The sequence below is a fragment of the Hemitrygon akajei genome, chromosome 6, assembly GCF_048418815.1.
Source record: "Hemitrygon akajei chromosome 6, sHemAka1.3, whole genome shotgun sequence".
Classification (NCBI taxonomy): domain Eukaryota; kingdom Metazoa; phylum Chordata; class Chondrichthyes; order Myliobatiformes; family Dasyatidae; genus Hemitrygon; species Hemitrygon akajei.
The window spans coordinates 138,976,227-139,048,315 of NC_133129.1; positions in this window are offsets into that span (position 1 = coordinate 138,976,227).

A 72,089-nucleotide genomic window follows, 5' to 3' on the forward strand; every position below is an offset into this window, starting at 1 on the left:
ATATACACGTAGAACGTCTTGGGGTTTTCGTTAATCCTACTTGCCAAGGCCTCCTTGTGCCCCCTTCTAACTCTACTAATTCCATGCAATGAGTTCCACAGATTCACAATACTCTGGCAAAAGAAATTCCTCCTCACCTATGTTCAAAATAGACGTCCCTTTGTTCTGAGGCAATGCCCTCTGGTCCTGCATGCCCCCACTATAGGAAATATCCTCCATACAACCACTCTATCTATGATTTTCAGTATTCAATAGGTTTCAATGTGATTCCTCTCCTTCTTCTAAACTCTAGTGAGTACAGACCTAGAGCCATCAAACACCCCTCCTACATTAACACTTTCATTCCTGGAAACATTCTCGTAAAATACCAAAATATCTTTTTGTAGTTGAGATCCCAAAACTGCTCACAATAGTCCAAGTGCAGTCTAACCAATGCCACATAAAGCCTCAGAATTATATTGGTGCTTTTATATTCTAGTCCTCATGAAATGAATACTAACATTGCATTTGGCTTCCTTACCACTGACTCAACCTGCAAATAACTTTTAAGGAATCCTGCACAAAGGCTTGCAATGTTTGAATTTTCTCCCCATTTAGAAAATAGTCTATGCACTTGTTCCATATATCATAGTGCACGACCATACAGATCTCGACACATGCTAGTTCTTAGCCTATTCTTGTCCTTCTGCAGACTCCCTGTTTCCTCAACCCTACCTGCCCCTCCACCTTTGACTTTTCTGCAAACTTGCCATAAAGCCATCTATTCCATCAACCAAATCATTGACATATAATGTGAAAAGAAGTAGTCCCAACACTGACCTCTGCAGAACACCACTAGTTACCGGCAGCCGACCCGAAAAGGTCTTCTCTTTTCCTCCTGCCAGGCTAGTGTTTCTTCTGCAATACCATGCGCTCTTATCTTGTTAAGTAACCTCAAGAGTTCCGCCTTGACTAAGGTCTTCTGAAAATCCAAGGAAACAATATCCACTGATTTTTCTTTGTCTGTCCTGCCTGTTATTTCCCCAAAGAATTCCAATAGATCTGTCAGGCAAGAATTCACCTTAAGGAAGCTATGCTGACTTTGGCCTATTTTGTCATGTGCCTCCAAGTATCCCAAAACCTCATATTTCATAATGGTTTCCAACATCTTCCCAAACAGTGAAGTCAGTCTAACTGGTCTATAATTTCCTTTCTTTTGCCTCCTCGCATCTTAAGGATGGTAGTTTCATTTGCAATTTTCCAGTCCTCTGGAACCATTCCAGAATCTAATGATTCTTCGAAGATCACGAATAATGCCTCCACAATATCCTCACCTAACTCTTTCAGAGCCCTGGGGTTTAGCCCTTTTGGTCCAGGTGACCTACTTACCTTCAGACCTTTCAACTTCCAGGCACCTCCTCCTTAGCAATAGTAACTACACTCACTTCTGACACTCACCTCAGTGAAGACTGAAGCAAAATACTTGTTCAGTTTATCCACCTTCCGTTGTCCCCCTTACTACCGCTCCAACAGTCCAATATCCACTCTGGACTCTCTTCTACTCTGTATGCATCTGAAAAAACTTCTTGCATCTTCTTTTATATTAGTGGCTATCTTAACTTCATATTTCATTATTTCTCTTCTTATGGCATTTTAGTTGCCTTCTGTTGGTTTTTAAAAACTTCTCAATCTAACTTTCCACCTATTTTACTATATTATATGCCCTCTCTTTTATTTTTATGCTGTCTTTGACTTCACTTGTCAGCCTCAGTTTCCTCATCCTCCCTTCAGAAAACTTCCTTTTCTTTGGGATATACCTATCCTGCACATTCTGAATTGCTCCCAGAAGCTCCAGCTATTGCTGTTCTGCTATCACGGCTGCTAATGTTCCCTCACAATCAACTTTGGTCAGCTTCTCTCTCATGCCTCTGTTATTCCCCTTACTCCATTGTAATATTGATACACCTGACTTTAGCTTTTCCCTCTCAAATTGCAGAGTGAATTCTATCATATTATAGCCACGGCCTCCTAAGGATTACATCAAGCTCCCTAACTTTGGTCATTACACAAACTCCAATCCAGAATAGCTGATCCCCTAGTGGGCTCAAACACAAGCTGCTCTAAAAACCCATCTTGTAGGCATCCTACAAATTCCCTCACTTGGGCTCCAACACCAACCTGATTTTCCTAGTCTACTTGCATATTGAAATCGCCAATGAGTATTGTAACACTGCACCTTTTGCATGCCTTTTCCATCTGCTATTGTATTTTGTACACCACCTCCTGGCTACTGTTTGGAGACGTCCTCTAACTCCCATCTGTTTTCTCTTTCTCCAATATCATCACCCAGCACATATTACCAGATCCACACACATGCCACTATATACCCAGGAGCAACACATGCTCACACATTGGCTAGGCCCCCTGTATCTGGTTAGGGTTTACTGACCATTGCCTGCTCTGCAGATGGGTCACTATATATATTCTGTTACACACCCTTCTCAAGCCCCTGCAATAACATGTTGTTTATATAATGGGATACCGAGACAGTTGGGTCAAGTAAGATCCACTGCAATCCTTGAGCTACTATCGAGCACAAGGCTGGGCTATGCACATACCCCTGCAGAAGGTGGCTAATCTTATATTATCTCACTACTCAGGAATCAGGACTTGAAGGTTTGGAGATAAAGGTATTTTATAGATCAACCACAGCTTACTTGAGTTTCCCCCTCCTTCTGTCCAACGTCCTCAACTATGGTACTGTAGCGATGTGCTACACACAGCGCTGAAATAACGACACACAGTCGGTAAGTCGTTTCGAGACTAGTTTTTTCAAACTTCGCGGCGCTGGCATTTAATCCCTAGTGCCCGCCCTCTCTGGGCGGAAATGACACCAGAGGTGCATTACTAAAGTCTCTCCCCGCGCGCTGGCTATTTGTGAGCCGGTTCACCTGCGCAAAAAGTGGGTCGCCACATAACCCCCCCCCCCGGAACCGGCGATACACCCCCCCAATGTCCTCAGTGTGGGTCGGACTCTGTTTGGGAGGTCTGCCTCTGCGCCACGGTGCCTGAACCACGTCCATTAACTGCTGAAACATCTGTGTGGCATTCTTTAGGCCGAACGGCATGCAGAGGAACTCGAAAAGGCCGAAAGGGGTGATGAGTGCCGTTTTGGGGATGTCGTCCGGATGCATCGGAATTTGATGGTATCCCCAGACGAGGTCCACCTTAGAGAAGATCCGTGCGCCGTGCAGGTTTGCTGCAAAGTCCTGAATGTGCAGCACAGGGTAGCAATCCGGTGTCGTAGCCTCATTTAGCCTGCGGTAGTCGCCGCATGGTCTCCAGCCCCCTGTTGCTTTGGGCACCATGTGCAGTGGGGGAGGCCCATGGGCTGTTGGACCGCCGTATGATCCCCAATTCCTCCATCTGCTTGAATTCCTCCTTCGTCAGGTGGAGCTTTTCCGGGGGGAGCCTTCGTGCGCAGGCATGGAGGGGTGGTCCCTGGGTCGGAATGTGGTGCTGTACCCCGTGTCTGGGCATGGCTGCCGTGAACTGCGGTGTCAGAATCGATGGGAAGCCCGCCAGGAGTCTGGTGAATTCGTTGTCCGACAGCGCGGCAACTTGGCTTCACCCAGGGAGAACGTCTGGAAAGTCTCGGCATGTACCAGTCTTTTCCCTTGCAAGTCAACCAGCAGGCTATGAGCTCGCAAGAAGTCCGCCCCCAGGAGTGGTTGGGCCATGGCGGCCAGTGTGAAGTCCCATGTGAACCGGCTGGCGCCGAACTGCAGCTGCACTGTGTGGGTGCCATAGGTCCGTATCGTGCTGCCGTTTGTGGCCCTCAGGGTGGGTCCTGGCTTCCTGTTGCGGGTGTCGTACCCTGTCAGGGGCAAGACGCTGATCTCCGCTCTGGTGTCGACCAAGAAGCGGCGTCCTGACTGTTTGTCCCAGATGTACAAGAGGCTGTCCTGGTGGCCAGCCGCCATAGTCATTAGCGGCAGCTGGCCCTGGCCCTTGCAGGGGGGGCGACAACGGCGGGCTTTTGTGCCCCACCGCTGGTGGCAGAAACACCACTGTTCACTGGCCTCCTCACTCCTGCCTCTGTGTTGTGTGCACCCCCCTGCCGGGCCTGGTCTGGTCTGCTGTTGGGCGCGTGGCCTGGTAATCTGACCGACGGACGCCACGCTCTCCCTCTTGGCTTTCCACAGCACATCTGCCCGGGCCGCCACCTTCCGGGGGTCACTGAAATCTGCGTTGGCCAGCAGCAGATGTATGTCCTCGGGCAGTTGCTCCAGGAACGCTTGCTCGAAAATGAGGCAGGGCTTGTGTCCATCAGCCAGGGACAGCATCTCGTTCATCAATGCTGATAGCAGTCTGTCTCCCAAACCGTCCAGGTGAAGCAGGCGGGCACCCCACTCACGCCGTGAGAGGCCAAAGGTCCCAATGAGCAGCGCTTTGAATGCTTCATATTTGCCTTCTTCCGGGGGCGACTTTATGAAATCCGCAACCTGGGCGGCCGTCTCCTGGTCAAGGGCGCTCACCACATGGTAGTAACGCGTGGAATCAGAGGATATCTGCCAAATCTGGAACTGGGCTTCTGCTTGGCTAAATCACACGCATGGTCGCAGCGTCCAGAAAGTCGGCAGTTGTAGCGAAACTGCGTGAACAGATGAAGAGTCGGTCATCTTTGGTTCAAATCCCGTTTGGACTGTCGGGGTCACCAATGTAGCGATGTGCTACACAAAGTAAGTCGTTTCGAGACTAGTTTATTCAAACTTCGCTGTGCTGGTATTTCAATCCCTAGCGCCCGCCCTCTCCGGGCGGAAATGACGTCAGAGGTGCATTACCAAAGTCTCTCCCCGCGCGCTGGCTATTTGTGAGCCAGTTCGCCTGCGCAGAAAGTGGGTCACCACAGTACCATGTTGGGGACAGCAGTAGTCAGAGGTGGAGCTTAACTGTTCAATTGTCTGAAATCAACAGTCATCGGCCAACTCCAGTTTCCCTTTTGTACCACCTATACTGGGCTATTGCATGGGGACATATCTGGCTGGATGACTCCCTCACACAGCAGGGTGTCAAAGTTCAAATAAATGTACTATCCAAGGTTGTCACCAAATACAACCTTGAGATTCATTTGCTTGTGAACATACTTAATAAATCCAATAACCATAAGAGGATCAATGAAAGACTGCACCAACAGCGTGGACAACTAGTGTGTAAAAGACAACAAACTGAAAATACAAAAAATAAAGAAGATAATAGTAATAATACCGATATTAACACATTGTTTTGGCATAATATCTTGGTATGAAACTGATTTGGAAAATATACAAAGAAAAATAAGAACTGAAATGACAAATTTCAGAAAACATTATGTACACTCAAGTGCACAGATTGACACAACCTAGGATAGAAGGAAGAAGAGGAATGACAAGCATTAAAAATCTCATAACAGTCAAATAAAACTTCTAAGGATATATCTTCATCAATGAAAACAGGATTCAGCAATCCATGCAAACATACACAATTCTGACAAGAAGTGCACACCAATAAACTTAAATGAAAACACAGCCCAGAAAACTGAAGAAATTATCACTATTGAAGAAAAAGTTAACCAATTGAAAATCATGGCCCTCCATGGAAGACATCCTCATGATCTGAGCAGACTAGATGTTGACAAGAAAGCATCATACACTTGGCTCAGAGTTCGAGAGCTCCCCCCAGAAACAGATGGGTTCCCTGTGGCAATACTGAACCAGGTGATTAATACAAAAAATTATCAAAAGTACATAACAAAAGATCGACAAATTCAAGACGATAAATGTAGAAAATGGTAAGAGAAGCTACAGAATCCTGCAGCAGTTTAACTCAATCTAATTACTTACACAAGCATAATTAAGTGGCAGACATCACTTACCAAAATGTTGCTTTAAAATACAAACTCATAAAATAAACCATACCTTACTATAAATACAAGCCTGATCCAGTTTTAGATTCAGAATCCCACAAATTATATTACAACCAATCCATTATTACAGATGGGACAATCCATGATAACCGTTCGGATATAACAATACAGGATAAATGAGCAAGGACAGCTTGCTTAGCAGACATAGCCATTCCAAATACACATAACTTACAGAAATCAATAATTGAAAAACACCAGAAATATGCTGAATTAAAATAAGAAAGACTTTGGAACATGTGCAGGGCATGCATTGTTTCAATAATAACATCTACAACTGGTATCATCCCAAAGTCACTACACAATAGCAGTAAACAATTAGGGCTACACAATATCCATGCAAATCTTCAGAAAGGCACAATACTAAACACCACTAAAATAGTCCGAAAGTTCCCAGCAACTGAGAAATAAGTGTGCTTGGCTATGCCCCTACCAAAGGATTTATCAACTTGAACAGAGAAAACAAAAATAATAATAATAATAATAATAATAATAATAATAATAATTAATAAATAATTAGCAATAAATATTGAGAAGCTGAGATGAAGAGTCCTTGAAAGTAACTCCATAGGTTTTGGGAATATTTCAGTGATGGTATTTAAGTCCTGTCACAGCTCTCACACCTACTTTTGTGGTTCAGATTTCTTCTGGAATTGTCGCTTTGCATATAAGATGGCTTTCCCAAGTTATAGCTGGATCTCGTGTACTTTCCTGGGTTGAAGTCACCCATGACTACAACCCTGTTTATTTTTCAGCTTTCCAAAATCAGAGTGTTAATCTGTGTGTGGAATTTTTTTGCACCTGTGTTTGCTTGGGAGACAGACATAGTAACTATAGAAATGAGGCAAAACAACAGCAGAGGAGGAGACACTTGTTGTCTTGAGGCACATTAGGGTGGATAATTCCCCAGGGCCTGACAATGTGTTCCCTTGGACTCTGTGAGATGCAAGTGCAGAAACTTCAGGGGCCCTAGCAGAGATATTTAAAACATTCTTAGCCACAAATGAGGTACTAAAAGAGTGGAGGACAACTAATGCTGTTTGATTACTTAAGCAAGGCTCTAAGAATAAGTCAGGAAATTATAGGCTGATGAGACTGACATCAGTAGATAAAGTTATTGGAAGGTATTCTAAGGGACCAGATATACATATACGTACACACAAAATGCTGGTGGAACACAGCAGGCCAGGCAGCATCTATAGGAGAAGTACTGTCGACGTTTCGGGCCGAGACCCTTCGTCAGGACTAACCGAAAGGAAAGATAGTAAGAGATTTGAAAGTAGTGGGGGGAGGGGTAAATGCAAAATGATAGGAGAAGACCGGAGGGGGTAGGAGGGGGTAGGATGAAGCTAAGAGCTGGAAAGGTGATTGGCGAAAGTGATACAGAGCTGGAGAAGGGAAAGGATCATGGGACGGGAGGCCTCGGGAGAAAGAAAGGAGTGGGGGGAAGCACCAGAGGGAGATGGAGAACTGACAAACAACTAAATATGTCAGGGATAGGGTAAGAAGGGGAGGAGGGGCATTAACAGAAGTCAATGTTCATGCCATCAGGTTGGAGGCTACTCAGCCGGTATATAAGGTGTTGTTCCTCCAACCTGAGTTTGGATTCATTTTGACAATAGAGGAGGCCATGGATAGACATATCAGAATGGGAATGGGACGTGGAATTAAAATGTGTGGCCACTGGGAGATCCTGCTTTTTCTGGCGGACCGAGCATAAGTGTTCAGCGAAACGGTCTCCCAGTCTGCGTCGGGTCTCACCAATATATAAAAGGCCACACCGGGAGCACCGGACGCAGTATACCACACCAGCCAACTCACAGGTGAAGTGTCGCCTCACCTGGAAGGACTGTCTGGGGCCCTGAATGGTGGTGAGGGAGGAAGTGTAAGGGCAGGTGTAGCACTTGTTCCGTTTACAAGGATAAGTGCCAGGAGGGAGATCAGTGGGAAGGGATGGGGGGGAACAAGTGGACAAGGGAGTCGCGTAGGGGTGCGGTGGTAAGTGAGGACAGTCTAGTTTTTGTACTGTGTCATGTAACACCATGATCCTGAAAAATGTCTGTGAAAAGAGGGGGGGAGGGAAAGATGTGCTTGGTAGTGGGATCCCATACAGGATGAGGCTTTTCATTCCAGAATGAAGGAGATGTCTTCCTTTTTTAAACAAAGGGGCCTCCCTTCTTCCACCATCAACTCTGCTCTCAAACGCATCTCTCCCATGTCCCGCACATCTGCCCTCACCCCATCCGCCCACCACCCCACTCGGGATAGGGTTCCCATTGTCCTCACCTACCACCCCACCAGCCTCCAGGTCCAATGTATAATTCTCTGTAACTTCCACCACCTCCAAAGGGATCCCACTACCAAGTACATCTTTCCCTCCCCCGCTCTTTCTGCTTTTCGCAGGGATCACTCCCTACGCGACTTCCTTGTCCACTCGTCCCCCCCATCCCTTCCCACCGATCTCCCTCCTGGCACTTATCCTTGCAAGCGGAACAAGTGCTACACCTGCCCTTACACTTCCTCCCTCACCACCATTCAGGGCCCCAGACAGTCCTTCCAGGTGAGGCGACACTTCACCTGTGAGTTGGCTGGTGTGGTATACTGCGTCCGGTGCTCCCGGTGTGGCCTTTTATATATTGGTGAGACCCGACGCAGACTGGGAGACCGTTTCGCTGAACACTTATGCTCGGTCCGCCAGAAAAAGCAGGATCTCCCAGTGGCCACACATTTTAATTCCACGTCCCATTCCCATTCTGATATGTCTATCCATGGCCTCCTCTACTGTCAAAATGAATCCAAACCCAGGTTGGAGGAACAACACCTTTTATACCGGCTGGGTAGCCTCCAACCTGATGGCATGAACATTGACTTCTGTTAATGCCCCTCCTCCCCTTCTTACCCCATCCCTGACATATTTAGTTGTTTGCCTGTTCTCCATCTCCCTCTGGTGCTTCCCCCCCACTCCTTTCTTTCTCCCGAGGCCTCCCGTCCCATGATCCTTTCCCTTCTCCAGCTCTGTATCACTTTCGCCTATCACCTTTCCAGCTCTTAGCTTCATCCCACCCCCTCCGGTCTTCTCCTATCATTTTGCATTTACCCCTCCCCCCACTACTTTCAAATCTCTTACTATCTTTCCTTTCGGTTAGTCCTGATGAAGGGTCTCGGCCCGAAACGACGACAGTACTTCTCCTATAGATGCTGCCTGGCCTGCTGTGTTCCATCAGCATTTTGTGTGTGTTTGAATTTCCAGCATCTGCACGTTTCCTCTTGTATACATATACGTAATTGGATAGAAAGGGACTGATTAGAGAGTCAATGTTGTCATGTTTTTAATATTTCAGTAAATGTATTGTTTGGTTATTACTTCATTCTTTGTTGTTTGCATAATTTATTGCATGATATATGTAAATGTAATGAATGACATACATTATTAAGCCATCATACCATAAGTGCATACCTCACTAAAGTAAAAATGAAATACACACACGTGTCCCCAGCACTATGTATCTCTTTCAATTAGTTTTAGAGTTACAAAATATAACAGTAGTGACAAGGAATTTTAAACCAAACCCTAGATGACTACCTACCTGTTATCTTGAACTACAGCAAGAAGTTCAAGATAACAAAAAAGCTCAGCATGCTTTATTCACAAGAGGAGTGAGATGGTTGAGTTTTTAAAAAAAAAACAGAAAATGGACAAAAAATTAATGGGTTCCTAAATAGTGAATACCAGTTGATAATATTAATTTTTTTTAAAGCGTACATGGGGGGCTATTTTGGAAATAGAGATGCATTCCATTGCAAGACAGATAACTGGAGGGTATATACTGCATGAAGTGAGCAGCATTTTGAAGCAAATGAAATTGCAAATGAAAAGTGAGTGCTAGTGTTACTGAGTACACTAGGTGAAAAAACATACAGTTTGCATAAAAGTTTAACTGCTTCAACTAAACCAGCCGAAATAAGCTTTGTTGATGTTGTAAAAGTATCACAGGAACATTTAGAAATGAAACCATTGTTGATTGCAGAATACTTTAGAATTCATGAGTGGAATCAGAAAAAAGGGAATCCATTAGTGGTTAAATTAAACAGAGTATCTGAGGTTTATCAATTCAGTAAGGGGTTTAATGCTGCACTGAGCAATTGTTTAGCTTGTGAAATCTTAAAGAAAGCATTCAAAAATGGCTCTGAACTGAAGCACAACTCACATTGAAAAGAACAGTTCAAATTACAGCATCAGTGGAAACAGGGGCTAGAAACAGAATTGAGTTACAGTCAGGAATGAAAGTGAGTATAAACAGAATTGCAACATCTGAACTGAAACCTGTCTAGCCGAGTGAATTGCACTACCGTTGTACACCAGACCAATGCAGGTTCAAAGGTGAAACTTGCAGAAATTCCAACAAAGTAGGACACGTACAAAAAGCATGTTAGGCAGGCAAAAATAAATAGACTGCACATGGGAGAGAAAAAGATAAAAGGACAAATTGCAGTATGAAAAGAGTATTAATCTGCATGCTGTTGATGAAAAATCTGATAAGGATGAGAGGTACACAGGACAGATGGCCTTCAGATTTACAATGTGAAAACTAACAGGAGACAATTTTATGGAGCACATCAAAAGTGATCAGTAAATTAATTAAAACAGAATTGGACAGCAATGTGGCTGTTTCAATCATATCTCAAAAAGAGTTTGAATGGTATTTCAAAGGTACTGAACAGAAGCCTGCTGATATCCAACTAAGAACTTATATTGAAGAAAATTCAAGCAGTGATGGATGCCCCAAGACTATAGTACATAACACAGTTATGGTCCTTTTCAGAATTTGTCAATTACTATAACAGGTTCCTGCCAAACCTAACTACTGTGTTCTACTCACTGAACCCATCACTACAGATTGGGAAGAAATGGCAATGGACAAAGCAGTGTGCACTGGCTTTCCAAAAGGCAAAGGAAATGGTGATGCCAGATACCATACTCACACATGATGAGGCACATCACCCAGTGAAGCTTCCCTGAGATGCATTGCTTTATGGATTAGATGCAGTCATGCCACATGTTATGAGTGATGGAAATGAATCTTTGCATCATGTTCCCTTACCACTGCAGAGAAAAATTATATTCAGATTGATAGAGAGATCTTGTGTCTGGTTTGGGGTACAAAGCATTTCAAACAGTACCTGTAGGGTAGATGGTTTACCCTAATTACTGATCATCAACCCCTGGTGTCAATTTTTAATCCATAGGAGATGTTCCACCAACAACAGCAGCATAATTGCAGAGATGGGCTCTGTTTCTTGGAGGACACAATTACAAAATCAATTTTAAGATGCAACTTAAATTTGCAACTTAATCACAGAAATGCTAATGGTTTGTCCTGTTTACTCCTGGAAAAGGAAATACCTGAAATATTTACAAAAGACTACACTCCTCTTGATGTATTCTCCATAAAGCAAATCAAAAGTCTCCCTAAAAGGCATGAATCATCCAAAGGTAAATGAGGAAAGACTCCATAGTGGCTCAGCTCTATGTGGACATCTAAAATGGCTGGAAAGTGCAGCAGAAATCCCAGTTCCTCCATTGTACCAGTGATGGGATAAACTTACCCTTGATGGGGGTTGCCTTATGTGGTATTGAGAGTTGTTTTACCATCCAAGCTGAGAACTAAAGTTTTGGAAGATCTATGTTAATTGCTAGTTATCTAGGTGTGGTCAAAGTGAAAGCATTTGCTTGAAGCTTTGTCTTGTGGCCTGGGATAGATCAACAGATCGAACAGCTTTCAGGAGGCAAACACATCCAGGAGATGCCCACACCAATGCCTCTCCATCCCTGGGAATGGCCTGCATTGCCATGGCAGAGGAATCATGTGGATTTTGCTGGACCATTCATGGGCACAAATTTCTTGGTAGTAGTGGATGCAGTTACAAAGTGGGCAGATGTGTTCCCAAGAGCCTTCACTACAACCTCGCACACTGTTGATGTGTTGAGACACCTCTTTGCAAGGACTGGTGTTCCAGAACATGTAGTCTGTGTTAATGGACCACAGTTTCTTACAGATCATTTTCAGTTCTTCCTGAAAATGAATACAAGAAGACATATTACATCTACACTGTACAACCCAGCTACAAATGGCTTGGTGGAAATGTTTGTCCAGAGTATAAAGAATGCACTGACAGTAATGTCAGCAGAACACACTGCACCAACACCGAATGAGAAGCTCACCAACTTCCTCCTTGCATGTTACAATACAGCACACTCCGCAACCAACAACTCTGCCTCTGGGTCATCCCTTGCACTTACGCTGCAAACCCAGTCTCAGAAGTAGTATGGAGGACAAACAGCTGAAACAAATTGAGGGCTTCTCCATCAAGAAGGTTCAATGTTTCAGTCCTGGACAAGTAGTAGTCCTGGCAAGGGACTACAGAGGTGATCAAAGCTGGTACTTGGAAAGATTAAGGACAGAACTGGACCACTCTCCTACACAGTGGAGTTTGCATCTGATGTCATCTGGAGATGAAACATCAATCAGTTGAGGAAAGAGTAATTTTACTGAAGAAAGGTGTCCTGTGCTGTCAGAGCCACATCCTGCTGTCCCAGAGTGAAATTCTATACTGTCATGGAGGATCCACAGAAACTGAGATTGCTTCACAGCCACAACTCTCGCCTGCCAAACAGAGTGGCCCGGCTGGTCAGCAAAGACGTAATGCCAGGGGAGTAAGAAATCCTCCACAGTGATTAAATCGCTGGAATGTTATGTTGGAATTGTACAGTATAAGATATTAATGAGGCCTAATTTGGAGTGCAATTTGCAGTTTTAATCACCTACATGTCCTGTGGGGAGCATGCCTTATTCTGCCTGTTGAAAGTCATTTCTGTGGCGATTGGTTAGTTTAGGAACTGCAGCTGCTTTTCCCATTGGTTAGCTGCCTGATGTCCGCATTCAAATGTTCCACATAAAAAATAATGCATGGAAGGGGCTTGCTCTCTCTTCCTTTGTTCAAGACAAGAAGTGCACATAGCCTTTGGGAATGTTTGCTCTGTGCACGCTTTTAACTAATTATGTTTGTTGAATGCATGTCTGTTGAATATTCAGCTTTGTAATTCTTGTAATTTGCGGATATGTATGTTTGGTCGCATGTTTACTGTTGGTAAATAAATGGTTATTATACTTATTCACAGTCATTGTTTTCTGACTCACTTGCCAAACCCGCAAACATGATTTAACTTTACATTTGGGCACAGTGAGCAAATTTTGGCTTTTTGAGCATAAATGCATTTCATTCAAGGTTATTTAAAAGAGTGGACCCTCCTACGAGAGATACAGAGTCCCAGATTGGACAGATAATAGTGAGGGCTTTGGAAGTCTCGCTAACCTAATGATGGGATAAGCAATGTCAGTAGACTGGTTAGATATCGCCGGGATTGAAATGGGACACCACATTGATTCCATACTTAAATCGTTGGGTTTTTCCAGGAGAAAGGATTGCCAGTGGGATTTTGATGGCCTTAAGTTACCTGCTCACAAAGAAAGGTGGTACTTTACTGTTATTGGTCAAGAATGCTGTACCTAAATTCCTGACGGGTTGGGTAACATCACCTAGTTGGTTGATCACATGAGAGTCAGTGAATAAGATTAAGTGGAGAACCAGCTCATTAGCTCTTACACTCTGGGGTGGGGCTGGTAGCCTTTTGTAGCACAGGGACTACTGTAGTATACTGGGCGGTGACTATTTGATTTACAGTAAGAGGTATTGTTCTCTTGTGCATTGCATGCAACTTGGGGAGTTCATGGGAGTCATACTAATTTGAGGGTTGAATCATCACATTTAGAACTTTCGAGGGGTGGGGTGTCCTGTGGGTGTGTGCCTTATTCTGTGTATCAAAAGTTGTTTCTATCATGATCGGTTAGTTTAGAAACTGCAGCTGCTTTTCCCATTGGTTAGCTGCCTCATGTCCAGTCTCAAATATCCCAGGTATAAAAAGGAAGGGGCTTGCTTGCTCTCCCTTTAAGGCAAGCGGTGCCCGTAGCCATTGGGAAGGTGTGCTCTGCATGTGCTTTTAATGAAGTACGTTTGTTGAATGTTTGTCTGTTAAATATTCAGCTCTGTAGTTTCTATAACTTGGGGAATATGATTGTTTGGTCAAAATTTTAATGTTTGTAAATACATGATTCATGGCTTGAATTGCAATTGCTCTACACTTGGCCCAAAAAAAACTGCAGAGTTGCAGACACAGCTCAGCATTTCACTGAAACAAGCCTCCCTCTATAAATTCTGTTTTCACTTCTTGCTGCATCAGTAAAGCAACCAGAATAATCAATGACCCCACCCACCATTAACATTTTCTCTTCTCCCACTTCCCATTTGGCAGAAGATACAAAAGTTTCTCTTCTGCTGACATCAGACATTTGAATAGGTCACTTGTATGATAAGATGGACTCCTGATCTCACAATTTACCTTGTCATGATCTTGCACCTTATTGTTTACCTGCACTGAAATTTTTCTGTCAGTTTTATACTTTATTCTGCATTGTTATTGTTTTACCGTGCTCTGCCTCAATACACTGTGTAATGAGTTGATCTGTATGAACAAAGTGCAAGACAAACTTTTCATTGTATCTTGGTACATGCGACAATAATAAATCAATGCTAATACCAATAAACAGATGAGATACAGCATCTGCCATTCTATCATTTGCATCCAAAATCTCAAGCATTTTTTCCAAGAAAAATGTTTTTTTTTCTGTAATATTTCTTCCAATGTATTATACATGTCATGAGTACAGTGGGGTGGTTGCTTTGTGACTGGCCTTGGTTCATTGAAAAGCTTGGACCAGAGATAAAGAAACATAAATTTAAATCACTCCATGACAGGCGAGGAATAGAAATTCAAGTAGTTAAAAATATCAGGAATAAAAAATGCCAGATATCAGTAATGTTGGGCAGAATATTGAAAGTGTTCACTTGAGTGATCTGACCTATATGAAGTCCAGAACTACAAATGCAGTTGAACCTTAACTAGCCCATCAATTTGTGGCAGCACTGGTTATCAAGGTAGTGAAGAAGGCTTTTGGCATACTGGTCTTAATTAGTCAGATCACTGAATTTAAAATTTGGGATGTGATGGTGCAGTCGTACAAGATGTTGGTGAGATCACATTTGGAATATTCTGTTCAGATTTGGCCATCTTGCTATAGGAAAGAGCTATTGAGCTGGAACGAGTGCAAAGGAGATTTGTGAGGATATTGCCAGGACTTGAATGACCAGGTTGTGGAGAGAGGTTGAGCTGGTTAGGTCTTTATTCAGTGGAGACTAGTAGAATGAGAGGTATTCTTATAAAGGTGTATAAAATCATGAGGGACATAGATAGGGTTAATGTTTTTACCAGGATTGGAGAGTTAGAGGGCACGTTTAAAGCAGGGGTTTCTAACCTTCTTTATGGCATGGACTCCTACAATTAACAGAGCGATCCATGGTCTCCAGGTTGGGAACCCCTGCTTTAAGGTGAAAATGAAAAGATTTAATAGGAGTCTGATGGGCAACCTTTCTAACCTACAGAACAAGATACTAGATGAAGTGTTTGAGGCAGATACATTAATAACATTTAAAATGCACTTGGAGAAGTACCGTACATGGAAAGCACAAGTTTTTGAGAGATGTGAGCCAAACATGGGCAAATGGGAATCTTGGTCTTAATCTTAGATGGGAACTTTGGTCACCATGGACAAATTAGGCTGAAATGCCTGTTCCAAGCTGTATTACTCTATGTGAATGAATTAAAGAAAATTAAAACAGCTTTGTAAATATACTGTTGTTTGCATTTTCACGAAGTTGTCTGGTGAATAACGCTATCATTTTGTTTTACATTTATAATCATGTGATTAACTTAATTGCTACAGACACAATCTCTAGTGCAGTGTGCCAACTCTAAAGCATAACCGAGCTGAAAGTGCATACATGTTAAACAGCAATCACACAGACAATGAAAAGATAGACTGGGCATGGCAGTGTGAGTGACCTTGAATAATAGCAAAAATGGAAAGGGAATTATAATTCAAAGTTTAAAGTTCAAAATAAATTTATTATCAAAGTACAGAAATGTTACAATATACTACCTTAATATTCATTTTCTTGCAGGCATTTACATAAAAATAAAGAAATATAATAGAATTTATGAATAAACTACAAATAGACAGACTGCCTAACAATCACTGTGCAAAAGAAGATAAATTGTGCAAATAAAATAATACTGAGAACATGAATTGCAAAGAATCAATGGAAGTGATAAAAATGGCACATACTCTTGCTATATGCTTTACTGAATTAATATGCAGCTTAAGATGCAATAGGTTATGATCTATTAAGTCTCTTAAATAGTAGATAAAATGTAGGTATGCTGTGCACACAATGCTCATTAATTAACACATTATTACCCAATAGCCAGATTTGTAGGGTACAGAAGGGGAGATGTTTTACTTCATTCTGCTTGTGGTGACTGTTTGCAATAGTTATCCATTTTGTCTTTCCCCCTTGTTACTTCATTGTACACATTTTCATCCTCAATTATTTCTTTAATTCCCCTTTTAAAAATAGCTGTGAATACCTGAAAGGCAAGAGATGGAGCCCGGACATGTTTTGTTGGAAGAGCATTATAATGGTAATTAATATCATTGAACATAGAGTAGATATTGAGTTAGTAGTTTTTGATGTTATTGGTTTCCCTCATATTTTCAGCCTAATTAGATTGGCAACAGATGTCCATCACTCCAGAGTGGATTTTGTTTTATTTACATTTGCTGCCTTTACAGTGACAGTGGGGGCATGACATCACACCACTTGAGAACAGAGAATCATTACAGACACCTAACTTTAAAAAACAGTTTTGAATGCAGATTATTGTGAAATCTATGGCATGTAGACCCTGCTATTAGCCAAATACTAACTCATTTGTTCCAGATGCCACTGTGAATGGCAATTGACCTTCTTTCCACATCTGATTGCCTTTTCTGCAAAGGATTATACTGTCAGATACACAGGCACATAATACTTAAGGAGGAGAGAACTCCAAAGAGGAATGTTTCTTCTTCATTTTTTTCTTACAAGACCTATTGTTAGAAGCTTAGAAACTATTACATGTTTCATCTGTGGTATTCAGCTCTTAATCTCATCATTGAGTGCATATATTTTAATAGAAATCAGAAGTGAGTCCATGCTGATCCCAGGACAGCAAACCCCATCAAATCACATTGCAGTAAGAGAGACACACTTGACTGTGGATTTTCAGAGATAAATGATGTGCCTGTATTATTTAGTACAGGTTCTTCAGAATTGCTCCTGGCTTCACATCAGCAGAGTAGTGAAAACAAAGAAACATTATGCTTGTTTGTTCAGCCTTGTGGCTTAAATCAGTAGGTAAGCTCTCAGTTCATGCAACTTTCACGTTATGTTGATGTGATGCTTATGTTGCAGGACCAATAGCTGAGAGAGTTAGACTAAAAGTAGGGAAACATGCACTATGTTTGCATTTGTGCACTGCCATCAGCTTCTGAAATTTGGTGCTATTGATATCAATAATGGTACATTCTTTAAGTGGAGTGGGTACAGAATGCATTTAGCGTGTGCAACCAAAGATGATTTTTTTTTTACCCTCACATTTTGGTACCACAGAATCTCACTATGGCTGGCAACCAGGCATCAGGCCCTGCTTTGACTGTGCAAATGGCCTTTCATTATGGCCAGTGGCATTTCAATTATATTTAAATATATCTGAGCATCCAAGATATTTGGAAATAGTTTAACTGAATTTTAAATGAAATGATTTAGTAGCAATTAATTAAAATATACTAACGCATCTAAATATTTTGTTTTATTTTCTTGTATTTTAAGATTATGTAAAATAAAGAAGATAAGTAAATCACTTACCATTTCAATGCAGGCCACAAATCCCATTCAAATACACTGGACCACAGTAGGAATACCATTAACAGATAGTATGATGTACTTTAGGGGTGGCACAGTGGAGCTGCTGCCTCAGATTTCTGGTGTCCTGGGTGTAATTCTCACTTTTGGTGCTATGTGTGTGGAATTTGAACATTCCCTCTATGACCATGTATATTTCTTTTAGCAGCTTGAGGCTGATGGGTTGATTGGCCATATAAATTCTCCATGGAGTGTAGATGAGTGACAGTATCTTGGAGGAATTGATGCCAGTATGAAGAGGATAAAATAGAATGAGTGCAGGATCAGTGTAATTAGGTGTTAGATAGATGATGTGGACTCATTGGACAAAAGGGCTCAGTAGTTGCTCCCCATCCAGCCCCACAGTTTAGCACTTCTTCGCTCTGCCTTTGGACATAATGACTTTTGCATAACATGCAGTCATAGGGTGAGGAATATGATGACCTGCTCTCTCGTCCATCACTGAAGGACAACAGAGCCATGCCGTTAGAATCAAGAGTATGTACTGCTTACACATCCTCCCATAAACAGGAAATCTCCCTCAGTTTTGCCACTATCAAGGTAACATTATGACATGCATTTTCTGCCTAATATTTCATGTATGAACATCAGCAATTTGCAGCCAGTTAGCAGCTTTTAGTAGTTATATAATTTGGAATGTAAGCAGGGAAACTATAGTAGCAGATCTGAGGAACTTTAGAGCAAATGTTGAGGAAAATCTGGAGGTAAGCTTCTCTCCAATGTGGAAAATTTTGATCCTGGAAAAATCAAGGGAAGACACAAAGGCTGTTTCTGATAAACAAAACAAACCAACAGTAACTGGGTTCTTAAATTCAAAAGCGACAACAATGCTTTGAGCTGCAGTACCAATTACAGCCAATTGATGTCATTTGTGCATTATGTAACATTCTTCCCACAGCTGTTCAGTGTAACCTGAACAATGATTACCTTGAGAATTAGTACCATGCATAAAAAGTGAAATTATGTGTCATTGTGTAGTTGGCAGAGGAATGATAGAAACATAGAAAACCTACAGCACAATACAGGCCCTTCGGCCCACAAAGTTATGCCAAACATGTCCCTACCCTAAAACTACCTAGGCTTTACCCATAACAGTTTATTTTTTTAAGCTCCATATAGCCATCCAGGCGTCTCTTGAAAGACCCTATCGTTTCCGCCTCCACCACCACCACCGGCAGCCCATTACTTGCACTCACTTCTCTCTGCGTAAAAAAATTTACCCCAACATCTCCTCTGTAGCTATTTCCAAGCACGTTAAAACTATGCCTTCTTATGCTAGCCATTTCAGACCTGGGGAAAAGCCTCTGACTATCCACACGATCAATGCCTTTCATTATCTTGTACATCTCTATCAGGCCACTTCTCATCCTCCGTCGCTCCAAGGAGAAAAGGCTGAGTTCACTCAACCTATTCTCATAAGGCATGCTCCCCAATCCGGGTAACATCCTTGTAAATCTCCTCTGCACCCTTTCTATGGTTTCCACGTCCTCCCTGTAGTGAGGCAACCAGAACTGAGCACAGTACTTCAAGTGGGGTCTGACCAGAGTCCTATAAAGCAGCAACATTATCTCTTGGCTTTTAAACTCAATCCCATGATTGATGAAGGCCAATGCACTGTATGCCTTCTTAACCACAGAGTCAACCTGCGCAGCAGCTTTGAGTGTCCTATGGACTTGGACCCCAAGATCCCGCTGATCCTCCACATTGCCAAAAGTCTTACCATTATTGCTATAGTGTACCATCATATTTGACCTACCAAAATGAACCACCTCACAGTTATCTGGGTTGAACTCCATCTGCCACTTCTCAGCCCAGTTTTGCATCCTATCAATGTCCCATTGTAAACTCTGACAGCCCTCCACACTATCCACAATACCCCCAACATTTGTGTCATCAGCAAATGTACTAACCCATCCCTCCACTTCCTCATCCAGGTCATTTATAAAAATCACAAAGAGTAGGGGTCCCAGAACAGATCCCTGAGGCACACGACTAGTCACTGACCTCAATACAGAATATGACTTGTCTACAACCACTCGTTGCCTTCTGTGAACAAGCCAGTTCTGGATCCACAAAGCAATGTCCCTTTGGATCCCATGCCTCCTTACTTTCTCAATAAGCCTTGCATGGAGCACCCTATCAAATGCCTTGCTAAAATCCATATACACTACATCTACTGCTCTACCTTCATCAATGTGTTTGGTCACATCCTCAAAAAATTCAATCAGGTTCGTAAGGCTTTGACAAAGCCATGCTGACTATTCCTAATCATATTATGTCTCTCCAAATGTTCATAAATCCTGCCTCTCAGGATCTTCTCCATCAACCTACTAACCACTGAAGTAAGACTCACTGGCCTATAATTACCTGTGTTATCCCTAATCCTTTTCTTGAATAAGAGAACAAAATCCACAACCCTCCAATCCTCCGGTACCTCTCCCATCCCCATTGATGATGCAAAGACCATTGCCAGAGGCTCATCAATCTCCTTCTTCGCCTCCCACAGTAGCCTGGGGTACATCTCTTCTGGTCCCAGTGACTTATCCAACTTGATGCTTTCCAAAAACTCCAACACGTCCTCTTCCTTAATATCTACATCCTCAAACCTTTCAGTCCACTGCAAGTCATCACTACAATTGCCAAGACCCTTTTCTGTAGTGAATACTGAAGCAAAGTATTCATTAAGTACCTCTGCTTTTTCCCCTAGTTCCACTTTTCCTCTGTCACACTTGATTGGTCCTATTCTCTCACATAGCCCCTTCTGGCTCTCCTAATTTCATTCTTAAGCTCCTTCCTGCTAGCCTTATAATCTTCTAGATTCCTATCACTACCTATCACTACCTTTCATAAGCTCTTCTTTTCTTCTTGACTAGATTTACAACAGCCTTTGTACACCACAGATCTTGTACCCTACCATCCTCTCCATTTCTCATTGGAACGTACCTACTCAGAACCCCATGCAAATATCTCCTCAACATTTGCCACATTTCTTCAGTACGTTTCTCTGAGAACATCTGTTTCCATTTTTTGCTTCCAAGTTCCTATCTGATAGCCTCATATTTCCCCTTACTCCAATTAAATATTTCCCTAACTTCACTGTTCCTATCCCTCTCCAATGCTATGGTAAAGGAGATAGAATTGTGATCACTGTCTCCAAAATGCTCTCCCGCTGTGAGACCTGACACCTGAGCAGGTTCATTTCCCAATATCACATCAAGTACAGCTTCTCCTCTGTAGGCTGATCTTCATATTGTGTCAAGAAACCTTCCTGAACACACCTAACAATCTCTACCCTATCTAAACCCCTCACTCTAGGGAGATGCCAATCAATATTTGGGAAATTAAAATCTCCCACCACAACGACTCTGTTATTATTACTCCTTTCCAGAATCTGTCTCCCTATCTACTCCTCAATGTCCCTGTTACTATTGGGTGGTCTATAAAAAACACCCAGTAGAGTTATTGACCCCTTCCTGTTTCTAACTTCCTCCCACAGAGTCTCCGTAGATAACTTCAACATGACTTCCTCCTTTTCTGCAGCCGGGACACTATCTCAGATCAACAGTGCCACACCCCCACCTCTTTTGCCTCCCTCCCTATCCTTTCTGAAACATCTAAAGCCTGGCACTGGAAGTAACTATTCCTGCCCCTGTACCATCCAAGTCTCTGTAACAGCCACAACATCATAGCTCCAAGTGCTGATTCACACTCTAAGCTCATCTGCTTTATTCATAAACTCCTCGCATTAAAATAGACACATCTCAATCCATCGTTCTGAGTGAATCCCTTCTCTATCACCTGCCTATCCTCCCTTTTGCACTGTCTCCAAGCTTTCTCTATTGGTGAGCCAACCTCCCTTTCCTCCGTCACTTCAGTTCGGTTGCCACCCCCCAGCAATTCTAGTTTAAACACTCCCCAGTAGCCTTAGCAAACCTCCCTGCCAGGATATTGGTCCCCCTTGGATTCAAGTGCAACCCGTCCTTTTTGTACAGGTCACACCTGCCCCAGAAGAGGTCCCAATGATCCATAAATCTGAACCCCTACCCCCGATCCAATCCCTCAGCCACGCATTTATTCTCCACCTCATTCTATTCCTATACTCACTGTCACGTGGCACAGGCAGTAATCCCGAGACTACTACCTTTGAGGTCCTGCTTCTCAACTTCCTTCCTAACTCCCTGTGGTCTGTTTTCAGGACCTCTTCCCTTTTCCTACCTATGTCATTGGTACCAATATGTAGCACGACCTCTGGCTGTTCTCATTCCCACTTCAAGATATCATGGACGCAATCAGAATCATCCCGGATCCTGGCACCTGGGAGGCAAACTACCATTCACGTTTCTTTCCTGCGTCTACAGAACCTATCTGACCCCCTAACTATAGAGACCCCTATCACTGCTGCCATCCTCTTCCTTTCCATACCCTTCTGAGTCACAGGGCCAGACTCTGTGCCAGAGGCGTGACCACTGCTGCTTCCCCCAGGTAGGCTGTCCCTTACCCCCCGACAATACTCAAGCAGGAATACTTATTATTAAGGCGGACAGCCACTGGGGTAGTTTCTAGCACCTGCTTCTTGCCCTTCCCTCTCCTGACTGTTACCCACTTCTTTGTCTCCTGTGGTCCCAGGATGGCAACCTGCTTCTCTCGATCCCCTCCTCACTCTCCCTGACCAGACAAAGGTCATTGAGCTGCATCTCCAGTTCCCTAACGCGGCCCCTAAGGAGCTGCAGCTCAACCTAGTGCAGATGTGGTTGTCCGGGAGACTGGGAGTCAGAAAACCAGCCTCACACACATACTTTCTGTCTTTATTTTAAACAGAATACCTACCTGGCCTTGACCCCTTATTGCTGAAGCCTCGTTGAGCCAAAGCTTCCCTATTCTGTCTCCCTCATCTCCATCACCCGCTCCTTCAATGCCCGTTCTGTAAATCTGTCTTCCTTTTAAACTCTTCCTGCTGTTCTTATGTGAGGTTATTGAGAGTAAAGAATGGATGGAGGTTGCAATTGGCAAAGATATGCTAGGGATGGTCACTTGGGCAGTCCTTCCAGGCCAGGCAACACTTCACCTGCAAATCTGCTGAGATCATCCTTTGCGTCCGATGCTCCTGATGCAGCCTCCCCTACATTGGTGAGACCTGTCATAAATTGGGGTCTGTTTTGTCGAGCACCTCTGGGACTTCCCAGTGGCTAAACACTTCAGGTCTGATTCCTGCTCCCATTCTGATGTGTTGGTCCATGGCCTCCTCTTGTGCCAAGATGAGGCCACACTCAGGGTAGAGAAATAACACCTTAAATTTCGTCTAGGTACCTCCACCCTGATGGCACGAATATTGATTTCTCCTTCTGGTAAGCAAGTTCCACACCCTCCCCCATCTATCCCCCACTCTGATCTGTTACCTCTTCTCACCTGCCTATTACTTCTCTCCCCTAGTCCCCTCTACCGTCCCTTTCTCCTGTAGTCCACACTCCTCTCCAATCAGAGTCTTTCTTCTCCAGCCTTTGACCTTTCCCAACCACCTGGCTTTACCTACCACATTCCAGCTAGCCTCCTTCCCCTCCCCTCAGCTTTTTACTCTGGTATCCTCTCCCTTCCTTCCAAGTCCTGAAAGAGGGTCACAACCTGAAATGTTGACTGTTTATTCATTTCCATAAATGTTGCCTGACCTACTGGGTTCCTCTAGCATTTTGTGTGTATATCGCACTTGAACATGGGGATTTAAGGTGAGGATAGGTTTTGTCATGGAAATTGGATATTGGGCTTTGTCCACGGAGTTCAGAGGCAGAGATTGTCATTTAGGCGATTCTGAAATCAGACTGTGGCAGCGTGGAGGATAGTTTTAGGTATGATACTGCTTAATTAATAAGGTTGACGGAGCAATGGCAGATGGAATTCTGAAGTGATGCACCTTGGGAAATGTACTCAAGGAATGACATACAATCTGAATGGTGGGTCCCAGGGGAATACTGAGGAACAGAGTTCAAATGCCATCGATCCCTAAAGGTATGTGTCAATAAGATGATGGAGGCAGCACATGGGATGCTGGGCTTCCTTAGACAAGCTATAGAACGTAAAGGTGTTGAGGCGACACAATTTTCTAAAACTTTGTGACACCATACTCTGTGCAGTCCTGGTCACCACACTATAGGAAGGATGTTGCTGCACTGGAGGTAGGACAGAAGACATTTACCAGGACATTGCCTTGGATAGAACTTTTGAATTATGAGGAGAGGCTGGATTGGCTAAGTTTGTTTTTCATGGAATAGGGGATTCTGAGGTACACAAAATTAAGGGGGCATAGACAGTGGCCCATAACAGAAATGCCTAAAGCCAGAGGTTTAAGATTGGGAACTTATTTCACCCAGATGAAGTTTGCAACCTGGTACACTCTGCCTATGAAGGGACTTCCATAACATTTTAAAGAGGTATCTGGGCAAGCATTTGAATCACCAAATCATAAATAATACAGACCAACTACTGGTAAATAAGATTGGTAGAGATGAATACTTGAAGGACAGCATAGGCATAGTGGGCTGAATAGCCTGGTTCTGCTTTGTATGACTGTATGACCTCAGTTAGACTTGAAGAGGGTTCTAAGGATGGTTCAAGCAGAGGGATCTGGAGTGTTGGCAGTGGGAGGTGGTTGGAATGTGGATTGATGCTTTGTTACTGGGATGGGGAAATGCAGGAGCAGGGCAGACAAGCAATCACAATGTGATATAATAATAATACATACCCAGTGGGATATTATTTTGTTACAGCAGCAACATTTAAAAACATACAGCAATAATAATAGATATAACAAAATTAACTCATAATAAAGTACAGAATAATGATATACACAATACTAATTTACCCATGTGCAAAACTGTGCAATAATAATGTACAAAATAATACAGACTATTGTACTATGATGCGTCCTCTCCTGTAGCACAGAGATGAACTGTTGTATGTGCTTATTGCCTTTGGTAGGAATGAGTTTCTGTGACGACCCTTGTGACAGCAGAACTGAATGAGCCTGTTCAAAAGGGTGCTCCACTGCTTATTCAGTCGGTCATGGAGAGGATGTGCCTGATTGTCCATACTGGATAACAGGTTGTTTAGTGACCTCCTCTGCACCACTAACTCAAAAGAGTCTTGGTTGTAGCCAAGGACCGATAGGACAGATCCAGCCTTTTTGACGAATTAATGAAGATATGCAGGGAGAGGGCAGGTGGATTAGGAGAATGGGAGATGCCCATCAAAAATGCAGTTGGGAACCTGATGGCAGCAGGATGGGGAACAGATTGCCGTGCAATTTCAATGGTCAGGACAGGGGAAAAACTTGGGAAGTGGCATGGAGCTACTCTGGATCTCAATTTCCTGTAGCCCAGGCATAAATCCTCTGGAATGACAGAAAATAGCAAAGACACTGGCAGAGGGGGAACAGGAATATCGACAATGGATGCTAGTTAAATAGAATATCTGCTATTCATCTGTGATGCTCTTTCACTGGTCAACCTACTGATGGAATGCCTCAGAAACCCCACTCAGCATTGGTATCCAGAGCCAACAGTTGGAAGTACTAGCAATGAAAAGAGAATGGATTACATTTTCACAAAATTGTGGCATCGGTCATGAAGTGCTGCATTGTGGTGGGTTCCCACAACATCCAAAATCATAATGGAAGATACCGTTGACAGTGCCATTGACAGCAATATTCTACTCATAAAAGCCATTTTGGGTGTGGCCGGGTTTGTCCAGTTCCAGGCTTCCCTTGCAGCTTTTGTTTGCCTGTGGTCCAAGGAGCTGAATTCCAGAGAGGAGATGAGGACAACTGCCTTTGACATCAAGGTAGCATTTGACTGAGGATTGTATCATGGCACGCTTGAGGAACACTGAAGTTAATGGGTATCAAAGGGAAAACAGTCCAATAGTTGGAGTCACAACTCACACAAAGTAATATTGTTGTGGCCACTGGTGGTCAACCATTCCCGCCCCAGGACATCACTGCAGGAGTTCGTCAATCTCTTAACAGAAAATGTTGGTTCCCCATTCTCCACATTCAATTATTTCTCTAAGTAAGACACTGTATTTGGTTTAAAAATAATTTCCACAACTTATTGCAAGAACAATAAAAAATGAAAGCTGTATTTCTGTGGAACTTCATCATTCATTTCATTGATTCATCGGGTTTCAGCACCTAAGTTACAGAGAAAGGTTGAACAAGTTAAGACTTTATTCTTTGGAGCATAGACGGTTGAGGGGGGACTTGATAGAGGTATTTAAAATTATGAGGGGGATAGATAGAGTTGACGTGGATAGGCTTTTTCCACTGAGAGTAGGGGAGATTCAAACAAGAGGACATGAGTTGAGAGTTAGGGGGCAAAAGTTTAGGGATAATACGAGTGGGAACTTCTTTACTCAGAGTGTGGTAGCTATGTGGAACGAGCTTCCAGTAGAAGTGGTAGAGGCAGGTTCGATATTGTCATTTAAAAAAAATTGGATAGGTATATGAACTGGAAAGGAATGGAGGGTTATGGGCTGAGTGCATGTCAATGGGACTAGGTGAGAGTAAGCGTTCGGCATGGACTAGAAGGGCCGAGATGGCCTGTTTCCATGCTGTACTTGTTGTATGGTTATATGGTTATATGATCCCATTCCTTCCATTGCACTAATATTCACAAAGCCAGATCAGTCGAATGCTTTCCCTACAGTAAAATGAGCAGCTGAAGGATAAGGATGCTAATTACATTTCTCCTTTTTATTGGGAATTATCTAACTTAACTCCAGAGATTGTTGTTTTATTTTGCCCTACTCAAGAACTCAGGTGAGACAGTTCTTAAAGAGATCAGATTGTCAGCCTTCTAACATGTGCAGTAGTGTAGTGGCTAGCACAACACTGCTACAGCTAGGGCATCGGAGTTCAGAGTTCAATCTTGACGTCTTCTGTAAGGAGTTTATACAGCCTCCCCATGGAGTGTGTGTGTTTTCCCCTGGTGCTCTGGTTTCCATCCACAGTCCAATGGTATGCCAGGTAAGTTAGTAGGTCATTGTAAACTGTCCCATCATTGGGTTAGGGTTAAAATGGGGTTGTTGGGGGTTGCAGGGTGATGCACCATCAATAACTCTCGGAGACGGGAGGCGAATGATAGACTTTTATTAGCTGCAAGAGACCACGATTAGCAGCAAGAGACCACCACACAACATCCTGGAGACTGAGGGGGGAGCAGTGCCTCCAATCGCCTTTATACAAGGGTCTGTGGGAGGAGCCACAGGAGCAGTCAGCAGAGGGGCGTGTCCAGACAGGTATATGTAGTTCACCACATTCACCCCCCCTTTGTTTTAAAAGAGGGTCCCCATGGGACGAAGTTTCTTACAAGTATATTTACAGGTTAAGTCTATCAGGCGGTCGAATCTGTCGCTGCAATCTATGTAGCACCGGCTGTGATTGCACAGGTGCCGGTGGTGATTGCACCGGAGACGGTGGTTGTGCTGGTTCCGGCCTGACTGGAGGTGTCAGCCCATTAGGCGTCAGTAATCCCTCATGCATGTGCGAGGCGCCTGGTATGGGAGTGTCGTGAGGAGTCTGTGTAGGGCTTGGCATGCACGGTGTCTCGTGGGTATACACCCCGGTGGGTACTGGATTCATAGTCACCGTGGAGTGTTCGGGGTAGGGGTCTGGTGCTCCTGCGGGCGCCAGGTCGCGGACGGAGACCGTGTCCTCCCGCCCATCAGGTAAGACCACGTAGGCATACTGGGGGTTCGCATGAAGTAGGTGAACCCTCTCGACCATCAGGGAGTATTTATTGCTCCTCACATGTTTCCAGAGCAGCACTGGCCCTGGGGACGTCAGCCAAGCCGGTAGGGTGGTCCCAGTGGCAGACTTCCTGGGAAAAGAAAAGAGTCACTCATGAGGGGTGGCATTGGTGGACGTGCATAACAGGGAGCGGATGGAGTGGAGTGCCTCGGGGAGGACCTCCTGCCAGCGAGAGACCGGCAATCCCTTTGACCTGAGGGCTAAGAGTGTGGCCTTCCACACAATGGCATTCTCCCTCTCCACCTGTCCATTTCCCCGGGGATTATAGCTCGTGGTCCTACTAGTAGCAATACCCCTAGCCAGCAGGTACTGGCACAGCTCGTCACTCATAAAGGAGGACCCTCTATCACTGTGGATATAGCAGGGATATCCAAACAGAGTGAAGAGCTGGCGCAGGGCTTTTATGACGGACGTGGCAGTGGTATCGGGGCAGGGGATGGCAAAGGGGAACCGCGAGTACTCGTCGATTATGTTGAGAAAGTAGATATTGCAGTCGGTGGAGGGAAGGGGGCCCTTAAAGTCGACACTCAGTCGCTCAAAGGGGCGGGTGGCCTTGATAAGTTGTGCCTTTTCAGGATGGTAGAAGTGCGGTTTGCACTCAGCGCAGACTTGGCAGTCCCTGGTCATAGTCCTGATGTCCTCAAGGGAGTAAGGCAGGTTCCAGGCTTTCACAAAATGGTAAAATCAGGTGACCCCCGGGTGGCAAAGATCTACATGGAGGGCGTATAGCCGGTCAAGCTGCGCGCTGGCACATGCTCCCCAGGATAGGGCATCAGGGGGCTCATTGAGCCTTCCAGGCCGGTAAAGGATATCATAGTTGTAGGTGGAGAGTTCAATTCTCCACCTCAAAATTTTATCATTTTTGATTTTGCCCCGCTGTTGGTTGCTAAGCATGAACGTAACTGAGTGCTGGTCGGTCAGCAAGGTGAACCTTTTGCCGGTGAGCTAGTGCCTCCAGTAGCTAATAGCTTCCACTATGGCCTGGGCTTCTTTCTCCACCGTGGAGTGCCAAATTTCAGGGCCTTGAAGGGTACGAGAGAAGAATGCTACCGGCCTTCCTGCCTGATTCAGAGTAGCAGCCAACGCAAAGTCGGTGGTGTCACTCTCTACTTGGAAGGGAATGGTCTCGTCCACCGTATGCATTGTTGCTTTGGCAATGTCCCCTTTAATGCAGCTGAAGGCCGCACGGGCCTCGGCTGAGAGGGGAAATGTGGTGGACTTGACCAGGGGGTGGGCCTTGTCTGCGTAGTGAGGGACCCATTGGACGTAATAGGAAAAGAAGCCCAGGCACCGTCTGAGGACTCTGAGGGTGGTGGGAAGAGGGAGTTCTAACAGGGGGCGCATACGGTCGGGGTCAGGGCCAATGACCCCGTTCTCCACGACATACCCAAGAAGAGCAAGCCGGGTGGTTCCAAACACACACTTGTCCCTGTTATAGGTAAGGTTAAGAGCTTTGGCCACTTGGAAAAATTATTGGAGGTTAGTGTCGTGATCCTGCCAGTCGTGACCGCAGATGGTGATGTTATCCAGATAGGGAAATGTGGCCTTCAGTTGGCACTGGTCCACCATCTGGTCCATTTCCCACTGGAAGACAGAGACACCATTCGTGACACCGAATGGGACACACAGGAAGTGATAAAGCCTGCCACCCGCCTCGAAGGCGGTGTAGGGGCGATCCTCCGGCCGGATGGCGAGCTGATGCTAAGCGGATTTCAGGTCTATGGTCGAGTACACCTTGTACTGAGCTATCTGATTGACCATAACCGCGATGCAGGGTAGGGGGTACGCGTCAAGCTGCGTGAACCTATTGATGGTCTAGCTATAGTCCACGACCATCCTATTTTTCTGCCCAGTCCAAACAACGACCACCTGGGCCCTCCAAGGACTTGTGCTTGGCTCAATGATCCCCTCCCTGAGCAGCCGCTGCACCCCCGACTGAATGAAGGCCCTGTCCCCCGCGCTGTACCTCCTGCTTTTAGTTGCCACAGGTTTACAGTCGGGGGTCAGGTTGGCAAACAGTGGTGGGGGAGGGATCTTGAGGGTGGAGAGGCTGCAAGTGGTGTCAGTAGTGCGGCTGTCAGCATGGTGCTGGGTGGATGTGTGGGTCGGTGTGTGTGTGTGGTCAGTAGCGGGGTATATGACGAAACCCCACAAAACTGAGGATTTCTGACAGTGATTGGTGGGAGGGGCCCATCATACTCCATTGTCACACTTTTCAGGTGGCTCTGGAAGACAAGCCCCAATAGCACAGGGGCACACAGTCGAGGCATGACCAGGAACGCAAAGTTCCGATATTCTGTGCCCTGCACCACCAATGTCGCTACACAACCCCCCCGGATGTCTGTGGAATGCGACCCGGAAGCCATGGTGACCCTCTGGCTTACCGGCCATGTCACGAGTCCGCAGCGTTGCACCGTGTCCGGGTCAATAAAACTCTCAGTGCTGCCCATGTCAAACAGGCAGTTAGTCCTGTGCCCCTCCACCAGGATGTCCATCCTTGACCTTGCAAGCTGGTGTGGGGCGCTTTGGTCGAGGGTTACGGAGGCCAGAGTTGAACCGCCGTCTTGGTGCCCGGTAAGCACCTGTGGGTCGGAGGCGGGGCGAGGTGGCGCCAACAAAGATGGCCGCCCCCATGCCTCGCAGGAGGCGGGCAGGCAAGATGGCGACCCCCATGCCTCGCACACGGCGCTGCTCGACCCCGCTCGTGGTTTAGACTTACAGACCTTGGCAAAATGGCCCTTCTTTCCGCAGCTGGAGCAGGTTGCTTCTCGGGCCGGACAGCGTTTTCGGGGGTGCTTTTCGAGTCCGCAGAAGTAACACTGCGCTGACTTGAGACTGGCAGCAGCCATGGTCGATTCACCAGAGGGTTGCGGGGAGTTCACGGACTCGCGAGTGGCAGCAGCTGAGGTTGATTGGCCGGGTGGCGGGGTCTGCAGCATCCATGGGACCGGCGGGAGATCGCGCGGCTGGACAGCGTCAGCATTGTGCAGAGCAGCCTCCAGCGTGTCGGCCAGCTTGATTGCCGAGTGTAAGGTAAGATCGGCGTTTTCCAGCAGCCGCTGGAAAACTGACCTGATCCCCGTAACGAAGGCGTCTCGTACCAGGAGCTCCGCATGCTGTTCCGCCATCAGTCCCCTGCAGTCACAGGCCCGCACGAGTGTCTGTAAGGCCCAGACAAACTCAGCGCTCGACTCTCCGGCACGCTGCCACCGCGTCGCTAAGTGATGTCTTGCGTAGACAGTGTTCACCGGCCGCAGGTACTGTCTTTTGAGGGCGTCCAGTGCCCCTTGGTAGGTCGGCAGGTCCCTGATTAGGGAGTATACTAGCGGACTGACCCTGGAGAGGAGAACTCTGTGCATGATAGCAGGCTCAGTCACGGGAATCTCTTCCAGGTACGATTGGAAGCATGCAAGCCAGAGTTCAAAGGCAATGGCTGCTTCGGGAGATTGAGGATCAATGTCCAATTGATCTGGTTGTAAAATACTCTCCATGTTGTAAAATTGCAGCTAATAAAATTGATGCACCATCAATAACTCGGAGATGGGAGGCGAACGATAGACTTTTATTAGCTGCAAGAGACCACGTTTAGCAGCAAGAGACCACCACACAACATCCTAGAGACTGAGGGAGGAGCAGTGCCTCCAATCGCCTTTATACAGGGGTCTGTGGGAGGAGCCACAGGAGCAGTCAGCAGAGGGGTGTGTCCAGACAGGTATATGTAGTTCACCACACAGGGTGATGGGACCAGAAGGATTGGAGGGGCCTATTTTGCGTTGTATCTCTAAATTTTAAAAAAACTGTAATGCAGCATTTTTAAACACTTGATAAAATAGTTCAACTTAAATACAAGTGCTAAACTACATAAATCTTAAGGTAGCAAAACCATTGCAGATTGGTTAGCTGGGAAATCACATGAAAGAAGATGGGTTTCAGGTTGTATTGTTGCAAAGAATCAGTAACTGACAGTGTTCAGTAAGCAGATTTCTGCTGGATTTCAGGTTCATCAGGAATTAATTTATTTTTAAAAATTAATACAATACATAAACAGCAAGGCTCTGAACTCGAATGGTAGACCAAAATATTCTGAAAACACAAGGGAGCAGCAAAATGCTTTGCTAATTTAAGGAGCAATTTGCTAATTAAAAGACAAGGTGAAAACATAACCATTTAATCAGCTTGTGCTCTTCAGATCATCAACAGAGATTGCATATCCCCAGGCTGCAGATGTTTTATAAATGCTGGCTAGGATATGCTGACTTGACATCTAGATTTTCACTCCTCACACATCAAATGCAAAGGAGCACAGTAGATTTTAAAAATAACAAAATTGCAAAACCGCAATGACTGAAATAATAAAAAAAAAATCAGTACTGCAGGAAATATGCATAGTGCCCCTCGGTCTCCTCTACTGCCACAATGAGGCTACTCTCAGGTTGGAAGGGCAAAACCTCACATTCCATCTGGGTAGCTTCCAACCTGATGGCATGAACATTGGTTACTCCAGCTTCTGGTAATTTCTCCCCCCTTCCACTTCTCTTCTTTTCCATTCCCCATTCTGGGTCCCCTTTACCCTTCCTTTTTCCTTACCAGCCTATCCCTCTGGTGCCCCTCCTCCTTCCCTTTCTTCTATGGTCCACTTTCCTCCTGCATCAGATTCTTTCTTCTTCAGCCCTTTACGGTTTTCACCTATCATCTCTCAGCTTTTCACTTCACCCTCCCCCACACCAGCCTAACAACCTAACATCCCCCCCTCACCTGGCATCACTTATTACCTACCCTGCTTGTACCCTTCCCCTCCTCCCACCTTCTTATTCTGGTTTCTTCCCCCTTCCTTTCTAGTCCTGATGAAGGGTCTCGGCCCAAAACATCAACATTTATTTCTCTACATCAATGCTGCCTGACCTGCTAAGTTACTCAAGCATTTTGTATGTGTTACTTTGTTAAAAAAAATAGAGGTAATTTTTCATGTTTATTTTATTAGAATACAAGGCTTTCACAGCACTATCCACACACAGACACCACTTGCTTACAATCTATTATTAATAGGTTCTTAAAGCTCTACGGTATTCAGGTCAAAGTAATCTGAGTGAACACAATCCTGTACACTTCTGAAGTGCCCATTCCCTCCACCACTAGACCACATCTGCCACAATATTATGTATAGGATGCTTTGCAATTACTCACCAAAGATTCTTAGGTAACACCTCCAAATCATTTAACCTTCCATCTACAAGGACAATTATAAAAGGACACTGACACATCCAAGATCTCATCCAATCCTGATTTGGCCATACACTGTCTTGCTGAAAGGACAAAGTCCCACTGCTTCATGCCAGACAGCATTGTGGGAGTGCCTTTCCCTAAGAGAACTGACATAGCTCAGAAGGAAAACAGACTATTCAAGCTGATGCACCATCAATAACTCTTGGAGACGTGAGGCGAGAGATAGGCTTTTATTAGCTGGAAGAGAGAGCACTATCAGCAGCAAGAGACCATCACACAACATCCTGGAGACTGAGGGAGGAGCAGTGCCTCCAATCGCCTTTATACAGGGGTCTGTGGGAGGAGCCACAGGAGCAGTCAGCGGGGGGGGCGTGTCCAGACAGGTATATGTAGTTCACCACACAAGCGTTTTTATAGTTGGGTGGTAAAAGCAAGTTTCACTGGCAGTACACTCTTTTGATGAATGCAGATTGAAAGGGATCCTAGGAAAATTCTTCAGGAGCATATCCTAGATTAATTCTTCTAACATGCTGCACCAAATTGGTGCTTAAACAGTTAAAGAGATTTCATATTTTTGCACCAAAATGTGTTTTGTTCCTTTCTGATATTTAATACATGAGAGTTATTACTGTTGGACCCTCTGTGTAGTGTCCTACTAGCCAGTGCTAAAAACACCTGAATAATACTAAGCAGAATTTTCTTTGCCTGGTCCATTCCCCTGCCACCAGATACTCTCCATCATTATTTTCATCCCCTTTTGTAGCTGAAGCTAGTTTTGCAGTTGGCAAAATGTTTTGAAGTCAGTCCAATGGATGTGCTCAGTTTTAATTTATTTTAGTATTTTACAGTTAAGTGGTGTCTGAAATCCTGGATTCAATTTGTTAATATGATAGTGAAAAGATTATATAAGCAAAAGGCACTGATCATAAGATAAAAAGAGCTTAGTTCATTTATCCAGGAGCAGAAACTAATCAAAAACAAGAGAAAATCTGCAGATGCTGGAAATGCAAGCAACACACACAAAATGCTGGAGGAACTCAGCCAGGCAGCATTTATGGAAAAATGTATAGTCAACATTTCAGGCTGAGACCCTTCATCAGGACTCATCAAGAAACTAATCAAGTATCTATGTTTCACTAATATTATCCAGTAGATTATTCCAAGACCTGTCTGCCTTTTGAATTAAGATGTTATCCCTGATACTAAATCTGAACTGACCATTCACAATTTCAATTCCTGTGCTCATGTTCAAAAATATTAGCTACCTTGCTCTATGTTGATTGCATTAAGAGGAGGAAGATAAGAATGGTGCCACAAGAACGATATCCTGCTCAGCGTCAGCAATATTAAAGAGCTGATTGCTGACCTCAGGAAAAGGAAAGGGGGGGTCAAACATGCATCGGTGATCAGTGAAGGAGAGAGTCAGCATCCTTAAATTCCTAACATACGTTGTCCTACCCCGGGCCCAGCACATAGGTGTAATATTAGGGAAAGCATGCCAATGTCTTTATTTTCTAAAGAGATTAAGAAGGTTTGGCGTGTCAACAAATACTCTGACAAAATTCTATAGATGTCGTTGTGGTCTGGTACGACAATTCTAATGTGCAGAAATGTACAGTAAGTCACTGCTGAGAGTAAGGTACTCTACCTGATAGATCATAGGCAGATCCTTCCCCATCACTAGCAGCACTGCCTCGGAAAAAAAACATCTATCATCAAAGATCCCTACCATCCAGGCCATGACGTTTTTGCAGCTACCATTGGGCAGAAGGCATGGAAGCCTGAAGTCTCACCCGACCCCAGGTTCAAGGACAGGTACTTCCGTTCAGTCATTTTGTTTTTGAACCAACAGGCAAAAGCCTATCACTATAGTTTAGCAACACCATTGTCACTTTGATCGCTTAGCACTAAAATTGGCTTTGTTGCTTTTCTGTACTTCTTGTGCTTTTTTCTTGTAAAAATTGTGTTTAATTTATGTCTTATCCTGTAAATGTTGCTTATATGATTTAATGTGTCTGTGATGTTGCTGCAAAGAAGTTCTGCATTGCAATTGTGCATTCATGTACTTGTGTATACGAAAGTAAACTCAGCTTTGACTTTGACTTTGATTCACCTCCCTTTGGTACTGTGTACTTCTTTAACATATACTCAATGATGTGGCTTTCACAGAGGCCTAGGGCAATGAATTCCTCAGATTCACCACTCTCCAGCTAAAAAAACTCCTCCCCATCTCTATTCTAAAAATACATTCCTCTATTCTGAGGCTGTGCCCTCTGATCCTAGACTCATCCACTATTGGAAACATCCCCCTTAACTCCACCCGATCCAGACCTTTCAATATTCAATAGGCTTCAATGAGATCCCCTCTCATTCTTTTAAGCTCCAGCAAGTACTGGACCAGAACCCTCAAATGCTCCTCATAAGTTAACACTTTAATTCCCAGGATCTTTCTCGTGAACCTCCTCTGGGCCTTTTCCAATGCCAGCACACCTTTTCTTAGATAAGGGGCCCAAAACCACTTACAATACTTCAAACGCTGTTTGACCAGTGGGTGAAAAAACACAAGAAATTCTGCAGATGCTGGAATTCCAAAGCAACACGTACAACCTGGGAAATGGTGGAGATGTGGGTGAGGGAAGTGTAATGTTTGGATCTATTTTTTTCAGCACAATCACTCCCTTTAACACTATTATTGACTGATAACTTACCCATGCACCTTGACCTGTTGTTTTCTCTCTCTGCAAAGTGAATACACCCGTTAACCTCACCTCTGCATGCGCGCTTTTATTCAATTAAGGGGTGCTAAAGCATACAGACACTTACACAACTTAGGAACTCCTGAAAGCCAGCAAGCAGAATGTTCAATGAAGTTGTTGCAATTTTATAAAATCACTTGAGCCCTAAGGCGCTAGTAGTAGCTGAGAATATTTAGAATTCACAAAAGGAACCTGTCAAAGGATGAAAGCATTTCTGAATATATTGCAAAGCTGCACAAACTTCCCCAATACTGTGACTTTGGAGATGGACTTCCTGAAGTATTAAGGGACAGGCTTGATTGTGGTATGCATAGCCAAAGCACTCAAAAGAGGCTTCTGTCAGAAAGGGGTCTAACCTCAGAATGGGCACTGACCATTGCAATATTGTTGGAGACAGCAGAAAAGGACACATCAGAATTACAGAAAAAGAGTTCAGGATGTGAAACACACAAAATGTCACAGAATGGTGCAAAAAGCCAAAAATGTGATCGATGTGGCAAATCCTCCCATGAGACAAATAAAAGCATTGTTGGTTCAAAGAAAAAGTGTGCAGAAAGTGTCACAGACAAGGTCACATGGAGAGAGTGTGCAAGTCAGTGAAAAGCACAATGAAAGAGAAAAACCACACAGAGTGAAAAGTTTCAAACACAAAAATAAACAGATGCACAATGTGACGGAATGCGGAACTGAATTGGACAACACAGAGTCTGACAAAGGTGAGCTGTCCTGCCGAGAACTGCGTAGCATTACTGAAGCAAATCGTGAAATCATATGGATCACAACAGAAATGTCTGGTGTAAAACTGAAAATGGAGCTGGATACAGGGTCTGCTTTGTCTGTAATTTCTGAGACTAAGTACAACAGTCTGTTTTCTAAGCTAGCATTAGAAAAGACCTTAGTGATGCTAGAGACCTACACAGGTGAAAAACTGTCTCCCAAAGGCAAACAGAAAATAAATATAACATTCGGATGCAAAACCCAGCAGTGACCATGTTTTGTGCTTAAAAGTAGAGGGCCAGAACTTTTGGGGCATAAATGGTTGAGAAAAATCCAACTAGAATGTCATTCAATCAAAGCTCCCGATGTGCCATCAACAGGCAGCTGTAGCCCAAATGGTAACACTAACCAGAGACTGTCACAGGTGCTTAATGCTAATGGGAAGGTGCTTGAGAAGAGTATTAGCAAACTCAAAGGCATGAAGTTCAGAATTAAACTGGATGAAGCAGCAACACTGAGATTTCATAAAGCACATCCAGTACCATACGCACTATGCCCTAAAGTGGATGCTGAACTTCAGAGCTGGGAGGCATCTGGCATTCTCTCCAAGATTGAGTGGAATGATTGGACCACACCCATTGCCCCAGTGATAAAGAAAGGGAAAGCTGCAGCTGTTTGCATACCTGGGGACTTCAAGGTGAGCAGCAACCTGTGCTGTCTACTCTGCAATATCCCCTACCATGAACACAAGACATCTTTTGCATCTTTGCCAGGCGGGGAGAGGTTTTCAAAGACTGACTTGTCACAAGCCAATCTGCAAATGGAGATGAAGGAGTTAAGCAGAAAGTTCCTCACAATCAACACTCTCAAGAGACTGTTCCAGTATAATAATCTCCTCTTTGGCATCACTTCAGCTCCAGCAATTAGATAAAGAGCAATGGATCAAGTGCTCCAAGATATCCCAGGAACAAAATGTTACCTTGATTACATTATTGTAACTAGCAAGAACGATAAAGAGAACCTCCAGAACCTTAGTAAAGTGTTAATGAGGCTGGCTGAGTGAGTACGATCTGCGTAAAAAGAGAGACTAATTTGAGTTTTTCAAGAATGAAATCTCAAACTGTGGACATGTCATTGACAAGCATAGCTTACGTAAATCATGAAAGAAGAATGAAGCAGTGCTGCAGGTACCCAAACCAGGAAAAGCATCACAACTCAGGTCCTACTCAGGCCTTATAAACTATTACCACCAGTTTCTCCCAATCTTGCTGCAGGTCTGTACCCAGTGACTGCTCCGTTACAGACAGGAGCAAAGTGGGAGTGGATAGAAAAATGTGAAAGAGCGTTCAAGGAAACAAAGAGACAAATAAATTCGATAAACTGCTCACCCGTTTTGACCCATCTCTGCCATCAGACTGGCATGCAATGCGACCTCTTATGGCACTGGTACTGTTTTGTCAGACACTATGGGAGATGGATCTGAATGCCCAATTATGTTTGCTTCAAGATGAATGACAAGCACAGAAAGCAACTATGATTGACCGAGAGGCCCTTAGTCTAGTATGGGGAATAAAGATGTTCCACCACTACCTCTATGGACAAAAGTTTATTCTAGTGACAGATCACCAGCCCCTTGTGGCTATTTTGAATCCCAGTGATGTCTGCTACCCAGTTGCAACATTGGGTACTTTTCTTAGGAGCTCACTCTGATGACATAGAGTTTAAGAGTACCAAACAACACAGCATTGCTGCCAGCTTGTCACGTATTCCACCACTGGCAACTGAAGAAGAAGTCTTCATTCTGTGACTAAGCAGAGGTGTTCTACATAACAATGGTGGACCCGTTGCTGGTAACAAATTCTGAAATACAAAGGGAAACAAGGAATGACTGGATAATGATGGCCAGCTCATGGTAATCCTATTTTTCCGGAATTCTCAGGGAGATGAGTCAAGAAACCCTGATGCATGGATCTCATGTTGTGGTTCCCTCTGAGCTACACACCATAGATCAAAAGGTTCAATAGGTCATGGGTACATTTAATGTCAGAGGAACATATATAATATACATCCTGAAATTCTTTTTCTTTGCAAACATCCATGAAAACAGAGGAGTGCCTCAAAGAATGGATGACAGTTAAAATATTAGAACCCCAAAGAACCCCCAGCTCCCCCTCCCATGCACAAGCAGCAGCACAGCAACAACACCACTCCCCCAACCCCCACCAGCAAAAAAAGCATCAGCACCTGGTCATTCGACATACCACAGGCTTTTTCTCTCTCCCTAATAAGGGAAAAAGAGGTGTCCCTCGCTGATTTACAACGTTAAAAGTCTGTTGCGCTGCTCTTTCTGAGCTCTGCGCCCAGAGAGTCGGCACCAAAAGGCACAACTCTCCAAACACATAACCCCTGGTAGCTAACCCACTGCTCCCGATGCCCCATGTTCTCCCACAATGCTTCAGTCAGGGGCACCGGCCTAGAATCAGCACATCCCCAGAGTATGAACATCTGGAACCCTGAAATCACGCTCGCCTTCCAGGCCTCATCCTTGGGATATCAAAATGCGGCCGGTCGTGAGGCCCAGAGAGCACTTCCTATTCCCACAAGGTACGAACTGAAGTTAGAATGTAATTCCATGTCAGGGTCTTAGTGTTCGTGTTAGAGAATCTGCATGGAGGACTCCTGGGTACAGTCAACATGAAGAGTCTCGCCTGGAGCTATGTGTGGTGGCCAGGAAGAGATAAACAGATTGAATATTTGGACAAAAGCTCTTGGGGGTGCCAAAACGTTCAAAATGTATTTCACAGGCACTATTGCACCAATGGAAGTGGTTGTCTTCACCATGGCAACGGGTACAAATTGACTGGGCTATTCATGAACTCCAAGTTTGCTGAGGATACTCATTCAAAGTGGATGGAGGTAATACCAATGAAGTCAACCACCTCAGAAAAGACTGTTTCCACTCTGAGGACTATCTTCTCCAGAAAGAGCTTACCTGAACAAATTTTGAGTGACAATAGACCACAATATAGATCAGAAGCATTCAGATTATTCCTGAAGAAAAATGCCGTGAAACATTTCAAGGCAGCGCCTCATCACCCAGCAACAAATTGGTTATGTGAAAGGATTGTCCAAACCATTAAAGCTATGAACAAGGAGGATATTTCTCTACACACAAGGTAGACAACTTCCTTTTTGTGTATCAGAACTCTGTTCATGAAATGACAGATCAAACATCTGTAATGCTGTTCATAGCAGGAATCTGAGATCTCACATAGGCCGCCTGAAAGCAGATCTACGGAGCAAAGTGCAGAATAAGCAGTTCAGCCAGTTGCCAAGTAAATCAACAAGGAGCATCAAGATTGGACATGATGTCCTAGCGCATCATTACCAAGAAGACAAGTGGACATGTGGGTAGTATAGCTACAAGAACCACCACTGATGTACACAGTGGAAGCTGGGGGATCATACATGGAGACATCAGGTGGACCAGACATTGGGAACTAAGCCAAAGGACTCACCTGAATTGACTGCATCCAACAAGGCAGACACATTGCATCCACTGCACTTACCTTTCAGTGATGAACATGTCACCAAGCAGTAACGTGACACCTGCAACAGAGAAAGTTGTCTTTGACAAGACACCTGCCAAACTCGATGACACTCCACAGTCGCAAAGGTACTATCCTGAAAGAAACAGAGCGCCACCTAAAAGACTGAAATTTTGGTGTAGTGAAGTTAGTTATGGACTGTTATTGTGAAAGCATATTAGTTGAATGTGGTTTGTTAAAAGGAAATTGAATATTTGTTGCATATACAGCTTTATATTACATTAATCTAATGAGGGGGAGTATAATGAATGGATCTATTTCATTAGCTCAATGACTCCCCTTATAACTTACCCATGTGCATTGATCTGTTCTCTCTGCAAAGTGAATACACCAGGTAAATTCACCCCCATGTGCGTGCTTTTATTTGATTGATATGTAGTCGTACAAACACAACAGGCAGGATCAATTGTGCAGGAAGGGAAATCCTGTTCTTTGAAGAAGGAGTACATCTCTGATGTCCTGGAAAGAAAAACCTCATCCTGGGAACAGATGCGGTGGAGACAAGGAACTGAGAAGATGGGATAGCATTTTTACAGGAGACAGGGTGGGAAGATGTATAGTCCTGATAAGCATGGGAATCTGTAGGTTTATAAAAGATTACAGTTGACGGTTTTTCTCCAGAGATGGAAACAAAGAAAACAAGAAAGCTGGGGGTGGGTGGTGTGTGTGTGTGTGTCAGAAGTGGACTGACTGAATTTAAGGGCAAAGCAGTTAGAGGCAAAGTTAATGAAATTGATAAGCTCAACATGGATGCATGAAGCAGCAACAATGCAATCATTAATGTAGCAGAGGAAGAGTGGGGGAGCGATACCAGGGAAGACTTGGAACATGGACTGTTCTATGTAGGCAACAAAAAGCTAAGTATAGCTGGGAGCCATGTGGATGCTCATAACTACCCCTCGAGTCTGTGGAAAGTGGGAGGAGCCATAGGAAACGTTGTTGAGGGTGAGAACTTGTTCTGCCAGATGGGAGTGGATTGTGGTGGAGGAGAACTGGTCGGTTCTTTTATTGAGAGAGAAGCAGAGAACTTTAAGGCTTTGGTGGAGGATAGAAATGTATAGGGACTGGACATCCATGGTGAGAATGAGGTGGTCAGGGCCAGGGAATTGGAAATTAGTGAGGAGATCCAGCCTCATTATTACCTCCTTGCTCTTATATTACAGCCCTCTCGAAATGAATGCTAACATTACATTTGCCTTCCTTACCCCTGATTCAACCTGCAAATTAACCTGCACAAGGATGCCCAAGTCTGATTTTTGGATTTTCTGTCTGTTTAAAAATAGTCAATGCCTTTGTTTCTTCTATGAAAGTGCATGACCGTACACTTCCCAAAACCATATTCCAACTGCCAATTCTTTGCCCATTCTCCCAACTGGTCTAAATCCACTGCAGACTCGCTGCTTCCTCAAAATTACCTGCCCCGCCAGACATCTTTGTATCATCTGCCAACTTGGCCACAAAGCTATCAATTCCATCACCCAAATCATTCACATTAATGTGGAAAGAAGCAGTCCCAACAACAACCCCTGTGGAGTACCACCAGAAACTGGAAGTCAACCAGACAAGGCCCCAGTTATCCCCATTCTTTGCTCCTGCCAGTCAGCCAATCTATTATCCATGCTAGTATCTTTCCTGTAATACCATGAGCTCTTACTTTGTTAAGCAGCCTAATCTGTGGCACCTTGTCAAAGGCCTTCTGAAAATCCAAGTAAACAACATACACTGGATTTCCTTTGTATATCTTGCCTGTTATTTCCTCAAAGAATTCCAGGTTTGTCAGGCAAGATTTCCCCTTAAGCAAAACATGCTGACTTTGGCCCACTTTAACATGTGCCTCTAAGTACCCCAAAACCTCATCCTTTATAATGGACACGAGGAAATCTGCAGATGCTGGAAATTCAAGCAACGCACACAAAATGCTGGTGGAACACAGCAGGCCAGGCAGCATCTATAGGGAGAAGCACTGTCGACGTTTCAGGCCAAGACCCTTCGTCAGGACTAGAAGTGTCCTGATGAAGGGTCCTGACGAAGGGTCCTGACTAGTCCTGATGAAGGGTCTCGGCCCAAAATGCCGACAGTGCTTCTCCCAATAGATGCTGCCTGGCCTGCTGCGTTCCACCAGCATTTTGTGTGTGTTCCTTTATAATGGATTCCAACATCTTCCCAACCACTGACGTCAGGCTATATGGTCATTTATTCCTTTCCTTCTGCATTCCACCCTTCTTAAAGAGTAGAATGACATTTGCAAATTTCCAGTCTTCTGGAACCATTCCATAATCTAGTGACCCTTGAAAGATTACCACTGCCTCCACAATCTCTTCAACTACCTGTTTCAGAACTCTGGAGTGTAGAAAATCTAGTCAAGGTAATTTATCTGCCTTCAGATCTTTCAACTGCCCAATCAACTTCTCCTTAGTAATAGCAACAAAACTCACTTCTCCCCTCTAACTATCTTGAATTTATGACATACTGCTGGTGTCTTGCATAGAGAAGACCAACACAGACTACTTATTAAGTTCCTCTGCCATTTCATTCTCCCACATTACTACCTCTACAACATCATTTTACACTGTTCCAACACCCACTCTCACCTCTCTTTTACTTTTTCTATATTTGAAAAAATATTTTGTATCCTTTTTATAATATTGGCTAGCTTCCATTCATTTTTTCATCTTTTCTCTCCTTATAACTTCTTAGTTGCCTTCTGACTTTTGCTTTTATGCTGTCTTTGACTTCCATTGTCATCCACAGTTGACTCACCTTCTCTTTAGAATACTTCTTCTTTGGCATGTATCTATCTTCTGAATTGTCGCTGAAACGCCAGCCATTGTTGGTCTGCCATCATCCCTGCTTGTGTCCCCTTCAAATCAACTTTGGCCAGCTCCTCTCTCATGCCTCTGTAATTTTCTTTACTCCACTGTCATACTAACACATCTGACTTTACTTTGTCCCTTTCAAAATGCAAGATGAATTCTATCATACTATGATCACTGCTTGCTAAGAGCTCCTTTACTTTAAGCTCCCTAATCAAATTTGGTTCATTACATAACACCCAATCCAGAATTTACTGTCCACTCATGGGTTCAAAATCAAGCTGCTCTAAAAAGCCAGCTGTAGACATCTGACAAATTCCCTCCCTTAGAATCCAGCACCAACTTGATTGTCCAGATCTACTTGCATTTTGAAATCCCCCTTACTACTTTAACATTGCACTTTATACATGCCTTTTCTATCTCCCATTGTAATTCGTATCTCACATCCTGGTTACTGTTTGGAGGCTGGTATATAACTCCCATCAGAGTCTTTTTACGCTTGCAGTTTCTTAACTTTACCCACAAGGGTTTAACATCTTCTGATGATTGCCACCTCTGAGGATTTGGTTCAGTTTTTTACCAACATTTGACACCCCACCCCTTCTGCCTACCTGCCTGTCCTTTCAATACAAGGCGTATCCTTGGATGTTCATCTCCCAACTATGATTTTCTTTCATCCACAACTCAGTGATGCCCACGAAGTTGTACCTGCCAATCTCTAATTGTGCTACAACTTCATCTACTTTATTTTGTACCAAGCATGCATTCATATAAAACACCTTTAGTCCTGTGTTCATCACTCTTTTAATTTTGGCTCCCATGTTACACTTCAACTCATCCATCCAACTGACTACAATTTTCCCCTATCTGCCTTCCTCACAGTCTCACTCACTCTGCATCTACTTGTATACCAACTGCCCTAACCTCAGCCCTATCATTCTGATTCCCATCCCCCTGCCAAATTAGCTGAAATACTCTCCAACAGCTCTGGCAAGTTAGCCCCCAAGGATATTGGTCCATCTTGGATTCAGGTGTAACCCATCCTTTTTGTACAGGTCATAGCTTCCCCAGAAGATATTCCAATGATCCAGATATCTGAAACACTGCCCCCTGCCCACATTCCACAGTAACACATTCATCTGCCAAATCATCCTATTCTTACCCTCTCTGGCATATGGCACAGGCAGCAATCCAAAGATTACTTCCCTGGAGGTCCTGCTTTTCAGTATGCTACCTAACTCCCTACATTCCCTCTTCAGGACCTCCTCCCATTTCCTACCGATATCATTGGTACCAATATATACCACAAATTCTGGCTGCTCATGCTTCTCCCCCCTCCCCCCTTAGAATGCAGTGGGCCTGATCCAAGACATTCTTGACCCTGGCACCGGGAAGGCAAAATACCATCTGCTTGACATTTTCATGCCTATAGAATCTCCCGTTTGCTCCATTAACTATAACATCCTCTATCACTATTGCATTCCTCTCCTACCCCCTTCCTTTCTGAGCCAGAAAGACAGACTCAGTGCCAGGGACCTGCTCTTAGTGGCTTCTCCCTGGTATGTCTTTCCACCAACAGTATCCAAAGCAGTATACTTATTATGGAATGGCCACAGGGGTACTCTGCACTGGCTGCCTCTCCTGACAGTCACCCGAGTACCTGCCTCCCTCAACTTAGGGGTGACTACGTCCCTTTAGTTCCTATCTAACAGCTCCTCATTCTCCAATATAAGCTGAGGTCATCGCGTTGCCTCTCCAGTTCCTTACATGATCTCCAAAGAGATGCAGCTCGGTGCACTTTGTGCAAATGCTGTGATAAGGGAGACTGGAGATCTCAGAAAGCTCCCCCATCTCACACACAGAAGATACTATTAACCCTGGACCCATTCCCTTCGACCTGGCTTTGCTTCTAAACCCAATGGATTTGTTTCTACTGACAACAGGGCTAAGGTAGGTTACTGGTGCCTTAAAACCAGTCATTTCAGCCAGATGGGACTTGTCAGCCGATGTTGGCAGCTCATCTGGGAGAAGGAAAACTCTGATCTCTACTTTGTGACTATACCCACCCATGGGGAAGGCTTTGAGAATAAACCCTGAGGGGAAATCCTGAGCTGGACTCCCTAAGGCAGTCTGACATTGAGTTCAGTGCTGACTGGAAACTCATGTGATGCTGCTGGTGCCAAGCTATATCGGTCTGTACCGCTCCTTTGGTTTCATCAAATGTGTAGAGAGAGGGAACCTGCTACTTGGGCAACAGCTTGCTCAACATCTCATACTGCCCTGGTTTGCATATTGGCTTGCATATCACGTTGACAGCGGGGCACAATATCCATGTTCAATCTTGGCCAAAGGGGGCCTCACTCACCTTTAACTGAAACCAATCCCCTTCTCAGAGATTAAATGGATGCAGATGGAAATGTATTGGAGAAGATTGCTTAGGGGATGGTTGAAGATATGGATTTTATTGAGGATTTGAAAACCTGGAAAAAGATGACACCAGAGAGACATATAGGAGGGCATCATAGCAAGTCAGACAGAACTACAGGAGTCCTGTGGTAGAATTGTGTAAGAGAATATGGACAGAAGCGAGTGATAAACAATAGAAAACATGAGAGTTAGTTAAGACGTTGGATTTAATTGTAAATGAAGAGTAAATCTCTGAATAAAATACACCTAAATTTGAGCATAATTTGAGTCTAGTGATGATTCATGATAAATAGGGTGGCATGATACCTAAACAGCCAGCAATTATCGATTGAGGTTCGAGTCCTGCCACTGTCTGTAAGGAGTTTGTACACTCTTCCTGGGACTGCATGAGTTTCCTCCCACAATCCAAAGACTTACAGCTAGGGTTAGTGAGTTCTAGGCATACAATGTTGATGCTGGAAGGATGGTGACACTTGCAGGCTGCCCCTGCAAAATCTTTGGACTGGGTTGGTCGTTGATGCAAAATAATGCATTTCACTGTATGTTTCAATGTGAATGTGATAAATAAACTAATTTTAATCTTCAAGTTTATTTATATAGAGGAATGGCAAGAGGCCCAAAAGAAGATTGACACAATAATGAGATTTTTAAAGTTTTATGCTATGTGAGTTTAATTATGTTTTCCATTTCTACAGCATTAAATAATAACATCTTTAGTTACGAGCAAGAAACAGTAAAATAAAATTTTTGAAATGTATGTTTGTAAATTGAAATCCTTCAGCAGCAGTTTTCATCCCTGTTTCTGTTTTGAGATGCATTAGCTCCATATCTGCAAACGGGCATCATGGCGATCGGCATTAAGTACGGGCTAAGATTTGAAAAATATTATGGATTTCCCACACCTTGGAGCAAACATTCTTTTTATTTAGAGGTACAGCATAGGATAACAGGCCCTTCTGGCCCAGTGAGCCCCCGTTGCTCAGTTACACTCAAGTGACCAAATAACATAATACATACAAATTTGGAACGTGGGAGGAAATCAGGGCACTCTGGGGGGAAACACACACAGTCATGGGGAGAACATACAAACTATTTATACTCAGCAGTGAAATCAAACTCTAGCCGCTAGTGCTGTAATAGAGTTATGCTAACCACTACCCTACCCTACTTGTGTTGCCCTTAAGGCATTCGTTTAGTTTATTATATTTTCGCTTTAGTAATTCGTTTGTAATCGTTTTCTAGTTAAAGTTAAGGTTGTTGAAAGTAAATTCGTTGTCTGTGATATATCGTGGCATGTGATGACGTCACACCCGTTTTCGCTGCGTCTTGTGGGAAAATACCGGTTTGGAGAAGCGGGAAGGAGGGGGCTTGTGTGTGCAGGATCAGCCTGAGAAAAGTTTTCTTTCTATGCACTAGAAACATCATAGAAGCAACGCCGTAAGTTCATAAGATAATCGATATATTGAAGTAAAAATGTTAATGCTGTTTCTGTTAAAAGTAATGATGGTTGATAAAGTTTATGTTCTTTGTTATTTAAAGAGTTGCGGATAGTTTGTGTTGATGCGTATTTAAAGCCAGTAAATGGTGTAGGTAGATTCTGACTGTATGTTGTACTTTAATGTAATATAGTATTTATGATGTAAATGTGATGCTAAGAAGGAAACAAATACTGTATATATTTTGTATTGTTTTATCAACAGTTTTCACCATACGTTAATGTGGAAGAGTGAACAGTAAACGGTTAATCTTACTGGGATCGCGCATCATTGTCTCCGGTTTATACTTGGTGTTTAGTTCCGAGTTTTTACACCTGTGCGAGAACACTACACTACTGCTCTCAGTTTAGTTCTTGCCTAAACTTTATTAATAAACTTTCATATGTATTAATCTGCATTGTCCATAAATTTGAGTACTAAGCTTCAGTAGTATTAATTTTTTTTACTCGGAGTTGCAGCAGACTTTATTAAATGCCTGTTTATTGAAATAAAGGCAGACACCTCATTTCATGGTCAAATGTAACTAATTGGGTAAATGTTGAAGCAATATTCATTGTACAATTGTGTCAAACTCCCAATGACATTTGTTAGGATAAAGAATACTATCAGATTTTATGATTGAACAAGAATGTGATCCGATCAGACTTGGCATTAGTGGGCAACAACCGTTTTTATTGAAAGGTTTACTTTGTGGGCCATACTATCTAAATTCAATTTATTATGCTACATTCAACCCTGGACATTTATCTTGCACAAATAAAATGAACAAAGTATTCACCTATTTATGCATTAAACTGGATTCATTAATTGGCTGACTCCTTTGTTTTTATGGCAAATGCTTATGATATTTAGTTACAATTTGTTTATCAATTGTAGAGATTAGTATTCCCTCAATAACGTTTTGTACCCAGTGTTGTTAGTAAGAAATGAGGAACAGACAATGGGAACTTCTTTTGCTGTTTCTTTTGCTGATGGTCAGATCTCCAGCATATTTCATTGTCTGGTTATACAAAATTGATGGCGAACCCAGTGATGCAGAGGATGTTCATATTGTAGAGTTATAGATTCACACAGCACAGAAACAAACCTTTCAGTCAAGCAGTAGTAAATCATGTCAACGGGATTTGCTGTCTAAAAATGCATAATAAATAATCCTGTCCTTTCAGGGAAAAGAATCTTAACAGAGCAGGAATTAAAATTGCCTTCTCAGTTTTTAATCTGTATAGATAAACAACATTAAATGCCAAATGTGGGAATGTAATTGGCTTCAATAATAAAGGAAGGTGATGCACCATCAATAACTCTTGGAGACGGGAGGCAAACGATCGGCTTTTATTAGCTGCAAACGTGACCACAACATCTTGGAGACTGAGGGAGGAGCAGTGCCTCCAATCGCCTTTATACAGGGGTCTGTGGGGGGAGCCACAGGAGCAGTCAGCAGAGGGGTGTGTCCAGACAGGTATACACATAGTTTACCACAGAAGGTAAGTATGATTTATTTGCATTATATCTGAAGATACACAATACTTCATTCAGGCAGAAATCAGAGTCACAAAACAATTTTAGTGTAGGTGGGCAAACAAGTGTGGCTGTGGCTTAAAATTTTGAGGAGAGGAAACATAAAATGATCTTGAAATTTTCATTGCTTGCAAAAAAAACAATAATTAATAAAAATTCTAAAGAGCATGAAATTGCTTTGCAGATAATTGAAAAAAGAATCTAAAAACTTTGTAAACAAAATAAGACTATCAAGGCATAACAGTCACCCTTGAAGTTACTTTATGAGGTTAAGCTTTCAATTACCAATGACACAGTCTGAATGGCCTGAAGCAGGAAGGGACTGCATGTCCTAAGTGATTAGACTTCAATATCAGTGCTTAAGACAGCATGTCAGTCTTTGTTGTCCTGAGCTAGAGAAACAGAAAGGTTGAGGTTTTTTTCCTGATCATCACATGACTGGGTAGATGCCAGAGCTGCAACAGTTAATCTAGAGGAGGAGGAGGTGGTTTCAGAGTGCAGATCTTCACTATCACAAGTGGGATGTTGTCTGCTTCCATAGTCTTTGCTGTAAGCAGTGTCTGGTGCCATTTCTTGATGTTGCACAGAGTGAATCAAATTCACTGGCTTCTTTGATGTTAGGAATCTCAGGAGGAAACCAAGATTAATCACTTCTTCAGCATTTCTGGCTAAACAATATTCCGAATGCTTCAGCATTTTCCTCAGCACATACTTGTCGGGTCCCACCATCTTAGAAGGTGGGAATATTGTTTGAGCCTACTCCTCCAGTTATCTGTTTACTTGTTCACTGACCTTCATAACTACGCATGATTATACTGCAAAGCTTCAATTGATCCATTGTTTTCAGGTCACATTGACTTAAGTGGCAATACTCATTCATCAACCTTCTCATACAAAAGTTGCTAATCGTATTTTGTCTAAAATTTTAGTAACCTTAAATATTTGATTTGTTCAATAATTCACAACATAATTTGTTTTTGTTGGTCAGGAAGAATCTGTGGAAAGAGAAACAGTTACTGTTTCAGATTTGAACAACTGTAGTAGTTTGGATCTTCACCTAAATATTTGTCTTTGCTGAAACATTTCTGCAGAATGTACAACAGATTACTATGAACAAATGTCATAAAGGTTCTGTCAGTGCTTTATACAACTCAGTAGAATTACTTTTAACAGTAGACATCTTGCTACCTTACGTTTTTGCAAATAAATGACCTGAGACACTTTATGTTTAAGAAAAGCTGTAACAAATCATTTGCTGCATTCCAAAAACTGAACACGAAGCGCAGTAACAGAACTTCACATAATTACTTCATCATGTCAGACCAGACTCTTAAAATGAACCCCCAACTCAATGTCTTTGGTTGTGAATTCTGTACATATCCACCTACACTACAAAGTAGTGTACAAATACCTCCCAGATATTTTGAACTTTCTGTCACTGTAAAAAAATATAAGCTACTGATGCAGCAGGTATCATAACTTACCTACTCATTGGAAGCCCCTCCCCTGTTGGAGGTGGTTATTGGCCTGTGTGAGAAGCATTGTAGCCCCTCCCACTAGCTTTGGTTTAGTTGATAGCATCATAGTTCTGGTAGGGGTAACCATGCGGTCTCTTGTCCTCTCTGGTCACCATGGACAGGTAGTTGAGGGTGCCGTGGATACGGTTGACAGTGGGATTATGCTGCAGTGCCAGGGGCTCAGGCATATACTTTAGATAAGTATTGGCCAGAGTGTATATGATTGGTGTCTGTTTTGTTCTGCTACTTCATGGCCTCAGTTTAGTTAAGTAGCTGTAGCCAAATTTAGCTTGGAGGGTTTACATGAATGTTTAGTGTCTGCTATGTCTTGTAAACAAATAGTTAACTTACTTACTGGTAATGAGTGTCTTCTGTTCCAACTCATTGAACCTGCTGACCTGATTTCCCACAACAGCTACACCGTCCCTTTGTAAATGGAAATTATATAATAAAAATATAAAAACAAAATAAGAAATCTTCCTGTTGGGTATACACTAGAACTTCATTAACATTTAGTGTGGTGCTTATGTGCTTTTGTAATCTACAAGAAGTAGTTATCCTGAATTGGTTTTCTTCTTAGACGTACTACCATGGGATCAAAATCAAAATCAACTTATATAATTTTCAAGTTCGGATGATTTTGTTCCAATGATTCAAATACAGCTTTTTAAAATTATTAGAACATTCACTAATGTATCTTCACAAAATGAGCATGCCTACAATATCACACAATAAATCACTGGAGGAAGGAGCTTGCCTCCACAGTGACAAATAGTGCACGTATTCTTTTCTCAGTAGCTCAGTCTTCTACTATTTGAGTTTGGTGTTATTGGTTTAGTCTTTTTTGTTTCACTTAATATGTTGTCAAATATATTCTTTGAAGCAAGTTACTGTTATTGTCCTTTCTGTTATGTATGCTTCATATTTTATATTTGCTTATGACATAGAAAGAAGTGACTTTGACACCCGTAGTTTATGCTGTTCACCAAACAATCTTTTACCCCACTGTTTTTTCCTTTAACACGTTGTCTCCACATTCCCATTAACACCACGCAGGCTTTAACACTCAACAACACCCATTAACATATAATTGTTTAAAATTAGTTGTTAAAATTGGAGAAAAAAACTAAGAGGAGATGAAAGAGCACACATTATATATAAATAGAAAGTGAGTGAAAAATGAGAGTAGGACCTTTGGCTCCTAATTTTCCCAAACTTTGCATACTGGAAACATTGCTCATTTTGGCTAGTTGCTTTTCAAAGATGGCTTAGCCTGACTAAGGAACAATGAGTGCTGCTAATTATCCAAATGTCTGGTGTTTCTTCTTAGAAAAAGGTCACTTGGTAATGTTACTGAATGTGTGACAGGCAACCAAAGAGACAGGACTGCAATGTAAATGATAATATTCCCCAAGGTATCTGTGACAGCAGTGTGATGGGCTTGTCTCTCCAAGTTCTGCAAGACTAATCCATCTTCATGATTTATAGTGCAGTGGGGAAAGCACTGACAAACTTCAGCATGTGTGGTCAGTTATGTAAGTCACTACAAGAGTTCTTGAACGCTCAGCATCTGTATGTACATGTATCAGGAAGGGGCAATTATAGGCAGTGATAACCAAGATCTGGCATTTTGCGATATTAGAACTCCATCATTGCAGAGTGGCTGCAATGCTCCTGACATGGGCCAGTCCCCACCTCGCTCAGGGGAGGAGCTTTCAATGAGCAGGTAAGTTAAGACAACTACTGTAACTGCAGATTATATTTTTCTTGGTAGCAGAAGGTTCAGAATATCTATGAGGTGCATTGGCCTATGTAGCACAATGTCTATGGTTAAAAATAACTTATCTGAGTTGTATAAAACACTAACAGCACCTTTATGGCACTTGTTCATAGTAATCTGTTGTACATTCTGCAGAATGTTTCAGCAAGGCAAACATTTAAGGTCAAAATCCCAACTACTGAGCTGTTCAAATCTGAAACAATAACTGTTTCTTTTTCCACAGATTCTTCCTGACTTGCTGAGATTTACTGTTTTTTCTGTTTCTACTTCAATTATGCATAGTGACAGAACAAATTAAATTGTGACTATTGATCCAAATCAAATATTCAGATTACCAAACAAATGGCTAAATATTATTAGTCATTTTTGTACGAGAAGACTGATGTATGTGTATTGGCACTTATGTCATTGTGACTTGAAAACAATGGACCAATTGAAGCTTTGGAGTCCAATCATGAGTAGTTATGAAGCCAGTGAACGAAGAAGCAGATATTTGGAGGAGTCAGCTCAAACAATATTTCTACCCTCAGAGATGGTGGGACCCAGCAAGTATGTGCTAAAGAAAATGCTGAAGCATTCAGAATATTGTTTAGCTGGAAATGCTGAAGACATGATTCATCTTGGTTTCCTCCCGAGATCCCCAACATCAGGGAAGTTATTGAATTTGATTCACTCTGTGCAACATCAAGAACCAGCAGAGCATACTGCTTACAGCAAAGACTATGGGAACAGACAACATACCAGCTGTGATAGTGAAGATCTGCACTCTGAAACTCACTGCCTCTCTAGTAAAACTAGCATCTACCCAGCCATGTGATTATTAGGAGTGAAACATCAACTTTTCTGTTTCTGTAGCTCTGGAGAACAAAGACTGACATACTGGCTTAAGCACATATATTGGGGTTTAATCACTTAGGACATGCAGTCCCTCCCTGCTTCAGGCCATTCAGACTGTGTCATTGGTGTCATTGCAAACTTAACATCATAAAGTAACTTCTAAGGTGACTGTCTGCCTTGCTGGTCTCGTTTTGTTTACAAACATAACATATTTAGATTCATTTTTCAATTATCTGTGGGGAGATTTCATGCTTTTTAGAATTTTTATCACTTATTATATTTTTCTTTTTGCAAGCAATGAAAATCTCAAGATTATTTTATGTCTCTTCTCAAGATTCAGCCACAGCCACACTTGTTTACCCACCTACACCAAAATTGTTTTATGTCCCTGATTTCTACCTGAATGAAGTATTGTGTATCTTCAGATATAACCCAGATAAATCACACTTACCTTCCTTTATTATTGAAGCCAATTACATTTCCAATTTTGGCACTTAGTTTTCTTTATCTATACAGATTAAAAACTGAAGAAGTCAATTTTAATTCCTGCTCTGTTAAATATTTTTCCCAGAAAGTACAGGATTATTTATTATGCTTTTTCAGTGGGTGGATGCTTTCTACAAATCTATAATTTGACAGATAGGAGTACTGTATGCACAAAAGTTGCTGAATCCTCATCAATTCACTTAATAGGCATCAAAGCAACTCAATCCAATACTGAAGTGCACAAGTTACAGCTGTGATAAGATAAGCCGGGAGGCTTGTTACACAGAAGGGTCATATGTCAATATGAACGAAAATTAGAGAATGGATTGTCAGACGATATAAGTCTCATGGTACAAGAGAGAGGTTGCCAAGAGTAGGTATCGTATTAGCAGAACTATTAGTTATATGGAACAAGGTGACCATAATATCCATTATCTCCATTTGCACCCTCGTTCCGCTTATCTGCTGATGAATCCTTTGTCACCTCACACTTGAGTATTTAAACTCCCCATTGAAAAACCTGGCATTTCATGAGTTGCTTCCAGTTCCATCCACTTTAACACGTTACCTACGTTTAACCTCCTTTTTAATGTAGTCAGCCTTATTGTGAGATCATACCCTTGGACTCCCCCTTTTCTGAATTACTACTCTGCAATCTTCCAACTTACATAAAACTACGGACTCCTAAGGTCAGAAACAGGCCCTTTGGCCCGCCAGATGCAGACTGATCTCTTTGCACATCAGCATCTTCATTCAAAGCATCTTTGAGTACAATATGTACAAGATTTCAAGAAGATTCCACCACCAGATAGAATTCCACTGCCTTTTCAACATTTTCAAAGGGATGTTTTTTTTTAAATGATTCCTGGGTCTATTCTACTACTGTTCCTAACAGCTATTCCCCATATCTTGGCATTTCCCCACGCAAATGCAGGAAATACATCATCTGTCCTTTCCTCCCTTCTGCTCCCATTATCCAATCTACTGCATTTGGTGCTCACAATGTGGCTTCATCAACACTGAAGAAACAAAGACAGATTGAGTGACTGCTTCATAGGGCCAGTCTGCAGGAGTGGCCTTGGTGCTTTTGATTCCCTGCTACTGTAATTCCACTCCCAGTCTCCATCTAGGCCTCACTCTCTGTGTCCTCCAGCATTGTTACTATGGAACCAACACAAGCTTGTGGAACAACACCTCATAGAGTATAGTACAGTATAGACCATGTGCAAATCTCCAGAGTCTTTTAACTGTTTCTACTGTTACGCCTGTGCCCAACTCTGAGGGGCCGAGAGGTGCAGAGTGGCCCCCTCCTTTTTGAGAATCGCAGGATCACTATTGATTCGGGTCAGGAGATCCAGGAAATGAGAGAAAGACATGCAGAATCCACAAAGGGGTTTGAAATGTCCTGGCCCTCAGCGATACAAAGCAACGGGAAGCGGTCATTGTCTCTTGAGGACGGAATTGTGTATTGAGTACTGTGCTTCGTGGAAGCCCTCAGGCAACGTGGGCTGGTTGGGGGATGGCATCATTCCACCCTAATTGACATCTGAGACCCCGTGAGTGGGGATAAAAGAGGGTCTGGGGAACAGACCCTTCAGACGCACCAGAAGAAATGCTAGAAATCCTGTAACAGCGAAATAGCGAAAGCCGGTGGAAAGTCCACGTCCTTTTCCATTTGCCTCGGAATTGGTGGGCCTTGCCACGGAAGAACGGCTTTAGCTAACACAAAAGAGAAATCAGCCCCCAACGACTCTCGAAGGATTGACATCATAAAAGGAATGGGCAAGTTTAAACTCTCTCTCTTGACTCCAACCAAGGGCTGCAGCCTGCAGCTTGAATGAACTTGAGTGACTTTTATATTTCCATCGGACAATTCATTATCCCCTAGACAACGATAGAGTTATTTCTTATTGATTATTATTATACCCGCGCTTTTAGATTTAGTATTGACGACGTATATTATCTGTATGTTTGCATCGATGTTATTTTTGTGTATTTTTATCAATAAATACTGTTAAAAATCGTATCGTCAGGCTTCAACGGACCTCTCTATCTTTGCTGGTAAGTGACCCAGTTACAGGGTACGTAACACTACTAAATATTCCTCTTCCATCACATTAGGCAGTGTGTTCCATGCACCTACCATTCTCTGACACCTCCCCTATACTTTCCTCCAATCACCTTAAAATTATGCTCTCTTGTATTAACTATTTCCACTCTGGGGAAAAAAAACACTGGCTGTCCATTGTATTTTCCCTCTTATAATCTTATTCACCTGTATCAAGTCACCTGACATCCTCCTTTGTTCCAAAGAGAAAAGCCCTAGCATGCTCAGCCTCTCTTCATAAGACATCTTCTCTAACCCAGGCAGCATCATCCTGGTAAACCTACTCTGCACCCTCTCCATCCTTCCTATAATGAAGCAATCACAACTGAACACAATACTGCAAGGGTGGTCTAATCAGAGTTTAATAGAGTCTTGAACTCAATCCCCCAATTAATGAAAGTGAACACACCATATGAGGGATGATTGATAAGTTTGTGGCCTAAGGTAGAAGGAGTCAATTTTAGAAAACCTAGCTCATTTATTTTTCAACATAGTCCCCTCCTACATTTACACACTTAGTCTAGCAGTCGTGGAGCATATGGATCCTTTCTTTGTAAAAGTGGTCCACAGCAGGGGTGGTTGATAAATTCATGGCTGAAGGTAGAAGGAGATGAGTTAACTTCAAACTTTCTGCATAATCATTCGAAGAGTTGAACTGCATGTACATGTAACGAGAGCTGTATAACTCATCTCCTTCTACCTTAGGCCACAAACTTATCAATCACCCCTGCTGTGAGAGACCTGTAGGTCCAAGATGCTCTTGTTACATGCACAATCAGTTCAACTCTTTGAGTGATAATGCAGAAAGTTTGAAGTTAATAACTCATCTCATATCTTCGGCCACAAACTTATCAATCACCCCTGCTGTGGACCACTTCTACAAAGGAGCGATCCGTATGCTTCACGACCACTGGACTAAGTGTGTAAATGTAGGAGGGGACTATGTTGAAAAATAAATGTGCTAGGTTTTCTAAAATTGACTCCTTCTGCCTTAGGTCACGAACTTATCAATCACCCCTCGTATGCCTTCTTAACTATCCTATCAACTTGCACAACAAATTTGAGAGATCAATGGACATGGAGCTCAAGATCACTCTGTTCCTCCACTCTGCTAAGGGTCCTGCCATTAACTCTGTATTCTGCCCTCAAGTTTGACCTTCCAAAGTGCATCCCCACACTTTTCTGGAATGAACTGCACGTGTCACTCTCAGCCTGGCTCTGCATCATATCAATATCCTGTTGCAACATCTGGCAGAGTTATACACTATACACAACACCACCAACCTTCATGTTATCTGCAAAATCAATAATCCACCCCTCCACTTCCACATCCAAATCATTTGTAAAGACCACACAGAGCAGAGCAGAATGGCAATGGTCAACAATCTCCAGACAGATTATGCTCTATCTGCAACCATCTTTAGCCTTCTGAGGGCAAACCAATTCTGATTCCTGGACCCCATGCCTCTTGACTTTCTGAATGAGCTTACCGTGGGGGGGGGGGCCTTGTCAAACACCTTACTAAATCCATATATAGCACATCCGCTGTTCTATCTTCATCAGTTTGTTTTGTCAGTTTCTTGAAGAATTCAATCAGTCTCATGAGGCATGACCTGCCCCTCACAAAGCCAAGCTGACTATCCCTAAGCTTCTCCAAATGTTTGTAATTCTTGTCTCTAAGAATCCTCTGCAACAGTTTGCCCACCACTGACATAAGAATCGCTGATCTAAAATTCCCAGGACTACCCTGTTACCTTTCTTGAACAAAGGAATAACATTTCCCACCCTCCAATGTTCTGGTTCTACTTCTGTGGCCAGTGAGGATATAAGGATCATTGCCACAGATGCAGGAGTCACTCCCTGACCTTACAGTACTAATCTAGGGTATATACCATTTGGACCCATGGACTTATCTACCCAAACATTTTTCAAAAGATGCAGCACATCCTCTTTCTTGATGTCAACATATTCCAGAATATTAACCTGTTCTATGCTGTCCTCACATCTGTCAACTAGTGAATACTGAAGCAAAGTATTCATTAAGGACCTCCCCAGACCTCTTTAACTCCAGGCACATGTTTCCTCTTTTGCCCCAGGTCAATCCTTCTCTCATGCTAGTCATCCTCCTGCTCCTCACATTTCTGTAGGACATCTTTCATGTCCCCTTCTCGCTCTTCTGTTCCTTCATCTCCACATTTCTGATGTGCATATCCCCAAGTACATCTGTTCCTAACCTATGCTCCCAAGTCCCAGACTAAAAGCATCCTAATTCGCCTTCCCTAAATTAAATTCTTTTCCATACCATCTGCTGCTATTCCTGTCCAAGGTTATGAAAAGTTTGGAGTTGTGGTCACTGTCTCTGAAACGCTCACACATTGAGAGAGCTGTCACTGACCAGGTTCATTGCTTAGTGTAGATCAGGTATGCTGCTCCTCTAGTCAGCCTGTCCGCATATTGTGTCCATAATCCTTCTTGGACACACTAAGAAATTCTGTCCCACCTGAACCTGGCATTAAGGAGCTCTCAGGCAGCATTAGGGGAATTTTCATCTTTCCAAAATCTGACTCCCTATCTGCTCCTCAAAGTCTCTGCTGCTGTGGGAGGTGGGGAGAACTCCCAATGGACTGAATGCTCCCTTCCGGTTCCTGACTCTGCCCACATTGACTTAGTGGATGATTCCTCCATGACATCGTCCCTTTCTGCAGCTATGATACTACCTCTGATTAGGAATACCATTCCCCCACCTCTTTGTTCCTCTTGAAACATCCCGCAGCCACTTCTGCCCTTGGGAATCGCAGGTCTCTGTAATGGCCACTATTTCATAGTTCCATGCGCTGATTGATGCTCTTTTTCCTGAACCCTCTCAAATTAAAGTAGGCATATTTCAACCCGAGTAACTGATTACACTTATGCCCTATCCACTGCCTATCCATCCTCATAGTCTCTCTGCAAGTTAAAACTACCCGTACAGCATACTGCTCCATCCTCTGACACAGAACTCTGTTTCCTATTCCCCTGTCAACCCGAGGAACTGTAGCAAATCTGCCTGCAAGGATTTTGGCCCCCCTCAAGTTCAGATGTAACCTGCCCCTTTTGTACAGCTCATAATTTCCCCAAAATAGATCCCAATGATCCACAAATCTGAAAGTGCACCACTCCCCCCGCACCAACTCATCAGCAATATCGTCCTATTTTTACTCTCAGAAAGGCATGGCATGGGCAGAAATCTAGATATTACTACCTTTGAAGTCCTGCTTTTTCACTTCCAACCTAGCTCCCTCTATTCACTCTTCAAGATCTCATTCCTCTTCCTGCTTACAACGTTTGTACCAATGTGTACCACAGCTTCCGATCGATCACCCTACCGCTTAAGAATGCAGTGTCCCTGTCCCTGTCATTGGCAATTGGGAGGCAATATAGAATTTAGGAGTCTCTTTCATGTACACAGAATCTGCTGTCTGGTCTGCTATCCATTGAATTGCTTATTATGAATACTCTCCTCTTCTCCCCCTTTCTTTCTGAGTGACAGAGCCATACTTAGTGCCAGGGACTTGGTTGCTGTGGCTTTCCACTGGTATGTCATTCCTCCCCACCCCCCACTAAATAGTATCCAAAGCGATATACTTATTATTGAGTGGAATGGCCACAGGGGTATTCTGCACGGTCTACCTATACCATTCCCTCTCCTGACAGTCACTCAGCTCCCGGCTTCCTGAGGATGTGTCCCTATAGCTCCTCCACATACCTCCTCTTCCATCTGAGAACACTGTGGCCTTTCAGACTCAATACTGAGCTCCCCAAATCTACAACTTAATATGATAAAATTTGTCTTTTCTGCCAGTCATCCTTTGCAACTTTTGCCCGCTCCAACAAGTATTCAACAGACATGTATGACCCTTCTCTCTCCTTTCAGCATATCAAAGGGTTCTCTCTGTTCATGACAGCCAGCAGATTTTGACTCTTTTTTTCTTTCTATTGGTACAGTCCAGGCTGCTGGCTATGCCCAATAGTCTTGTTATTCACAACACATAAAACAGGCAAAGATTCATCATATTGTGCTTCCAATCGCTGAATTAACCTATTAGTGATATTATCTTCCTTCCTGATGAAGGGTTTCGGCCCGAAACGTCGTTATTACCTCCTCCCATAGATGCTGTCTGGCCTGCTGAGTTCTGCCAGCATTTTGTGTTTTTTATCTTCCTTCCTTACCTTTTATTGCAACAGGAAACGGTCTTGTCTCCACTCTTTTAGCCTGATAAAGGATCCGGGACGTGAAATGTTAACTCTGTTTCTCTCAGCAGATGCTGTCAGACCAGCAGAGTGTTTGCAGCGTTTTCTATTTTTAGACTTAGTGTGTGTCTGGTTTCATTCATGCTCCTATGTTCAAAAATAGTTCCTTTTATTTTCACTTCAGCTGGAGCGACTCTGATCAACACAAATTATAAACTAATCAAAGAATCCTGTAATTGTTGTACCATTTAATCATTTGTGGTTTACTAGTCTGCTGGCTTGTTGTCAGGTTCACATGATCAACAGCAATCTGGAAGAGGAGAAAACGTGCAATTATGGAAGCATCCTTCATCAAAGAGTTAATACCTGTGGTATGGGAAATCACACCTAGAGAACAGGTGTATAAAAATGATTAACTTCTGAAGTGAAATAAATGAGAATTATGGTGAATAAGACGTTATTCCCTCCATATATATATTTCAAAAGCCAGCTGTTGCTGGCATTATTTTGTTTGAGCCTCTTTTCAGATTCCCTGGGGGAATGGCTGACATAAAAATCATCATGGCAATGATATCAATGCAATCTTAATGTATCCATTGAACTGAATTATCTTGATTGCCTCTTGCCACTGTCTCATCTCAAAGTTCAAAGTATGTATACTGCAGTATACGCAACCTTGAGACTCGTCTCCTTACAGGCAGCTATGAAACAAAGAAACCTTATGGGGCCCACCACCTTGATTCAGACTGTAACTGACCTTTCCAATCTGGCCCACTGCTTAAATCAGTCAAACATCAGCTTGTTCCTCACCTTCAGGCCCAGGCCCCGCCACCTCGGCTCTGCTTTGCTTTGGCTTGCCTTGCCTCAGTTCTGCCACTTTGAACCAGTTCCAGGTCCGCTCCTGCAAAGGCCGGTCATTGGCTCATTCCTCGCTCTCGGGCCTGGGCCCTGCTGCCTCAATTCAGCCTCTGCACCCCATGCTGCACCTTTGAGGCTTCAGTTCACACTGCAAAATGCCAGGTCGCACAGGCGGTTCAAAAGCTTGACTCCAAAAGGGAAGTTAGAGGCTATTGATTTTAGTGATCATTTAACAGAAAAATAGTGATTAATAGTGTAGTTAGTAGTTTTGTTTGCTGCCAGCAAGTCATCACTGTGTGTCACTGCACCAACTTAAACCACAAGTTTAGGCTGGTTGCTTGTCCTTGATTTGTTTTAATGATTAAAGAGCATTTTCTTCTATTTCTATATCACTGATAAGTGTGTATGTGTAGCTATGACTGCCACACAGTCAACCTGTAGTTAAAGGGAATGTATTTTTTTTCCCTTGGTCACATTCATCATATATTTTAAAAATTCATCATAAATTCTCATTACATTCATTATATGTTTGTCAAATAACATGCTCCCTTTCACAGATGTGCTCAACAATTCCAATTTAATTGCCATTTTTGAATATTTCCATGAGTCATTCACTGCCTCTTATAGTAGTCCAAATCCTTGTTTCTTTCTACCTTCCTTAAACTATTTTATATTCTGTTATATACTATTTTGCTTTTAGTCTGAATTTCCACTTCAGAATACCCCTGCAAGGTACTGTGAGATTTTTTTCCTACATTATTAATGCTATATAAAGGCACATGGTTTATGTGGTCACAGAGATCTTCACGGGGAAGGAGCATCCTACCCTTGAATGTTTGGCAATTCTCACAGCAGGTCGGGGAATGAATTTGTTGAAAGTGACAGAGCATCAAGTTGCAACAAATAAAGTTGTTAAAAACCAGTCTTCTGCGTGCTGCCCTAACTTACAATGTAAAAAATGATTAAGTATAATGTCCTGGAGCTTCAAGGTGTGGGAAAGCAGAGGAGGCGGATGAAATAGTGGTAGCGGTGTTGAAGCATGATTTTATCGATGGCTGCTTACAATTATTCTCAGGTCAATTTTTGTATAAGACATGCTGACAAATTAATCAGCATTATGTTTTGAGTGCATTATCTTGCTCCCATCTATTATATATTAATGCAAGTATTTATTTTAAAATTATTGTCTTGCCAAAGAGTAATAAACTACTCCTAGTATACAAATGGAGGTTCCTTAACAGACAGCCATGCATGTATTTTCCGTGGTGAGTCAATTAGGTTTGAGCCTTCATGTTCCTGTCTTAGTGCCACATCTTAGTTTTCATTAAGTGGGAGACTCAAGTGCAGTGACAGACTTTTGTTGTTCACTACACTTGTTAAGGAATGGACATAGCATTGTAAGTCTAAAATGACTTGTTATAGCTGGAGCCTGTACTGAGAAGGCAGTAGTTCATGTCTGAGTTAATGCGAATGTACCAGAAGGATACTTGAAGGAGCTGATGTGGTCTATTGGAGCTGACATCTCTTGAATTATTTCAGTGAAAAGACAAATTTAAACTCCCTGATGGAAAACGGCATCAACAAGCCTTGATGAATTCTGAAGTGGTACATATCTATCACTCAATCAAGTGTATTTAACCTGTTCAGATCATCCCCCACCCCAGTAAATCCCAGATCTGACAAACCCTGACAGGATCCAAGATGAAGCTGAGCTACTTTTAATGCATAATTATTTTTCTTTGAGATAGTAAAGATCCCTTGCCTCTGCAGCACAGGTGAGGGTCGAATGGAGCAAATTGGTTTTGTCATAATCATGTTCAATACTGCTTGTTACAGGAGTTGCAAGTGGTCCCTCTTCAAAATGGTATTTTAAGTCCCAGGGTGATGAACTCTGCGAGGGTTTTAGCTGGGTTATGACAAAGTGTTCAAAGCTTTGCTACTGCCAATTGCCTTCCTCTTATCGTCAGGGAATGCAATTGTGAATAAAAAAAAGGATAGTACAATAAAATGTCTTTAAGAAAAATGAATATACACATTTCAGGCACGTATCTGGATCTCCATCTGCATTGTCAATGGATATTCAAAAGAACCCAGCTAAAAATGAGGCCACGCGCAGGTCGATGGAGCAATACCTTATCTCCCGCCTGGGTAGCCTCCTACCTGCCGGCATGAACATCCAACTCACAGACCTCTGTTGATACCCTGCCCCCCCCCCTTACCCCTATCCCTATCTATTATTTCAGTCTGGTTCTCTTTCTCTCTCTTTTTCCCTCCTCACTATAACCTCCCCCCAGCCCTACCTTTCTTTTTCTTTTATTTCCCATAATTCTCCACCTTCCCCCCAGCCCATTTCCCTTCAGCCTATCACTTCCTAGCTCTCTACTTTATCCCTCCCCCCACTTCTTATCCCCCCCCCCCCTTGACCATCCCATGTTACGTCACCCCTGATGAAGGGTTTCGGCTCGAAACGTCGTCACTACCTCCTCCCATAGATGCTGTCTGGCCTGCTGAGTTCTGCCAGCATTTTGTGTTTTTATTTATTTCCAGCATCGGCAGATTCACTCGTGTTGCAGCTAAAAATGAGGCTCACTTATGCAATGTACCCAATGTCCATCAGTAATCCTAAATTTACATTGGAAAATCAGAAGAAATCTATAGAAATTACCGAAAAATGCCAATGTATTGCCTGAGTGAAAAGGAAGGTTAATAACAACCGCAGCTGATGTTGAAGTAAATAATTACACATCAGGATTGAATGAATGCCACTTCTTAGGAAGTAATTAGTCTAAGAAGACTGAATTGTGGCCTCCTGCTCATCGGTGAGACCTGCCGTAGATTGGGAGACAGTTTCGCCGAGCACCTATGCTCCATCTGACAGAAGAAGTGGGATCTCCCCATGGCCACCAATTTTAATTCCACTTCCCATTCCGATATATCAGTCCATGGCCTCTACTATCGCGATGAGGTGACACTCAGCTTGGAGGAATCTGCATCTGGGAAGCTTCCAACCTGATGGCATGAACATCAATTTCTCAGACTTCCGGTAATGTCCCCCCCATCCTTTTCTTCACCCTTCCCATCCCCTTTTTCCTCTCTCAGCTTATCTCCTTGACTGCACATGGCCTCCATCTGGTGGTCCTCCCTCCTTTTCTTTCTTCCATGGCCTTCTATCCATCAGACTCCCCCTTCTCTAGCCCTGTATCTCTTTCACCAATCAACTTTGCAGCTATTTACTTCATTTCACCCCCTCCCGGTTTCACCTACCACCTTGTGTTTTTCTCTTTCCCCCACCCCCACTTTTAAATCTGCTCCTCATCTTTTTTTCTCCAGTCCTGCCAAAGGATCTCAACCCGAAACATCAACTGTACTATTTTTCCATTGATGCAGCCTGGCCTGCTAAGTTCCACCAGCATTTTGTGTGTGTTTCCTGGATTGGAAATTAATTTTTTTCTCAAGCGATTTCAAATTCATGATCAGGCAAAAGCAGTAGTTGGCAAAAACCAATTAGCTGCATATGCCATATATACCAGACCATATGGAGCATATGCAGCTAAATTAAACCCAAAATTATCACAACTCCACACTCCCCTGCATGGTTCTGATTTCTGGTCATGAATTTTCAAAAATATTTCATGAGAGCCATTTGATTTTACATCATCAGACCTCATATTTGCTACAATTTGGTTTCCCAAGATTTAAAATTCATAAATTCCATCCACTAGCTTACTTTGAAGTACTTTAATTAGTTACCAGTTTTTGAAACTAGAGAAGTTCTATAGAATGTCTCCGAGGAATAAGAAAAATGTCATCAATGGGAGAAAGCCTGTCTCGTCAGTCCTTCAAGAAAGGTTCTCAAGTGATTCAATGCACACCATGGACTATAGCTGTGTGGATTTGGAGTGTGAACTAAAACGTTTAGTTTAGCAGGTAAATAGCTTAACAGGTATTATCCATGATTATAAGATGTATGGCCAACCTTTACTAAGCAGCCAAAATGTGAAAATAATATCTGATGTTCTGACTCATACTGGCGAACAGCTGACCTGAATGGGCAGTCTTTTGCAGGGCCATCTGAGGTCCAAACTCTGGAAATAATAGTCAAATGTATCCCAGCGCTGAAAGGGATCATTGCAGCTTGCTCCTGCCTCTTCCGAATCTATTCCCAAAGCACCTTATAAAAATAGTAGGAAGTATAAAATGAAGCTATTACGATTCTCTAAAGTTTGCATTTGTACGTAAGACAAAATGACATGCTGCTTTCTTATGACACCATATAAAAGTTACCCAGGAAGATGGCAGCACACTCAGATGTAGTGGCCTCTCTAGAGCCAACCAAAGTGCTTTGTCCTTTTTCAATCTCTTTTTATGACTGTAAGACACTGCTGGACATTAAAAACCTCAAGAACTACAGGTCTACCCCATCAGTGAATGCCGGAGTTGCTGGACTTGGTGTGGAGCATGTCGCTGCCTGCTACAAAAAGGCATTAGATTTGGTGTGTAAAGGTAATGTGCAATACAACAGCCAGTGATTGCTCTGGGTGTTTTTATTATGATTATAAGACCTGGTTGGGCATTGGTAAGGTAAATGCTGCCAGTCCAGTTCACTGGTTTATTGGGGAGACCAATGGCGAGGGAGCTACTTAGCCTCAGTTGTAGTGAAGACTTGGCCTCATGCTGCGGGCTTGCTTGTTGCAGTGGTCCAGGCAAGGAATCACTGAGGTCGGTGTAAAACAGCACCCTTGGTGGATTAGGGGTGGCCCCTCCCGTTGGTGCTGCTCTCCAGTGTAGGCTCAGTGGAAGGTAAACTGGATTACGTGCACACATTCGTGCCTGAGTGCGTGTGTACATTTCTCTGTGGACTATCATCAGCTGCACAAGCAGTTCTCAACATCCAAGCACCATCAATTTTCAGGACATATCACTCAAGGACCTGGGATATATATGCATCTTGGTCCCAGAAGAACGTTATTTCATTTGGCTGTATGGTTGAGCCACAATTAAACTTGAAGTTGGTTGCAACATCTTCCCTATTAATGCTTTCTCAGGATCAACTCATTCTTTCACTGGCTTCATGAATGTTGATACATGAAAGGACTTGGTAATGCTTTTTTGTTTCAACCTTCTGATATTTAACCCTCCCAGGAAGATATGAGTGACGTGCCTGCAGATGACTACCTCATCTCGTTCTCCTCCTTCTATCTCCTCTATTTTTTTCCTCTTTTGGAGATGAACAATGAGTCCATCTGTAGTTATCCAGTTGCAAGCATTCTTGGCTGCTCTCTCTTTTACACTGAGAGATCTTATATGTGCTACAATCTTAAGACCATAAAACATAGGAGCAGAACTAGACCATTCAGCCCATTGAGTCTGCTTTGCCATTCCATCATGGTTGACTTATTATCCCACTCAAACCCATTCTCCTGCCTTCTCCCTGTAACCGTTGATGCCCTGATTAATCAAGAACCTATTAATTTCCACCATATATATACCCAATCACATGGCCTGAACAGCTGGCTGTGGCAATGAATTACACAGATTTTTCCTCATCTCTGTTCTAAATGGAACTCCCCTTAATCTGAGACTGTATCCTATTCTGGCCCTGCACTCCCCCACTATAGAAAACTTCCTCTTCACGTCCACTTTATCTAGGTTTCAGTGAGATTCCTCATTCTAAACTCAGGGAGTAGAGGCCTAGCACCTTCAATCACTCTTCATTTGTTAACCTTTCCATTCCTGGGATCATTATCCTGAACCTCCTCTCGACTCTCTCCAACGCCAGCACATCTTTGTTTTTAGATTAGGGGTCCAAAACTGTTCACAATACTCCAAGTAAGTTCTGACCAATGCCTTATAAAGTCTCAGCATTACATCCTTACTTTTGTATTCTAGTCCTCTCGAAATGAATACTAACAGTGCATTTGCTTTCCTCACTTCTGACTCAAATTGTGATATCCTTTAATGAATCCTGCATGAGGACTCCCAAGTCCCATTGCACCTCTGATTTTTGGATTTTCTCCCTATTTAGAAAATAGTCCACACATTTATTCCTTCTACCAAAGTGCATGACCATGCACTTTCCTACGCCATATTCCATTTGCCCCATATTTGCCCATTCTCTCAATCTGTTCAAGACCTTCTGCAGACACCCTGCTTCCTTGAGAAATCTTGAAAATTTTGTTCCCCAAGATTTTACGTTCATAAATTCCATTCACTAGTTTACTTTGAAGTACTTTAATTAGTTACTGATTTCATTGCATATTTTCCTGATGATATGAATTGTGGTATGAGAATAACGCACTTCTGTGTTTTTGCCAGCTGTTTCCTGTTTCTAGGTGGTCTAATATTTGTAATAGTTTCTCATCTAACATTTTATGTATTTAATTTCATGCTTTTAGTTTATTGCCTAGCACAACATGCAGAGGCCTACCTAGTGGTAGTATTGACACCTGCAAGACTGTAAATGACATTGACATGTCAACTAAAATCTCTGCCATTAAGGAATTACAGAATTTAAGGAGTCTTAAGGTATTACCTACTAGTTGAGGGCATCTGATTGTACTTGGGATGTTGCCTGTCTTTTAACGCGCATATGTTTTACCTCACAGGGTGGCTGATGAATTGTAATATGAATATATTTTGGATCATCTGACATGTTGTGGATGTGTGTGGGCCTTCATCTTGAAGTAGTGTGGGGGTAGGGCTGTGAAATGTCCAAACTTGTATTTGTGAATTGTTGTATTGTAAATACATTAGCTGCCATGGTATGTTCGGGGATGGAGGGTGAGGGGAGGTTTGTTTAGGGGTAAGGTATAAAAGCAAAATGGAGGAAAATGTAATCCATTATGTATTCTGTATTGTGACATTCCTTCAATAAAAAATATATTGAAAAAAAAATCTCTGCCATGTAATAATAAGTGGCCTCTGGAGAATAGGAAGGATCAAGCATCATGGTGCACTCTCCATCTCCTGTACTACCTGACTCAAACATGCTAGTGCAGCAATCTAACCATCTCCAGTTAATCTTTACTTTGCCAGCATGATAGTATTGGCGTTTCTAGTTTGAGTGTCTGTTCCCTCTAAGCTGTGCGATGTACAGCCATGCAGTAATTAAAATGCTCCCATGCATATAGTCTTTATTGCCGCACAGATGGAACTTACTTTTATAGAGTGCTCTGTTAAATTGCCACCCAGCTTTCAGGCTCGTATAATATTCCTGATCAGAGGAATGGTTGTTCCATGCAGCTGTAAAAAAAATTAGAGGGAATGTTGTTTGTGTGTAGCAATATTCTAAAGCAGGAGTTCTCAACCTTCTTAATGCCATGGACTCATACCATTAAGCAAGGGGTCTGGGGATCCCAGGTTGGGAACCCCTGTTAAAGGGAATGATGTTATATTCTAGTCAACATTAGATCTTCATCAAATAGAATCCATCTGGGATTTTTGTAATGTAGACATATATTGAGATTCTTGGCTTTTAGAATCATTAATTCTTGATAATTTTCTGTATTTGTAGTGTTGAACACTGAGGGATTTGCCTAAAATTTCCAAACTAGTGTTCTCTGGACCCAAGAGAGTACTCAAAGGTTTAAAATGGACAAAAACAAATGTTCTTTGAAACCAATTTTCAAGGCTATCTAATTGGAACCACTTTCAGGTTTAAGTGGCTGTGTAAAACATATGATGAAGTCGGCATAAAAATTAGGAAGATGAAGGTAATCAAAGTGATCACAAATATATTAAAGAGTCAATGCAAATAAGGAAATTAGAGGTGTTCAGTGTGGATAATGCTGTGAAGCAAGTACAATAACCAATGTTAATTTTCACTCTTGAGGACAGTCAAGATTCATACCTCACCAGTGTAACCAAGCAGACATTAGCGGTATGGACAGTTGTAGACACATTGAGTCAGCAGGTGCAATCCTTTTCCATCTCCACTCAGATAAGTAAAAGAACGTTGTGTATTGTGAAGGGGAATACTAGAAGCAAGTTAGTGACTTGCAAAATACACAATTATATCAAATAAGTGTTGAGGCAGGAGAATTTCCATAAAATTGCAATGAATATCTCTGAGAAAAAAATCAACCAAATGTGGCAAGAAAGACAGGACAGGGAGGGGAAAGGAAGGCATTTATATCAAATACAAAAAAGTGTTTCAGGTACTAGGGTAGGTAGTAGATACAGAAGAGAGGAAATTGTGTGGACTAGGTTAAGGCTGGGGCACTGTGCACTAAACCAAACACTGAAATTGACAGGGAAACACCAGACAGGACTGTGTGAGGAATGTCAGGAAGAGGAGTCAGTAGAACATGTAGTTCTGAGTTGCAGGAAGTATGGGATACAGAGAGATGATGAGAATTAATCTATGGGAATTGGGGGTGCAGGAATTCACATTAAAAGGGTTGCTGAGCATGGGTGAGAGAACACAGGTTAGGGTATTTTTAGCTTTCTTAAGGGGTACAGGGTTTTTTTTTATAGGATATGATGGATAAACAGGAATAGGGTACTAGGATGGCCAAAGATGGGAGGATAAACTATAGGTTAGGGTATATGTGTGTGTGCGATTGGGTGAAGGGATTTAGAATGTGAGTCTATCGCATACTCCGGAGCAGAAGGTGGTGGTAATGCACCATTAAGCTGGGTGCCAACCACCGTAAAACAAGACAGAGAGAGAGAGATATCTCTAAGAATTACAAACAATATCATCCAAGGAGAGAAAGCTTGCCTTAACGGATCTTCAAGAAAGGCTCTGACATGATTCCGTACATACCATGGACTATCCTGTCGCTGTGCAGATTTAGATTGCTAATTAATATGTTGTTTTAATTTAGCAGGTTTTATCCATGACTATAAAGTATTCCGTCAATCTTCACTAAGTAGGCTGGCAACCTAATTGTGGAAGTTACGTCGGATGTTCTGTTCTGTTGCAGAGTGGTTAACTTCTGACCTCAGTAGGTAATCTTTTGCAAGACCATCTGGGGTCCAAAACCTTGAAGATAATGGTCAAAATCATCACAGCTCCATGAGGGATCATTGCAGTCTGCTTCTGCCTCTTCTGAAGCCATCTCCAAATCACTCTACTGAATAAAATCATTAAGAAGCATAACATAAAGTCATTGCAATTCAAAGATTCAAAGTATATTTATTATCAAAGAAAGTGTACAGTATATAACTCTGAGATTCACTCTCTTGCAGGAAGCCATGATCACGTGGCTAGGCATAGCTCAGATACCATCTATAAATTTGCTGATGAAACAACCATTCTCGGTAGAAGCTCAGATGGAGCCGAGAGGGCATAAAGGAGCAAGATATACCACCTAGTGGAGAGGTGTCATAGCAACAACATTGCACTCAACGTCAGTAAGACAAAAGAGCTGATTGTGGACTTCAGGAAGGGTCAGACACAGGAACACATACCTATCCTCATAGAGGGATGAGAAGTGGAGAGAGTGAGCAGTTTCAAGTTCCTGGGTGTAAAGATCTCTGCGGACATAACCTGGTCCCAACATATTGATGCAGCTATAAAGAAGGCAAGACAGTGACTACACTTCATTAGGAGTTTGAAGAGATTTGGTATGTCAATAAAAACACACAAAAATTTCTATAGATATACCGTGGAGGGCATTCTGACAGGCTACGTCACTGTCTGGTATGGGGTGGGGGGGCAGGGGCTATTACACAGGACCGAAAGAAGCTGCAGAGGGTTGTAAATTTAGTCAGCTCCATTTTCGGTACTAGCCTACAAGGTGCCCAGGACATCTTCAAGGAGTGGTGTCTCAGAAAGGTAGCATTCATTATTAAGTACCCCCGGCACCCAGGGCATGCCCTTTTCTCACTGTTACCATCAGATAAGAAATACAGAAGCCTGAAGGCACACACTCAGCAATTTAGGAACAGCTTCTTCCCCTTTGCTATCTGATTCCTAAGTGGACATTGAACCCATGACCACTACCTCACTTTTTTGATAAATATTATTTCTGTTTTTGCATGATTTTTAATTTATTCACTGTAATTGATTTACTTATTTATTCTTCTATATTATGTATTGCATTGAACTGCTGCTGCTAAGTCAACAAATTTCATGACACATGCCAGTGATAGTAAATTTGATTCTGATTGGGAATTAAATATCCAAGGATAGCAGATAATATGAAAGGATATGCAGGAAGGTAAGGGAGGTAGGGTAAAGCTCTTAATTAAGGATGAGATCAGGGTGATAGTGAGAGATGATACAAGATCAAAGGAACAAAATGCTGAATCTATCTGGGTAGAGATTAGGAATAGTAAAGGGAAAACATCACTAGTTGGAATTGTCTATAGTCCACCGAATAATAACATTACAATGGCACAGGCAATAAACCAAGAAATATCTGAGGTATGTAAAATGGAACAGCAGTTATCATGGGGGACTTTAATTTACACATTGATTGGGTGAATCTAGTTGGTCGAGGCAGTCTTGAGAAGGTAAATGGAACATTGGCCTTCATTGCTCGAGGGATTGAATTTAAGAGCTGGGGATTATGCTGCAACGGTGGTGAGGCCACATCTGGAGCACTGCATGCAGTTCTGGTCTCCTCACTCGAGGAAGGATATACTGGCTTTGGAGGCAGTGCAGAGGAAGTTCACCAGCTTGATTCAAGAGATGAGAGGTTAGACTATGTGGAGAGATTGAGTTGCCTGGGACTGTACTCACTGGAATTCAGAAGAATGAGAGGAGATATTATAGAAACAAATAAAATTACAAAAGGGGTAGATGACATAGTGTCAAGATTCAGGAGAGTAAATTTAGGATGGAAATGAGGAGGAAATGCTTTTCCTAAAGAGTAGTAAATCTGTGGAATTCTCTGCCCAATGAAGCAGTGGAGGTTACCTCAATAAGTATATTTAAGACAAGGTTGGACTGATTTTTGCATAGTAGGGGAATTAAGGATTATGGGGAAAAGGTCGGAAGGTGGAGATGAGTTCATGGTCAGATCAGCCACGATTTTATTGAACAGTGGAACAGGCTGGATGGGCCAGGTGGCCTACTCCTGCTCCTATTTCTTATGTTCACGTGAGTTGGGCGCTGGTACCATTTTTTCCCTTAGATTATACATCTGGACACAAGACAAAATGCCATATTGCTTTCTTATGATGCCACATAAAAGTTATTATGATATCTTTCCCATTAATGCTTTCTCAGGAGCAGCTCACTCTTTCAGTGGTTTCATGAATGTCGTTACATAAAAGGACATAGTGATGAATGTGTAATGCTTCACTGTTTCAACCTTCATTATATTTAGCCTCCCGAGGCAGAAGTCCCTTGCCTTCTGATGGCTATCTCATCTCATTCTCCTTCTATATCTCCTCCACATTTTCCCCCTTTCAGAAATGGAGAATGTCCAATTATATTTCTGCAACTGCAAGCCCTCTTGGTTGCTCTCTCTTGTTCTCTTCTCTCTTGTTCTCCTCTTGTTAGAGCAACTGCTCAATATCCCACAGCTCACTGTGGTGGATAGTGCTGACTTCGTCATCCCAAGTACTATGAACCATATTATTACTCCTCCCATCCTGATCTTGCCATCTGGATTAGCCTGAACCTAGATAAGAGCTGCAAAATGTGTGGTTATATTCAGATGGGGCAATAACTGGTTTTGGTACTCATCCAAACCAATGCTCACACATGCCTCTCTTTCTTTGGACAAATTTCTAAGTAAAGCTACACTGTTCTGGTGAATAGAGAAATCAAATGAAATTAATTCCAGAATAATGTTATTGTAGTATATTCAATATATTTAGTAATATTGTAAATACAGTGCTTAATTAAGCATTCTTGTTTGTTTACCTAATCCTTTACAGGTTATATGTAACAAGTATATGAATGGGATATGTCATTATGCTTCCAAGTCATATTTGAGCATCTTCCTAACAGGGAGACTAAGTACACACGTTTTCCTGGCTCCACTGTTTTTCTTTCAATTAGTTTCTGGTTACAAAACATAACAGTTATAATACAGAAGAGTT